General features: G+C 43.2%; 3 protein-coding genes across 5 annotated transcripts in view; 1 reads left to right on the top strand and 2 right to left on the bottom strand.

Annotated features, from left to right (window-relative positions):
• LOC106577243 (PDZ domain-containing protein 7) overlaps positions 1-11153 on the bottom strand; it is a 21696-nt gene extending 10543 nt beyond the window's left edge. Inside the window, exons 1-2 of one of the 3 annotated variants that reach the window (XR_006760418.2) lie at positions 1718-11153; positions 1279-1356 (exon numbers count right to left, since the gene is read on the bottom strand). The gene's annotated coding sequence lies outside the window, so the exon portion shown is untranslated. The remainder of the gene's footprint in view (positions 1-1278; positions 1357-1717) is intronic. The other 2 variants (XM_082964899.1, XM_082964898.1) reach the window with 2 other exon arrangements.
• A 22341-nt stretch (positions 11154-33494) lies between these two features.
• Positions 33495-46873, top strand: LOC106577244 (sideroflexin-1). The gene is made up of 11 exons (XM_014155170.3): positions 33495-33857; positions 37449-37635; positions 38449-38619; positions 39943-40041; positions 41200-41275; positions 41379-41464; positions 41685-41812; positions 42115-42164; positions 42586-42635; positions 42856-42903; positions 43091-46873. Exons 2-11 carry the CDS (start codon positions 37472-37474, stop codon positions 43185-43187), a joined length of 969 nt encoding a protein of 322 aa, XP_014010645.1. The 5' UTR covers positions 33495-33857; positions 37449-37471; the 3' UTR covers positions 43188-46873.
• A 566-nt stretch (positions 46874-47439) lies between these two features.
• cj058 (CJ058 protein) lies at positions 47440-59985 on the bottom strand. Its single transcript, NM_001140829.1, is given in 4 exon segments — positions 47440-47981; positions 54352-54361; positions 54839-55018; positions 59946-59985. Coding segments are annotated over 3 exon segments (315 nt in total). The 5' UTR covers positions 54984-55018; positions 59946-59985; the 3' UTR covers positions 47440-47821.
• Between the last annotated feature and the right edge of the window lie 12104 nt (positions 59986-72089).

The following is a 72089-nucleotide window of genomic DNA, read 5'->3' as shown; positions in this document are numbered from 1 at the left end:
TAATCTAACTTTATGCTTTCGCCGTAAAACCTTTTTGAAATCGGACAACGTGGTTAGATTAAGGAGATGTTTATCTTTCAAAGGGTGTAAGATAGTTGTATGTTTGAAAAATTTGAATTTTGACATTTATTTGGTTTCAAATTTGCCGCTCTTGAAATGCACCTGCTGTTGATAGGGTGCACCACGGGTGGCACGCTAGCGTCCCACATAGCCCCAAGAAGTTAAAGCTAGTGAGGGAGATATGCGTTTCCAGTTTTAGAGATTTTTGTAGTTCGTTCCAGTCATTGGCAGCAGAGAACTGGAAGGAGAAGCGGCCAAAGGAGGAATTGGCTTTGGGGGTGACCAGAGAGATATACCTGCTGGAGTGCGTGCTACAGGTGGGTGCTGCTATGGTGACCAGCGAGCTGAGACAAGGGGGAACTTCACCTAGCAGGGTCTTGTAGATGACGTGGAGCCAGTGGGTTTGGCGACGAGTATGAAGCGAGGGCCAGCCAACGAGAGCGTACAGGTCGTAGTGGTGGGTAGTATATGGGGCTTTGGTGACAAAACAGATGGCACTGTGATAGACTGCATCCAATTTATTGAGTAGGGTATCGGAGGCTATTTTGTAAATGACATCGCCGAAGTCGAGGATTGGTAGGATGGTCAGTTTTACGAGGGTATGTTTGGCAGCATGAGTTCACTGGTCATCCCCAAAGCCACACTTCATTTGGCCGCCTTTCCTTCCAGTTCTCTGCTGCCAATGACTGGAACGAATTGCAAAAATCTCAGAAGCTGGAGTCATAGCTCCCTCTCTAACTTTAAGCATCTGTCTGAGCAGCTTACCGATCACTGTACCTGTACACAGCCAATCTGTAAATAGCACACCCGACTACCTCATCCCCATATTATTACTTACCCTCTTGCTCTTTTGCACCCCAGTATCTCTACTTGCACATCATCATCTGCACATCTATCACTCCAGTATTAATGCTAAATTGTAATTATTTTCACCTCTAGGGCCTATTTATTGCCTACCTCCCTACATTTGCACACATCGTACATAGATTATTCAATTTCTTTTATTTTGTGTTATTGACTGTACGTTTGTTTATGTGTAACTCTGTTGTTTTTGTCGCACTGCTTTGCTTTATCTTCGCCAGGTCGTAGTTGTAAATGAGAACTTGTTCTCAACTGGCCTACCTGGTTAAATAAAGGTGAAATAAAATACATTTTAAAAAAGCTGCCAGTTGATTCTCTGGCTAACACCCCTTCAGGGCTTTGAGGTAGGCTACTCACTTCTGAAGAGTTCCGTCAAACATGACCTTTCTGCTTTTGGGGCGCATGCTCAGCCGGGTTGATACAGAGACGCAGCACCTGGGAAGAAATGTGTATGCAGTTACCAGAACAGGGCAGGATCCAGCAAACACTACTAACCCTTACACATAGATATGAAAAGAACATGGCTAAAATGCTGAAAGTCCATCAGAAGGCATGCTGGAGCTATTAACATATGGCCTTAACATAAATAATTTCTAATCCTAGGGGTTGGGGGCTAGTGGTCGCTTCAAGGGAGGGCCCAAGTGATTACAAAATACATTCAAGAGTGGAAATTAAGAAATATACATTTACAACACTACATGATAACACTAGATGATAACTAAAATAGCAAAGTCTTGAATAGGCTAATTAACAGTTAACATTTCATTAACAAAAACGCAGCATAAAGGCTACATACCCTTTGTTCCAAAGACACTCCAGAGATTGCCAGAAAGAAACTCCTTTTAGAAAGTCCACAAATGGGAGAAGTAGGAAGACTCTTTCAAAAAGTGTGTTAATCCTCCCAGGAAAAAAAAGCAAAAATAAACAAAATAAGTCAGCCTCCAAAAATGGCTAAAAATAACATCTGCTCAGAAAAATGAATATCACAAAAACATCCACGAAACTGTAAGCACTTGGATAAGAGTCTAAATGACAAAAAAAGTATACATTTATTAATTAAAATATAAACAAAAAGACAATCCACTCATTTGTCTAAAAAAGGTGACAAAAAGTCAAAAGAAAATGCCAGGTAGACATAAAAGTTGCTTTACATTCTCAGTGTTTACATGGTGTTTCAAAACAATGCGGAACGATGTCTCAAGGATCCCGGATAGCAAGGACCGCTCACTTGGGGCGAGAGGCAGCACAGTGCCAGCGTAAAATTCTGTGAATTATATTGTATCTTGCAAGTGACAACTACCACAGTGGCTACAGCCCTACAAATCAAATGCTAACCTCATTCTGGCTAGCATGAGGCCGCTCAGTCTTCAGAGGCTAATATTTTATCTGGAATCAGTGCAGTTTATCCTCCTTTCCTTTCACATCTTTCTGGTGCTCCTCATTTTTACTTGCATACCTTGTAATGCCACAGGTTGTCAGAGGGACACCTAAGAATGTCAATGAAAGTGTCCTTAAAAATAAAAAATACTTTCACTTCATAGTTGACCTTAGAACAGAACAATATGGGTAACTGCAAAGCAAGTCTTGATGCAGTGTCTTTCTTAATCTCTCCTTCTCAAAAGAAAAAAAGATTTAAAAAAAAATATATAGAAATAGCCCACGGATAAAAGTCACTCCAAAAATGTCTGAAAAACAAACTTGCAAGAAGAAAAACATGATCCATAGGTTTTTTACCAATGCCTAGGCCTTCTCTTAATTAGAAAAAAATATCCTTGTTCGCCTTATTTACATAAAAAAAAAGATCAGGAGTTCATGTACAGACGCTTTCAAAGGTAGAAAAGTTAGGCTAGTCAATGAACATGTTTATTGGTGAAGAAAAAAGAAGTCTAGAAATAAAATCAGTCTTCACAGCAAGAACAAAAGTGAACCAACAGGAGGCCAAGGGAATCTGCAAAATCCACTATTCAAAGACTTAACTTTAACACAAATCCCATACACAAAAGTATATGGACACCTTCAAATAAGTGGGTTTGGCTATTTCAGGCACACCCGTTGCTGACAGGCGTATAAAATCGAGCACACAGCCATGCAATCTCCATAGACAATCATTGGCAGTAGAATGGCTTTACTGTAGAACTCAGTGACTTTCAACATGGCACCGTCATAAGATGTCACCTTTCCAATAAGTCAGTTTGTTCTGCCCTGCTAGAGCTGCCCCGGTGAACTGTAAGTGTTATTGTGAAGTGGAAATATCTAGGAGCAACAACGGCTCAGTCGCGAAGTGGTAGGCCACACAAAATCACCGGTAAACAAAAAAAACTGTCTAAGATCAGATTGAGTTGAAGTCAATAAAAATAATACGCTGTCAGTTCCACTTTAAGATCAAACACGTATTCTAGGCTATCATAGAGAAAAGACGCATATCCTTTAGCCTTTTTACATTCTTTTATAAAATATTTACACCATTACTAGTAACTGAAATTCACGTTTTGTTTTTTGCAGGTTTGGATGCAATGTCGAGGTCCAGGCCTATTTCCTTGCAGCATGGGTAGCACTTTTGAACGCAGATTGCTAAGGACATTGTTGAATTTAATCAATTTTAGAATAAGACTAACATAACAAAATGTGGAAAAAGGGGTCTGAAAACTTTCCGAAGGCACTGTATGCAAATAGCTTATTGCCCATGTAAGGGAGTATTGTCCTGCTTTCATTGTCTTTGGATCAGGAAGTTCAAACACTTCCGTTAACCACCCAGGTTCTCTTGTAATGCATCTTGCTTCTGTCAATTTTTTTTAAGTCATATCGTTACTCATTTTGCAAAAGAAGATCAAAGTTGTATTCTAGAATATCTCAGACATCATGTTGGCAAGCTCTACTAATCCACTTACCTAAATCCGAAACCTCAACCATTACGGCATTAGTCAGTAAAAATGCAAATCAAGATTATATTTTGCTCCAGTTCCGACATTCAATTCTAAGCCTATTTCTTGGCACTTTCAAATATCTTCCAGCCCATTTTGGGGAAGGTTGAGTAACTGACAACACTGACAAATATAAACTCAGAAAAAAAATGTCCCTTTTTCAGGATCCTGTCTTTCAAAGAAAATTTGTAAAAATCCAAATAACTTCACAGATCTTCATTGTGAAGGGTTTAAACACTTCCCATGCTTGTTCAATGAACCATAAAGAATTAATGAACATGCAGCTGTGGAACGGTCGTTAAGACACTAACAGCTTAAAGATAGTAGGCAATTAAGGTCACAGATAAAAACTTAGGACAGTAAAGACACCGTTCTACTGACTCTGAACAACACCAAAAGAAAATGCCCAGGGTCCCTGCTCATCTGTGTGAATGTGCCTTAGGCATGCTGCAAGGAGGCATGAGGACTGCAGATGTGGCCAGGGCAATAAATTGCAATGTCCGTACTGCGAGACGCCTAAGACAGCGCTACAGGTAGACAGGACGGAGAGCTGATCGTCCTCACAGTGGCAGACCACGTGTAACACCTGCACAGGATCGGTACATCCGAACATCACACCTGCGGGACAGGTACAAGATGGCAACAACAACTGTCCGAGTTACACCAGGAACGCACAATCCCTCCATCAGTGCTCAGACTGTCCGCAATAGGCTGAGAGAGGCTGGACTGAGGGCTTGTAGGCCTGTTGTAAGGCAGGTCCTCACCAGAAATCACCGGCAACAACGTCGCCTATGGGCACAAACCCACCGTCGCTAGACCAGACAGGACTGGAAAAAGTGCTCTTCACTGATGAGTCGCGGTTTTGTCTCACCAGGGGTGATGGTCAGATTTGCGTTTATCGCCGAAGGAATGAGCGTTACACCGAGGCCTGTACTCTGGTGCGGGATCGATTTGGAGGTGGAAGGTCCGTCAAGGTCTGGGGCGGTGTGTCACAGCATCATCGGACTGAGTTTGTTGTCATTGCAGGCAATCTCAAAGCTGTGTGTTACAGGGAAGACATCCTCCTCCCTCATGTGGTACCCTTCCTGCAGGCTCATCCTGACATGACCCTCCAGAATTACAATGCCACCAGCCATACTGCTCCTTCTGTGCGTGATTTTCTGCAAGACAGGAATGTCAGTGTTCTGCCATGGCCAGCAAAGAGCCTGGATCTCAATCCCATTGAGCACGTCTGGGACCTATTGGATCGGAGGATAAAGGTTAGGGACAATCCCCTCAGAAATGTCTGGAAACTTGCAGGTGCCTTGGTGGAAGAGTGGGGTATCTGGTGCAGTCCATGAGGAGGAGATTTACTGCAGTACTTAATGCAGCTGGTGGCCACACCAGATACTGACTGTTACTTTTGATTTTGACCCCCCTTGTTCAGGGACACATTATTCCATTTCTGTTAGTCCGATGTCTGTAGAACTTGTTCAGTTTATGTCTCAGTTGTTGAATCTTGTTATGTTCATACAAATATTTACATGTTAAGTTTGCTGAAAATAAACGCAGTTGACAGTGAGAGGACTTTACTTTTTCTGCTGAGTTTATATTCATCCTCTACAGTTTTGACATTGTAGACTTCAGAGGGAAAGTTCAAATGATTCACAATTGGCTGGAAGAGGACTAGTAGGTAGTTCTACATTACAGATGATTGCTGTAGATGAGGATAGCACAAAAGGTATGGCAGTACCATGTTTTGGGAGATTGTTGGCCTGATGCTGTCAGGTTGGTGTTTGGCTAAATATCTGAAGTTGGATTGACTTGAATTTCAAAATAACCATTTTCTGCAATGCGTAGTGACAATTCTGGGAGGCTGAAAACATTTCCTGTCAGAATATCAATGGGCGTTGAGCCATGTCATGAACAATCTTTGATTAAATGTTCTTCGTGGCGATAGTGTGTTTGCCATGATTAGGATATACCAGTCTTGCATCTTGTTCCAATTTTTCCTGAGATTTCTTTGACATTCTTTTAGGAAAATTATCTGAAAGCACAGTTTTTTGTTGGTGTTGTTGTTGCACGGCTTTGAATACACACTAGGTATTATGAACACTTCTTTTGACATTTCACCCTTTCCCAAGAGCTCAGGTTTGTGTTTCCGAACCGTCACTTCACTCAAAATCCATAATTGAGATTGATAACGTCTCTGATTTTGCAAACTACGATCAAAATTGTATTCTAGAATATCAGAGAGCAAACACAATATCCACCCATCTTCTCCAATCCAGTCTTACCTCAACGATTCTTACGCAAGTATGTTTGAACCTCGATAACGACACTGTTACTCAGTAAATTCAATTCCAGTTTCGTTTTTGCAGGTTAGGATGCAACATCAATGTCCAGACCGATTTCATGAAAGATCGGGTAGCACTCTTACACCCATGTGTGTGTTAAACTTCACATATGATTGGTCTAAGTTGGTAACAATTTGTTTTGTTTCATCAGCACAAAGTGCAAGGTCAATCTTATCAGAGATGCTCTCTAGCTTGACCCAATGGAGGTTATTTTCTATTTAACTAGGCAAATCAATTAAGAACAGATTCTTATTTACAACGGCCTACTTGTAAAGGCCACCCGGAAAAACCTGCCCATAACCCGGACACCGCTGGGCCAATTGTGCTATGGGACAAATTGTCTGACTTCCAACAAATTGCCTCCCTTCGACACCCTGGGTATTAACGTGTCCATTTCTCTTTTTTTTCCTCATTAAATCCAACCTCCTCCTTTTTGTTACTTCTTTCAGTCTTTGGTATTTCGGCTCAAGTGTTTCTGTAGTGGCCTTCTGGTCATTGGAAATCTCTGCAGAATTCTTTCGTTTGCGACGTTTTTTCATGAAAGTATCCTTGTCAAATTCACATCTCTTTTGACCTTGTAAATGCGGCTTTCTCCTCAAAACTGATCCTAACGCACCCATAATATCGTTTGCCAGCACAGTTTTCCCACTTTGTAAATCCAGATCAAAATTTTGTTCTAGAACACCACAGACAATCTGCTTGTAATTTCCACACACATTTGAGGCAAAATCACCCAATTCAAGCATTACGCCTCTGGTCAATAGATGTAAGTCAAGTTTCTCCTTTTTCACAAATTTAGATTTCACATCCAGGTCAAGTCCTTTTTCCTTACAGAGAGGGTAGAGGTACTCCAATGCTTCTTCTATTGTGGGCATCATTAAGGATTGCTTCATTGTTATGTCTTTCTGAGTGAAGACGGTTTCTGTCTTGACATGTTGAGGATCGATCACATCCAGATCAGCCTCATCCTTTGTCCATATTTCATTAGGTCCATTTTCAGGGCCAAGGAGTGTGGTCTCATCCGCACACCGTGTTAAAACTGTCTCAGTAAAGAGGCTTTCAGTCTTCACATGTGGAAGAGATATCAGGTCCACAACAGGCTCCTCCTTTATGCAGATGTCAAAAGGTGTTCGATTTGAGACAGTGTCATGCAAATTGGACCTTGCCCATTTAAGAGAGTAGTTACTTGCTTTCATTGTCTTTGGATCAGGAAGTTCAAACACTTCTGCTAACCACTCAGGTTTTGTCCTTTTGTAATTCTTTTTCATGCCATTTAGTTTTGACAAAGTCCGGTTGGAAAAACTATATCGTACTTCATTACCAACACCAATGTCAAAGTTGTATTCTAGAATATCATAGACAACATGCTGGTGAGATCTATTAATCTCTTTTGCATATTCAGAAACCTCAACCATTACACCATTTGTCAGTAAATGACGATCAAGTTTCTGTTTCACTCCAGATTCAACATTGAAATCTACACCCATTTCCTTGCACTTTGTGTATGGAGCTTTCCAATACCTTCCACAATTTATTAGGTTATGTCTTGAGTAACTGACACGACACTGCCGTATATATTTATCCTCTACCACTTTTTGGCATTGCAGTCTTCGTCTTCCATCGCCATTGTAGTCTTCATCTTCATCAGAAGGAAAGTTGAATGGTTCACAATAATCTGAAAGAATAGGCCTCGGTCTAGTAGATACAGCTAAATTGCAGCCGCTTTCTGTAGCAGGCGAGGTTAGCACAGAAGGAGTGTCAGTACTATGGCTTGCTAGATGAACATTTTCAGCAGGCAATGGCAATTCATTATTGGTCTGTGTTTGGTTGACGCTAAACACCTGTGAAGATGGGTTGATTTGAGCTTCAAAAGAACCACAGTGAGTGAATGCAGGTTTGGATGCAACATCAAGGCCCAGACCTATTTCATGACAGAGTGGGTAGCAGTCTTTCACCAATTCTTTGGTGTTAAACTTCACATTTGATTGGTCTAAGTTGGTAACATTTTGCTTTGTTTCATCAGCACAAAGTGCAAGGTCAATCTTATCAGAGATGCTCCCTAGCTTGACCCAATGAGGTTCTACTTGTCTGACTTCCAGCAAATTGCCTCCCTTCGACACCCTGGCTATTAACGTGTCCATTTCTCTTTTTTTCCTCATTAAACCCAACCTCCTCCTTTTTGTTACTTCTTTCAGTCTTCGGTATTTCCGCCTAAGTGATGCTGGAGTGAAATTCTGGTTTCTGCAAATCTCTGCAGGATTCTTTCGTTTGCGTCGTTTTTTCATGAAAGTATCCTTGTGCAATTGACATTTCTTTTGACCTTGTAAATGTGGTTTTGCCTTCAAAACTGATAACGCACCCATAATATCGTCAGCCAGCACAGTTTTCCCACCTTCTAAACCCAGATCAAAATTTTGGTCTAGAACATCACAGACAATCTGCTTGTAATTTCCACACACATCTGAGGCAAAATCAGCCAATTCAAGCATTATGTCTCTGGTCAATAGATGCAAGTCAAGTTTCTCCTTTTTCACACATTTAGATTTCACATCCAGGTCAAGTCCTTTTTCCTTACAGAGAGGGTAGAGGTACTCCAATGCTTCTTCTATTGTGGGCATCATTAAGGATTGCTTCATTGTTATGTCTTTCTGAGTGAAGACGGTTTCTGTCTTGACATGTTGAGGATCGATCACATCCAGATCAGCCTCATTCTTTGTCCATATTTCATTAGGTCCATATTCAGGGCCAAGGAGTGCGGTCTCATCCGCACACCGTGCTACATCTGTCTCAGTAAAGAGGCTTTCAGTCTTCACATGCGGAGGAGATATCAAGTCCGCAACAGGCTCCTCCTTTATGCAGACGTCAAAAGGTGTTCGATTTTCTGAGATTCTGTTATGCAAATTGGACCTTGCCCATTTAAGAGAGTAGTTACCTACTTTCATTGTCTTTGGATCAGGAAGTTCAAACACTTCTGCTAACCACTCAGGTTTTGTCCTTTTGTAATTCTTTTTCATGCCATTTAGTTTTGACATAGTCCGGGTGGAAAAATCATATCGTACTTCATTACCAACACCAATGTCAAAGTTGTATTCTAGAATATCATAGACAACATGCTGGTGAGCTCTATTAATGTCTTTTGCATATTCAGACACCTCAAGCATTACACCATTTGTCAGTAAATGAAAATCAAGTTTCTGTTTAGCTCCTGATCCAACGTTGAAATTTATACCCATTTCCTTGCACTTTGCATATGGAGCTTTCCAATACCTTCCAAAATGTCTTGGTTTTTTTCTTGAGTAACTGACACGACACTGCCGTATATATTCATCCTCTACCGTTTTTTGGCATTGCAGTCTTCGTCTTCCATCGCCATTGTAGTCTTCGTCTTCATCGCCATTGTAGTCTTCGTCTTCATCGCCATTGTAGTCTTCGTCTTCATCAGAAGGAAAGTTGAATGGCTCACAATAGTCGGAAAGAATAGGCCTCGGTCTAGTAGATACAGCTAAATTGCAGCCGCTTTCTGTAGCAGGCGAGGTTAGCACAGAAGGAGTGTCAGTACTATGGCTTGCTAGATGAACATTTTCAGCAGGCAATGGCAATTCATTACTGGTCTGTGTTTGGTTTACGCTAAACACCTGTGAAGATCGGTTGATTTGACCTTCAAATGAACCACAGAGGTTGAATACATTTGCTATGGGAATATCACTGGACGGTGATCCATGCCATGACTCCTCTTTGAGAAAATGCCCTTCAGATGTGCTAACGGGATCTTGGGCATAACAGAAATAAACCACTTTGACAGCGTTATTCTCCCCATCCTTTGTGGCTGTCTTTTCAGGGAAAAGACGTAAAATCTGCCCTTGACTTGTTGTTTGGGAACTGATGGAAGATGCATGTGAATGCTCTTTTTGTAAACCCACATAGGAACATGAAGACCATGGGACAGTTGGGGATATTCCCATGTTATTCTCCTCAAGCTTTACATCAATCTCAGAAAGAAAATAACTGTCTGATAAATTGTTGGTAGTTTGGATTACTGTATAGTCATGTTGATATGTTGAATCGGTTTTGGTTTCCAGATAACTTGCTTCTGTGTTTCCTGACACTGGAGAATGTGGGTAATCCATGCAGGCATTAATTGAATCAGACCAAATGGTTACTTGGGATCTCTCTGCTTCATCGTCCTCTATCTTAACATCCATTTTGCACCAATAAACTACAAAAACAAACTCATCAAAAAGCCCTGATGACAATCTCTAAACTGAGAACAGTCGATTGTTAGATATCTGACAGAACAACTTATTAAAAAAAGGAATGTCAACGTCACTTTACGGCACAACGAGTCACCAGCAGCAATTGGTCATTTATTTAATATTGTTAAATACTGTAAATTCTATTTCAGACCCACCGGGGAATCAGACTCGCTGTCAGACTGCTAAAAAAATATAAATTCACCAATTTGCGACTACCCTGGTCTTTCCAATACATACATGGGCTATAAAAATTAGCATACAACTGATCTGACCAAGCTAGCCAGCCAACTTCCTAGCTAGCTAACGAGCTAGATAGCTAAATGGCAACAAACGCCTAAATCGTATTTGGCGATGTATCTAACGTTAGCTATTTAAATGTAACTTTTTATTGTATTTTGATAACTAGGTTAATGCGGTTAGCAACTGCTAACCAATTGTTAGAAAGCTAGCTAGTTGTCCGTAACATAGCTAGCGTTAAGTTTGCTACTAGGCTAGCTACCTAAAATAACGTAACGTTACCTTTACTGGTGGTGGACTACAGCAAATCCCTTGGCCTGCATTGTGTTTAAAGAAAATCGAGACACAAAAAGATGACTTCACAAATCTGTTTAGCATTATCTCTTAAAACCGCCTGCTAGCTAGCAGCAGCATGCGTCGGAGTGGAATTTCTTAAGTAGCACTTTTAAGTCCCTCGTAAGGAGGATGTGGCTAGTTGGGGTACAGCTACAGACGAACGTGACGTTATTCTCCCGCCGTGCAATTCGGTTTTGCCTAATTGTATATGTAGTCACAGATGATCCGTAATATCCACCAGATACTATAGTGACTAGTAACCGAAAGGTTGCAAGAACAAATCCCCAAGCTGACAAAGTAAAACTCTGTCGTTCTGCTCCCTAACAAGGCACTGTTCCTAGGCTGTCATTGTAAATAAACATTTGTTCTTAACTGACTTGCCTAGTTAAATACACTGCTCAAAAAAAATAAAGGGAACACTAAAATAACACATCCTAGATCTGAATGAATGAAATAATCTTATTAAATACTTTTTTCTTTACATAGTTGAATGTGCTGACAACAAAATCACACAAAAATTATCAATGGAAATCCAATTTATCAACCCATGGAGGTCTGGATTTGGAGTCACACTCAAAATTAAAGTGGAAAACCACACTACAGGCTGATCCAACTTTGATGTAATGTCCTTAAAACAAGTAAAAATGAGGCTCAGTAGTGTGTGTGGCCTCCACGTGCCTGTATGACCTCCTTACAGTGCCTGGGCATGCTCCTGATGAGGTGGCGGATGGTCTCCTGAGGGATCTCCTCCCAGACCTGGACTAAAGCATCCGCCAACTCCTGGACAGTCTGTGGTGCAACGTGGCGTTGGTGGATGGAGCGAGACATGATGTCCCAGATGTGCTCAATTGGATTCATGTCTGGGGAACGGGCGGGTCAGTCCATAGCATCAATGCCTTCCTCTTGCAGGAACTGCTGACACACTCCAGCCACATGAGGTCTAGCATTGTCTTGCATTAGGAGGAACCCAGGGCCAACCGCACCAGCATATGGTCTCACAAGGGGTCTGAGGAGCTCACCTCGGTACCTAATGGCAGTCAGGCTACCTCTGGCGAGCACAGGGAGGGCTGTGCGGCCCCCCAAAGAAATGCCACCCCACACCATGACTGACCCACCGCCAAACCGGCAATGCTGGAGGATGTTGCAGGCAGCAGAACGTTCTCCATGGCGTCTCCAGACTCTGTCACGTCTGTCACATGTGCTCAGTGTGAACCTGCTTTCATCTGTGAAGAGCACAGGGCGCCAGTGGCCAATTTGCCAATCTTGGTGTTCTCTGGCAAATGCCAAACGGCCTGCACGGTGTTGGGCTGTAAGCACAACCCCCACCTGTGGACGTCGGGCCCTCATACCACCCTCATGGAATCTGTTTCTGACCGTTTGAGCAGACACATGCACATTTGTGGCCTGCTGGAGGTCATTTTGCAGGGTTCTGGCAGTGCTCCTCCTGCTCCTCCTTGCATAAAGGCGGAGGTAGCGCTCCTGCTGCTGGGTTGTTGCCCTTGTCATGACGTTGGCCTGTGGGTAAGGTTTATGACCCCCCCATAAATACCTTTCTCCCTTCCCCTCTCTTTCTGACCCTACTGAAGGACTGCTGTCCTGAAGGACTGCTGTCCTGTTAAATATAGAGAGTCTGGGAACATCAAACAAATGGGGAAAGGAACCATATTTTGGTAATAAAACCAGTTGGAAATATGCTTTGGAACGTAATGAGTATGGATGTCAGTTCGGTTGTCATCTGAGACATTATGACTGATGACAGGATGACATAAACTGTACCTGGGAAAGTATACACCCTCTAGTTATCAGAGTCACATGGAATTGTTATGCAATTGAAATGTTTGATATTGAAATTGTTTGTTAGGAGATTAAATGTAATTTTAGCTTCCAAATGAGAGAATTGGGTTTTCATAAGGAAAGTGCCCTGCTTGATCAGTGGCCCACCCCTGTGAAGAGACAGGGGTTATAAACGATGAAACACATCCTTCCCCCTCTCCACTATATAAGCCTTTGACGAAAAGATAACCACATGTTCCAGTACGTGAGGTCTGCAGCCTCTACGTTAGAAGGACACACGTCAAGTACAGAACTAAGCCAACCTCGGCGTGAGCTTTGGTGGCGAATGGTATGAACTTTGAGCTTATTCACTACAGAAGTGATACTTCCTAGCCGTTGAGTTAGCAGCGGCCGCTGTAGACGGGGGCTAGGAAAGGACGGACGACGGAACCAGTCTAACAGACAGACGAAGATACCACCACGTATCCAATTTACCTCCAGAGACATTCTTCCGAGGACAGGAAGATCTGTTGGCCAACCCGGCCAGCATCTACGACCAATCTACCGAAGCGCAGCTCAGAGTAAATATTTATTGCATTTTCCTTTTCCAAATGGGCGGTAATTTAGAATGCATAAGATAATGTATTTACGATAGCATAGCTGCTGTTTCTTTGTTCCTAAGTCTTCCCACTCTTTCATTCAAGCCCAACCCCCTTTCCTTTGTGTAACCAGCCATCATGTATGACATCATTTGTATTCGGTGTATTTGTAATTCTGTGTGATTAGTTTAGGTATTTAGTAAATAAATAATTAAACCCAATTTTGTATTGCTGATTCAACTTGTTAGCCAGGGTTCGTGAAGATAGCCAAGAATTTACAACTTTCATTATGAGACTGAAAATAAGATAAGGGTTAATATTGACTGCTATCGATGTAAAATATTACTAAGTATTTCAAGAGTTTATTCGGAAGATAACGGCTCTATAAACGTTCTTCCGTGGTGCCCCGACTTTCTAGTTAATTACATTTACATGATTAGCTTAATCAGGTAATATTAATTACAGAGAAAGGATTTTATAGGTTAGCATGTCATATCACTTAATCCGGCATAGGCAAAGACACGACACCCTCCTACGGCCTCCTCCACGTCTCCTGATGTACTGGCCTGTCTCCTGGTAGCGCCTCCATGCTCTGGACACTACGCTGATCAGACACAGCAAACCTTCTTGCCACAGCTCGCATTGATGTGCCATCTTGGATGAGCTGCACTACCTGAGCCACTTGTGTGGGTTGTAGACTCCGTCTCATGCTACCACTAGAGTGAAAGCACCGCCAGCATTCAAAAGTGACCAAAACATCAGCCAGGAAGCATAGGAACTGAGAAGTGGTCTGTTGTTCCCACCTGCAGAACCACTCCTTTATTGGGGGTGTCTTGCTAATTGCCTATAATTTCCACCTGTTGTCTATTCCATTTCCACAACAGCATGTGAAATTTATTGTCAATCAGTGTTGCTTCCTAAGTGGACAGTTTGATTTCACAGAAGTGTGATTGACTTGGAGTTACATTGTGTTGTTTAAGTGTTCCCTTTATTTTTTTGAGCAGTGTATATATATATTTTTTAAATAAATAAGGCTGCAGTATGGTGATCACCACTGACCCAGATATGCCAAGACCCTCAAAATGCCTTATATCTGTGGTGGCATCGGTGTAGATGATCAGGTCCTGTACATATCCTGTCAGAGAGCCACGTAAACAGAGAACTTGACTACAAATCTGTGACGCTTTGATGGGATGTATTGGCGGAATTAAGCCTCCCTTTCCAAGCCATATGAGAGGCTCATCAAAGCACAAGTCCTTGTAAAGCACAAAAACTCTTCCAAGTGCCCTGGTCAAGCTGCCCAGGACATTCCTGATTTTGTGAAGGGGGTTGGCGAGGTTGGCAGTGGCGTTGTTCATAAAGTGGAGCGCACTCAGCAAGACAAGGAAGCGGTCCTGGGAGATAAGGGTTGGGAAAAAACGGGTCTGCAGCATGGGGTCAGTGGTCCAGTAGTCCCTCACAGAGCCATTCTTCACTAGCCCCATCAGCAGCACCGTGACCAGGAATGTATACATTTCACTGATGGTATTGTTCACCCATTTTGAGAACTTCCCTTTTATGCCAGCGACAGTCTTTTCTTTCAGTTCATGAGAATACTTGCAAACAAATTATGCACATTTAGTAGGCTAAAGGCATTCTGAATTTTGATACATTTGAAAAGAGCCTTGGGGTTTTCTGTAATATGATAATGGGCATACCTGTTGGTTTCCTTCACCACACTCTCCACCAATTCCTCAAGGAACAGTTTAAAACACTCTGCCTCTGAGGAGGTAGGCAGGGTGCTTTGTACACCAGACAGGGTGTCATTGAAGTCTATCTCTGATTGTTTGAAGTGACAGGATCTCCTGCAGCGGGGAGCGACCTCCTCAACTTCAACCTCCTCAACTTCAACCTCTTCTCCCTTACAGCCTACAAGATTGGCAGTAGCACCAGCATCTTGGGAAGGTGAGGGATGCTCATTGCCTGCAAGGTTGGGCTGGGCACCATTGTCACTCTCATACACAGGTTCTTCAGAATTACAAAATATTTATTGTACCTCCTCATCAGTGAGGCGTTACCTTTTGAAACCGGACATTATCTCTATACTCAATGGCTATCAGTGTCTGTCAAGAGTTACGATTTTCTGTCATAACTGACTTAGATTGTAGGTATGGTTACTCTGGGTTGCCAGCTTAGACCCCTCCTTCCCAGGAGTTTTATTTTTATTCAGATTATAAACATCTGTGTTTATTGATAAATCACCCATCATAGTAATAGTTCCTCCATCCTATCCCCTCATGATTCCTTCCCCCATTTCTACCCCCATGGAATAAAAAAAACAACACAAATGAATACCCCCCTAAAATGATTTTAACTAAATCTGGCAACCCTGTTTAGCTTTCGCGCTACGGCTAGGCAGTAAACTTGTATTTGAGGTGATGATCTGTGAGGTAATAGCATTTCATTTGCTTTGTGATTTGTCAAAAACTGTAAACGACTTGTCAAGTCATGTGCTCCGGTTCTTGAATACACTGTAGCAAGCACATCAATGATTTGTAATATGCTGAAAAGTGGCCATACTAAGTTGATATTTTTCAGGCAATGTGCGCAGCCAACTTTGACTTTGTTTATTTTCATCTTATAGCGAATGGCATTCTGGGATAAGGGAGTTTTTAGCTTGTTAAACATAAACAAATATGGCTGCCAACATAAAGAATTTAGCTGCTGTTAGCTTAGCTGAAATGTTAGCTTAGCTGAAATGTATCTCTTTTCTAAACAATATAACATTTCTCTCATGTGCTTACCAGAGATGTGGTACATTGTAAACAAGTCTAGCTGTTAGGTCGCTAACTTAATTTTTTTCCTGTTATTTAGACTGGTTTATAGAGTTTGGCTGTGGATGTGTTCCATGATGCTTGGATGAGGAAGTTCACATTTATCTTTTACAATAAAAGGTGAAATTGAAGAATAATAGTGTAACCGATGTGAAATGGCTAGTTAGTTAGCGGTGGTGCGCGCTAATAGCGTTTCAATCAGTGACATCACTCGCTCTGAGACCTGAAGTGGTTGTTCCCCTTGTGTTGCAAGGGCCGCGGCTTTTGTGGCGCGATGGGTAACGATGCTTCGTGGGGTGTCAGTTGTTGATGTGTGCAAGGGTCCCTGGTTCGAGCCCAGGTTGGGGCGAAGAGAGGGACGGAACCTACACTGTTACAATAGCACAAAATATTGTTTAGATGCTTTTAAGACAATAATGCTGAATAGACGTATGTGTTGCATCATACATTCTGTTGCTCCAGTTCCAAACACATATTTGCGATGGTACGCTGCAGGGACCACTCAACAATGATCACAAATATGTAATGGTACGCGTCAAAGGGTTAATCTCATATTGATGTCATGGCTTACAAATTCACATCTGATTACAAGATAGATGATTACTCTACTACCCCCTATTATTGCCACAGGGAGGGATGTTTGGTTTGGGAAGCATGCTGAGAGCAATGCTATGTCCAATGGGTTTCACACAGTGGTGTGAAGTACTTAGAGTGGCAAGAAAAAGTATGTGAACCCTTTGGAATTACCTGGATTTCTGCATAAATTTGACATAAAATTTGATCTGATCTTCATCTAAGTCACAACAATAGACCAACAGTGTGCTACAACTAATAACACACAAATTATTGTATTTTTCTTATCTATATTGAATAATAGATAATTTAAACATTCACAGTGTAGGTTGGAAAAAGTATGTGAACCCCTAGGCTAATGACTTCTCCAAAAGATAATTGGAGTCAGGAGTCAAATAAGCTGGAGTCGAATCAATTAGGCCAGATTTTAGATTTTGGTTTGAGCTGCCCTGCCCCATAAAAAAAACACAAGCAAAATTTGGGTTTGCTATTCACAAGAAGCATTGCCTGATGTAAACCATGCCTCGAACAAAATAGACGACAGAAGACCTAAGAGTAGAATTGCTGCCTTGTATAAAGCTGGAAAGGGTTGCAAAAGTAAGTCAGTCTATAAATTGTCTATAAATGGAGAAATTTCAGCACTGTTGCTACTCTCCCTAGGAGTGGCCGTCCTGCAAAGATGACTGCAAGAGCACAGCGCAGAATGCTCAATGAGGTTAAGAATCCTAGAGTGTCAGCTAAAGACTTACTGAAATATCTGTAAGATGCTAACATCTCTGTTGACAAGTCTACAATTCGTAAAATACTAAAACAAGAATGGTGTTCATGGGAGGACAGCATGGAAGAAGCCACTGCTGTCCAACAAAAACATTGCTGCACGTCTGAAGTTCGCAAAAGAGCACCTGGATGTTCCACAGCGCAACTGACAAAATATTCTGCCGACAGATGAAACTAAAGTTGTGTTGTTTGGAAGGAACACACAACACCATGTGTGGAGAAAAAAAAAGCACAGCACACCAACATCAAAACCTCATCCCAACTGTAGACTATTGTGGAGGGAGCATCATGATTTTGGGCTGCTTTGCTTCCTCAGGGCCTGGACAGCTTGCTATCAGACGGAAAAATGTATTCCCAATTTTATGAAGACATTTTGCAGGAGAATGTAAGGCTATCTGTCCGCTAACAGAAGTTAGGTGATGCTACAGGACAACAACCCAAAAGACAGAAGTAAATCAACAACAGAATGGCTTGAACATAAGAAAATACACCTTCTGGAGTGGGCCAGTCAGTCCTGACCTCAACCCGATTGAGATGCTGTGGCATGACCTCGAGAGCGGTTCACACCAGACATCCCAAGAATATTGTAGAACTGAAACAGTTTTGTAAAGAGGAATGGTCAAAAATTCCTCCTGACCATTGTGCAGGTCTGATCCGCAACTACAGAAAACTTTTGGTTGAGGTTATTGCTGCCAAATCCAAGGGTTCACATACTTTTTCCAAAATGCACTGTGAATGTTTACACAGTGTGTTCAATAAAGACATGAAAAATGATCATTGTTTGTGTGTTATTAGTTTTAAGCAGACTGTGTTTGTCTATTGTTGTGACTTAGATGAATATCAGATACAATTTTCTGACCAATTTTTGCAGAAATCATGGTAATTCTAAAGGGTCCACATACTTTGTCTTCCCACTGTAAGTAAACATACTTTAAAGTACTACTTAAGTTGTTTTGGGGGGTATCTGTACTTTACTATTTATATTTGACAACTTTTACTTCACTACATTCCTAAAGAAAATATTGTACTTTTTACTCCATACATTTTCCCTGACAACCCAAAGTACTCGTTACATTTTGAATCATTAGCAGGACAGGAAAATTGTGAAATTCACACACTTATCAACAGAACACGTGATTATCCCTACTGCCTATGGTCTGGTGGACTCACTAAACACAAATGCATTGTTTGTAAATAATGTCTGAGTGTTGGAGTGTGCCCCTGGCTAGCCGTAATTTTTTAAAACAAGAAAATGGTGTCGTTTGCTTTGCTTATTATAAGGAATTTGAAATTATTTATACTTTTACGTTTGATACTTACGTATATTTTAGCAATTACATTTACTTTTGATACTTAAGTATATTTAAAACCAAATACTTTTAGACTTTTACTCAAGTAGTAAACTGTTTGACATTCACTTTTTCTATTAAGGTATCTTTACTTTTACTTGAGTATGACAATTGGGTACTTTGGGTACTTTACCCAAACTACTACACCAGCTCCATCTGCTGGTCAGGACGTGACAGTACCCCCCCTCAAGGTGCAGACCCCGGAATGCACCTAACCACAACAACAAAAAACCACCAACAAACAAAATCCCCAACAAAACCCTAAAACAGTAACCCTAAACAATAAGGGAGGGAAGGGAGGGTGGCTGCCGTCAACGACGGCACTGTGCTACACCCTCCCTCCCCAACCCACCTATCCTGGAGGCGGCTCAGGCTCTGGCCGTTCCGGGCAGTCTGGGCAGTCTGGCAGCTCGGGGCAGTCTGGGCAGTCTGGCAGCTCGGGGCAGTCTGGCAGCTCGGGGCAGTCTGGGCAGTCTGGCAGCTCGGGACAGTCTGGGCAGTCTGGCAGCTCGGGACAGTCTGGGCAGTCTGGCAGCTCGGGACAGTCTGGGCAGTCTGGCAGCTCGGGACAGTCTGGCAGCTCGGGACAGTCTGGGCAGTCTGGCAGCTCGGGACAGTCTGGGCAGTCTGGCAGCTCGGGACAGTCTGGCAGCTCGGGACAGTCTGGGCAGTCTGGCCGCTCCGGCAGTTCAGGGCAGTCTGGCCGCTCCGGCAGTTCACGGCAGTCTGGCCGCTCCGGCAGTTCACGGCAGTCTGGCCGCTCCGGCAGTTCAGGGCAGTCTGGCCGCTCCGGCAGTTCAGGGCAGTCTGGCCGCTCCGGCAGTTCAGGGCAGTCTGGCCGCTCCGGCAGTTCAGCGCAGTCTGGCCGCTCCGGCAGTTCAGCGCAGTCTGGCCGCTCCGGCAGTTCAGCGCAGTCTGGCCGCTCCGGCAGTTCAGCGCAGTCTGGCCGCTCCGGCAGTTCAGCGCAGTCTGGCCGCGCCGGCAGTTCAGCGCAGTCTGGCCGCTCCGGCAGTTCAGCGCAGTCTGGCCGCTCCGGCAGTTCAGCGCAGTCTGGCCGCTCCGGCAGTTCAGCGCAGTCTGGCCACTCTGACGACGACTGTTGACTGGCGGGCAGCTCTGACGACGACTGTTGACTGGCGGGCAGCTCTGACGACGACTGTTGACTGGCGGGCAGCTCTGACGACGACTGTTGACTGGCGGGCAGCTCTGACGACGACTGTTGACTGGCGGGCAGCTCTGGCGACGACTGTTGACTGGCGGGCAGCTCTGGTGACGACTGTTGACTGGCGGGCAGCTCTGGTGACTGTTGACTGGCGTGGCTGGGTTGACGCACTTGTAGCCTGGTGCGTGGTGCTGGTACTGGGCTTACCAGATTATGTACACGCACCTCCAGGCTAGTGCGGGGAGTGGGAACAGGACGAGTCGGACTGGGTTGACGCACTTCCGGGTCCGCACGAGAGACAGGAGCTGGAAACCCAGGGCTATGGAGGCGCACAGTCGGTCTAGATCTTACCTCCTGCACAACCCGTCTTGGCTGGATGGAACTAGTAGCCCTGTACGAGCGGGGTGCTCGTACAGGGCAGACTGGGCTGTGCAGGGGCCTGATGGTAGCCGTGCGTAGAGCGGGAGTTGGGTAGCCTGGTCCTCGGAGGCGTACCGGCGACCAGATGCGCTGCGCAGGCATCCTCCTACCAGGCTGGATGCCCGCTCTAGCACGGCACCTGCGAGGGGCTGGAATAATGCGCACCGGACTGTGCGTGCGTATGGGTGAAATAGTGCGCTCCTCAGCAAAACATAGCGCTCTCCACCCCATACACTCCTCCATATAACCACGGGTAGCTGGCTTCCGGCTCTTCTTACGCCTAGCCAAACTACCCGTGTGCCCCCCCCAAAAGAATTCTTGGGGGTGCCTCTCGTGCTTCTCCCTCAGCGCGTACTTGGCCTCGTACCTCCGCCTTGGCTGCCTCAATTTCCCACTGCGGGCGGCGATAATCCTCAGCCTGGTGCCAAGGTCCGGCCCCGTCCAGAACTTCCTCCCAGGTCCACTTCTCCCGCCAGTCCAACTCGAAGTCCCTCTGCTCCTTCTTCTGCTGCTTGGTCCATAGTTGGTGGGTAATTCTGTAAGGGCTGTCTTCAGGAATGGACCAAAATGCAGCGGAGTTAGTATTCATCTTTCAATTTAATTAGAAAGAAAACTATAACAAACAAAACAAGGAAACTGACAGCCAACAGTCCTGTCAGGTGCAAACACACTAAACAAGAAACAATTACCCACAAACCCCAGTGACAAACAACTCCTACATATGTGACTCCCAATCAGGAACAACGATTCCCAGCTGTTCCTGATCAGGAGTCACAAGACACACACCAGACTGCCATGTCCTGACCCCCAAACTACTACACCAGCTCCATCTGCTGGTCAGGACGTGACAAGTAGCCAGACTAATGTCAGCTGGAGCCATTGATGTGAGTGGCGAGCACCACAGTACACCACCAAGAGACACAGCAGCCACTGATTCAGTGAGACCGGAAGTTCCAGAAGTGACAGTCCATGTCAAGTCCGAGAGAGAACCCAAAGCGTTCAGAGGTGACTGCTCTGACAGATACACAGCTCAAGAGTGGGTCGACATCACAAATGCTTATCTGGAAAAACAAAATGTGATGTGACTGATTAGGCGGAAGAGATCATGAACAGGTTGATGGGGAAAGTAAGGGATGTAGTGAAGATTGGCTTACGGAGTGACAAGTCATTGGATGTCAAACTATCACATTCTCCTGCAGTACTTCAGTGACATGTCATCCTGTCTGCCGCTTGAAGACTTCTACAGTCCCAGACCCAAGCTAAAGAACCCAATCAACTATTGGATCAGGCTCAACAAAGCAGCAGATCAAGCCGATGAGGGTTTACGTAGACAGGGTGGGAGGATGGAAAATATAATTCAACAAGTGGTTCGCATGTTTGTGAAAAATGTCCCTGATTCTGAGCTCTCCTCCAGGTTCAACTACAAAGCACTTCATGAATGGAACTCCAAAGATGTGCAGGTGAGGGTCAACAGGTATCAGAGGGAGCAGAGAACCTCACTGAGACAAGGCAGCTTTTCACAGCCGAAGAGTCATTCCACTGCTCTACATGACAGCAATCTCTACTGCAGTTCACACTGCCTTCTCCCACCTGGACAAGAGGACCAGCTATGTCAGAATGCTGTTCATTGAAAACAGCTCAGCGTTCAACACCATAGTGCCCTCCAAGCTCATCTCTAAGCTAAGGACCCTGGGACTAAACACCTCCCTCTGCCACTGGATCCTGGACCAGGGGGTAAGGGTAGGTAACAACACATCCGCCACACTGACCATCAACACGGGGGCCCATCGAGTACGTGCTTAGTCCCATCTTGTACTCCCTGTTCACCCACGACTGTGTGGTAGTGCACGACTCCAATATCATCATTACGTTTGCTGATGACACAACGGTGGTATGCCTGATCACCGATGCCGGGAGGAGGTCAGAGACCTGGCAGTGCGGTGCCAGGGCAACAACCTCTTCCTCAACGTCAACAAGACAAAGGAGCTGGTTGTGGACTACAAGAAACGGAGGGCTGAGCTCGCCCCCCTTCCACATCGACAGGGCTCTTGTAGAGCAGGTCGAGAGCTTCAAGTTCCTCGGTGTCCACATCACTAAGGAACTGTCATGGTCCACACACATCAACAGTTGTGAAAAGGGCACAACACCGCTTCCCCCTCAGGAAGCTGAAAAGATTTGGCATGGGTCCTCAGAGCCTCAAAAAGTTATACAGCTGCACAATTGAGAACATCTTTACTGGCTGTATAACAGCTTGGTATTGAAGGGCTTGGCATTTAACCGCAAGGCGCTACAGAGGATAGAGCTCCCTGCCATCCATGACCTCTATACCAGGCAGTGTCAAAGGAAGGCCCTAAAAATTGTCTCCAGCCACCCAAGTCATACAGTGAGGGAAAAAAGTATTTGATCCCCTGCTGATTTTGTACGTTTGCCCACTGACAAAGAAATGATCAGTCTATAATTTTAATGGTAGGTTTATTTGAACAGTGAGACAGAATAACAACAACAAAAATCCAGAAAAAAACGCATGTCAAAAATGTTATAAAATGATTAGCATTTTAATGAGGGAAATAAGTATTTGACCCCTCTGCAAAACATGACTTAGTACTTGGTGACAAAACCCCTGTTGGCAATCACAGAGGTCAGACGTTTCTTGTAGTTGGCCACCAGGTTTGCACACATCTCAGGAGGGATTTTGTCCCACTCCTCTTTGCAGATCTTCTCCAAGTCATTAAGGTTTCGAGGCTGACGTTTGGCAACTCGAACCTTCAGCTCCCTCCACAGATTTTCTATGGGATTAAGGTCTGGAGACTGGCTAGGCCACTCCAGGACCTTAATGTGCTTCTTCTTGAGCCACTCCTTTGTTGCCTTGGCCGTGTGTTTTGGGTCATTGTCATGCTGGAATACCCATCCACGACCCATTTTCAATGCCCTGGCTGAGGGAAGGAGGTTCTCACCCAAGATTTGACGGTACATGGCCCCGTCCATCGTCCCTTTGATGCGGTGAAGTTGTCCTGTCCCCTTAGCAGAAAAACACCCCCAAAGCATAATGTTTCCACCTCCGTGTTTGACGGTGGGGATGGTGTTCTTGGGGTCATAGGCAGCATTCCTCCTCCTCCAAACACAGCGAGTTGAGTTGATGCCAAAGAGCTCCATTTTGGTCTCATCTGACCACAACACTTTCACCCAGTTGTCCTCAATCATTCAGATGTTCATTGGCAAACTTCAGACGGGCATGTATATGTGCTTTCTTGAGCAGGGGGACCTTGCGGGCACTGCAGGATTTTAGTCCTTCACAGCGTAGTGTGTTACCAATTGTTTTCTTGGTGACTATGGTCCCAGCTGCCTTTAGATCATTGACAAGATCCTCCCGTGTAGTTCTGGACTGATTCCTCACCGTTCTCATGATCATTGCAACTCCACGAGGTGAGATCTTGCATGGAGCTCCAGGCCGAGGGAGATTGACAGTTCTTTTGTGTTTCTTCCATTTGCGAATAATCGCACCAACTGTTGTCACCTTCTCACCAAGCTGCTTGGCGATGGTCTTGTAGCCCATTCCAGCCTTGTGTAGGTCTACAATCTTGTCCCTGACATCCTTGGAGAGCTATTTGGTCTTGGCCATGGTGGAGAGTTTGGAATCTGATTGATTGATTGCTTCTGTGGACAGGTGTCTTTTATAAAGGTAACAAACTGAGATTAGGAGCACTCTCTTTAAGAGTGTGCTCCTAATCTCAGCTCGTTACCTGTATAAAAGACACCTGGGAGCCATAAATCTTTCTGATGTAGAGGGGGTCAAATACTTATTTCCCTCATTAAAATGCAAATCAATTTATAACATTTTTGACATGCATTTTTCTGGATTTTTTTGTTGTTATTCTGTCTCTCACTGTTCAAATAAACCTACCATGAAAATTATAGACTGATCATTTCTTTGTCAGTGGGCAAACGTACAAAATCAGCAGGGGATCAAATACTTTTTTCCCTCAATGTAGAATGTTCTCTCTGCTACCGCACAGCAAGCTGTACCATGTCTGGAACCAACAAGAACCTGAACAACTTTTACCCCCAAACCATAATACTGCTAAATAGTTAACCAAATAGCTACCCAGACTATCTGCATTGATCCTTTTTGCACAAACAATTTTGATTAATCACATAAGCTGCTGCAACTGTTTTTCTATCCTTACATGACGAATAACATTTCATTTGAATTTTATTTTATTTGTAATTTACGGGTCTTTGTTAGAAATGCCTTGCTTGTGTATGTAGCTTTGCCAGATTGAGGTTTACAGAGAAAAATGACAAAAATAATTTTATGTGTGTGTTATTTCAAAGCATATGTGGTAAACCATGGGGTGTTGGGCTGAGCGTGCAGAGATTAACACAGAGACAGGGAGGGTTTAGTCCGCAAAAACAACTTCACTAAGACAGAAAATAAACATAACAAAGAAAATCACGTAGGTTTAGCTCATTCTTTGTTCTCTGCTTTTGCTCTGTCTCGGTCTCTCCCCGTTCTCCCTCGTGGTGTGCCACAGTGCTCCTTTTATTTGGACTCAACGGCTGGTTGGTACTATCCCCTATTACCTCCACTTGGAGCTATCCGTGTCGGGGTGCCCAGCTCATGTATTCCCAGCAGAGGGAGCCAACGTCTCATCACGTACCTCCCCTCTATTACCATCCCCCGGGATAGGCCCCCTGGGATACCACACATAGTTCATTAGGTTCCATGCTCACGCTGGCCAATAAAAGTGGATGAAACACATTCCTCACTACACGGTTAAAGACTGGTCATCCCTCATCCAGTCACATTCTCTGTTCTCTCCAGTAATCATTCCTAGACAACACGCTAATATTGATGTGTTGTAGACAGATGGTTACATTCTCTGGTGTATTGAGAGATCTGCCGCAGTCCTCTGACTAACATAAATAAAGTGTGACTCATGGGGTGCATCTCAATAGTCTGAAGTGTCTTTCTTGGTCTCCTTTCCCTTATCTGTGAAAATTGCAATCGAGTGAAATCAAATACCTGTAACTTCAGGTATTTCCATCATTTTGTTTTATCCTATACTTTATTTTCAGTTAATTGCAGATGATGGCGAGGAAGCGAGTGAAAACTATTGAGCTGCACCCTCAAACAGAACAGTAAAGTGTTGTTGTTTTTGTTGATTTCTTAGTGAGAGGGAGGACTAGTTGTGTCGTGTGCAGATCAACAGACTAAAGCTCAGAAGGGATCTCCCTAAAGCTCCGAGGGCATATCTCGTTATCCAGAGGCACCCACAGCCAGAGGCACTAAACTGAACTCTGAGTAAACTCTAGTGTGTTCATTCAGTATACATAACACTCATCACATTTCTCACACTAGTCTTGGTAGTTGGTACAGACAGACATCTGTCTGAACTCAGTCTCAGCTAATCCCACTGGCTTTAACTACAGTACAGAGGGACAGAGGATCAATTCAACTACATGAATCATCAGGAACAATCATATAAATCCCATAAATGGCTCAGTATTCTCAGATCCCAGTAACCTAAATACACCCACAGTATATCCCAAATGGCACCCTATTCCTTATATAGTGCGCTACTTTTGACCAGAGCCCTATGGACCCTGGTCAAATGTGCACTGAGTAGGGAATATGATGCCATTTGGGACTGAGACCCATCCAGCCACCCATCTGCCATAACAAGCCGTGCCCCAGACTGCTGCTCTGTATCCGGGCACACAGCACTACTCTGGGGCTATTTCCAGACCCACTTATATTAAGCAAAAAGCAGAGGATAAGATCTGGGGACTGTGATGAACACAGCAGAGGATTTAGTTGAAGTGATGTGGCCGGTGCGTTACTTTAAACGTGTGTTATGTTTGGGGCAAATCCAATACAACACATTACTGAGTACCACTCTCCATATTTTAAAGCATAGCGGTGGCTGCATCATGTTATGGGTATGCTTGTAATCATTAAGGACTGAAGAGTTTTTCAGGATAAAAAAGAAAAGGAATGGAGCTAAGCACAGGCAAAATCCTAGAGGAAAACCTTGTTCAGTCTGCTTCCCACCAAACACTGGGAGATTAATTCCCATTTCAGCAGAACAATAACCTAAAAAACAACACTGGAGTTGCTTCAAATAAAGTCAAATCAAATTTTATTGGTCACATACACATGGTTAGCAGATGTTAATGCGAGTGTAGCAAAATGCGTGTGCTTCTAGTTCCGACAGTGCAGTAATATCTAACAAGTAATCTAACAATTTCACAACAACTACCTTATACACATAAGTGTAAAGGAATGAATAAGAATATGTACATATAAATATATGGATGAGCGATGGCTGTGCGGCATTGGCAAGATGCAGTAGATGGTATAGAATACAGTATATACATATGAGATGACTAATATAGGGTAAGTAAACATTATATAAAGTGGCATTCATTAAAGTGACTAGTTATACATTTACCACGTCCCATTTTTTATTATTAAAGTGGCTAGAGATTTGAGTCAGTATGTTGGCAGCAGCCACTCAATGTTAGTGATGGCTGTTTAACAGTCTGATGGCCTTGAGATAGAAGCTGTTTTTCAGTCTCTCGGTCCCAGCTTTGATGCACCTGTACTGACCTCATCTTCTGGATGATAGCGGGGTGAACAGGCAGTGGCACGGGTGGATGTTGTCCTTGATGATCTTTTTGGCCTTCCTGTGACATCGGGTGGGGTAGGTGTCCAGGAGGGCAGGTAGTTTGCTCCCGGTGATGCGTTGTGCAGACCTCACTACCCTCTGGAGAGCCTTACGGTTGTGGGCGGAGCAGTTGCCGTACCAGGCGTGATACACCCCGACAGGATGATCTCGATTGTGCATCTGTAAAAGATTGTGAGTGTTTTCGGTGGTAAGCCAAATTTCTTCAGCCTCCTGAGGTTGAAGAAGCGCTGTTGCTCCCTCTGCTGTTTCCTGAAGTCCACAATCATCACCTTTCTTTTGTTGACATTGAGTGAGTGAGAGGTTATTTTCCTGACACCACACTCCGAGGGCCCTCTCCTCCTCCCTGTAGGCCGTCTCGTCATTGTTGATAATCAAGCCTACCACTGTAGTGTTGTCTGCAAACTTGATGATTGAATTGGAGGCGTGCATGGCCACGCAGTCATGGGTGAACAGGGAGTACAGGAGAGGGCTGAGAATGCACCCTTGTGGGGCCCCAGTGTTGAGGATCAGCGGGGTGGAGATGTTGTTTCCTACCCTCACCACCTGGGGGCGGCCCGTCAGAAAGTCCAGGACCCAGTTGGACAGGGCGGGGTCAAGACCCAGGGTCTCGAGCTTAATGACGAGTTTGGAGGGTACTATGGTGTTAAATGCTGAGATGTAATCAATGAACAGCATTCTTACATAGGTATTCCTCTTGTCCAGATGGGTTAGGGCAGTGTACAGTGTGATTGCGATTGCATCGTCTGTGGACCTATTGGGGTGGTAAGCAAATTGGAGTGGGTCAAGGGTGTCAGGTAGGGTGGAGGTGATATGATCTTTGACTAGTCTCTCAAAGCACTTCATGATGACGGAAGTGAGTGCTACGGGGCAATAGTCATTTAGATCAGTTACCTTAGCTTTCTTGGGAACAGGAACAATGGTGGCCCTCTTGAAGCATGTGGGAACAGCAGACTGGGATAGGGGTTGATTGAATATGTCTGTAAACACACCAGCCAGCTGGTCTGCGGATGCTCTGAGGACGTGGCTAGAGATGCCGTCTAGGCCTGCAGCCTTGCGAGGGTTAACACGTTTAAATGTTTTACTCACGTTGGCCACGGTGAAGGAGAGCCCGCACGCTTTGGTAGCGGGCTGTGTCAGTGGCACTGTATTGTCCTCAAAGCAAAGCAAATAAGTTGTTTAATTTGCAAGACGTCGGTGTCCGCGACGGGGCTGGTTTTCTTTTTGTAATCCGTGATTGACTGTAGACCCTGCCACATATGTCTCGTGTCTGAGCCGTTGAATTGCGACTCTACTTTGTTTCTATACTGACGCTTAGCTTGGGGCAGGTAGCGTTCTCCTAGCATCCTCCAAACCCAGATTAGTCCGTCGGACTGGCAGATGGTGAAGTGTGATTCATCACTCCAGAGAACGCGTTTCCACTGCTCCAGAGTCCAATGGCGGCGAGCTTTACACCACTCTAGCCGACGCTTGGCATTGCGCATGTTGATCTTGTGTGTGGCTGCTCGGCCATGGAAACCCATTTCATGAATCTCCCGACCAAGTAGTGAGTCTTGCAACCGAGGACAGACAATTTTTACATGTTACGCGCTTCAGCACCCGGCGGTCCCGTTCTGTGAGGTTGTGCAGCCTACCACTTCAAGGCTGATCCGTTGTTGCTCCTAGATGTTTCCACTTCACAATAACAGCACTTACAGTTGACCTGGCAGGGCATACAATTGACGAACTGACTTGTTGGAAAGGTGGCATCCTATGACAGTGCTACATTGAAAGTCACTGAGCTCTTCAGTAAGGCCATTCTACTGCCAATGTTTCTCTATGGAGATTGCATGGCTGTGTGCTCGATTGTAAACACCTGTCAGCAACGGGTGTGGCTGAAATAGATGAATCCACTAATTTGAAGGGGTGTCCACATACTTTGTATATATAGAGTAGGATCCTAAACAAGTCAGAGAGACTCAACTAGGGCACACAAAACACATCACCAAAATTGGCTCGTTTTCAAATTATAGATAGTTATTTTGTAAAGACCTAAACAGAAGGCTAAAGTTTAAAAACACACACACCTTCCCCATCCACACATGCATGCACACCAGTGGAGGCTCATAGGAGGAGCTATAGGAGGACGGGCTCATTGTGATGGCTGGAATGGAATCAATGGAACAGAGTAAAACGTGGTTTCCATATGTTTGATCTGTTTGATAACGTTCTATTAATTCCATCCCAGCCATTACAATGAGCCCAGCCTCCCATAGCTCCTCTCACCAGCCTCCATTCGTGCACACTATTAAGCTAAGTTAAATAACATAACCTGTATCCATGTTATGCTCAATGACCTCACCTGTGACTAACACTGAGGAGATTCGATTAATCTGGCCTGGGTGCCCATGAAGGCGTTTTGCATTCGTTTTGGAACTGGGATGCCCACGGCGAAGTGAGCTCAAAACAAAAGTGGCGTAATTAAGCATGAGGAGTAATGACTAGGATTCTGCGTATTGACATGCAAAAGTGATTAAAATGCTTTATCTGCTTTCTCAATGAAAACATACACTACCGTTCAAAAGTTTGGGGTCACTAGAAATGTCCTTGTTTTTGAAAAAAAAACATGTTTTTTGTCCATTAAAATAACATGAAATCGATCAGAAATACACAGTGTAGACATTGTTAATGTTGTAAATTACTATTGTAGCTGGAAACGTCAGATTTTTTATGGAATATCTACATAGGCGTGCAGAGGACCATTATCAGCAACCATCACTCCTGTGTTCCAATGGCACGTTTTGTTAGCTAATCCAAGTTTATCAATTTAAAACGATAATTGATCATTAGAAAACCCTTTTGCAATTATGATAGCACAGCTGAAAACTGTTGTTCTGATTAAAGAAGCAATAAAACTGGCCTTCTTCTGACTTGTTGAGTATCTGGAGCATCAGCATTTGTAGGTTCGATTACAGGCTCAAAATGGCCAGAATCAAATAACTTTCTTCTGAAACTCGTCAGTCTATTCTTGTTCTGAGAAATGAAGGCTATTCCATGCGAGAAATTGCCAAGAAACAGAAGATCTCGTACAACGCTGTGTACTACTCCCTTCACAGAACAGTGCAATCTGGCACTAACCAGAATAGAAAGAGTAATGGGAGGCCCCGGTGCACAACTGAGCAAGAGGACAAGTACATTAGTGTGTCTAGTTTGAGAAACAGATGCATCACAAGTCCTCAACTGGCAGCTTCATTAAATAGTACCCACAAAACACCAGTCTCAACGTCAGTGTGAAGAGGTGACTCCGGGATGCTGGCCTTCTAGGCAAGGACATTTCTAAGTGACCTCAAACTTTTGAACGGTAGTGTATATTTTATGGAAAATAGATGTTGTATGTTTCTGGACAATGCACCATGCTGCCTTGTTGACAACATCACCAAACGGTGCAGATTACTGTTCCATTTGGGAAGAGTGCTCCTCCCTCACCACTTTGCCCGCTCACGTTACAGGCCATAGACCGGTGCCCCGCGGCTCAGCATAATCAAATCCGCCCACAGAGATGCACAGCACGCCCATCTGCCCTACCATTGGACACCTGTGGACGGCTTAGGACACATTAGCACCATCTAATTTGCTCTGGACAGTAACAATTGTCTTGGGAGGTATAAGAATACTACTTAACTACTCCCATACAATAGCTAGTGTCTTAACTACTCCCATACAATAGCTAGTGTCTTAACTACTCCCATACAATAGCTAGTGTCTTCTCTACTCCCATACAATAGCTAGTGTCTTAACTACTCCCATACTATAGCTAGTGTCTTAGCTACTCCCTTAACTACTCCCATACTATAGCTAGTGTCTTATCTACTCCCATACTATAGCTAGTGTCTTATCTACTCCCTTAACTACTCCCATACTATAGCTAGTGTCTTATCTACTCCCTTAACTACTCCCATACTATAGCCAGTGTCTTATCTACTCCCATACTATAGCTAGTGTCTTAACTACTCCCATACTATAGCTAGTGTCTTATCTACTCCCATACTATAGCTAGTGTCTTATCTACTCCCATACTATAGCTAGTGTCTTATCTACTCCCTTAACTATAGCTAGTGTCTTATCTACTCCCATACTATAGCTAGTGTCTTATCTACTCCCGTACTATAGCTAGTGTCTTATCTACTCCCTTAACTACTCCCATACTATAGCCAGTGTCTTATCTACTCCCATACTATAGCTAGTGTCTTAACTACTCCCATACTATAGCTAGTGTCTTATCTACTCCCATACTATAGCTAGTGTCTTATCTACTCCCATACTATAGCTAGTGTCTCTCTCCCATCTAGCTGCCCCCCATACTATAGCTAGTGTCTTATCTACTCCCATACTATAGCTAGTGTCTTATCTACTCTCTTAACTACTCCCATACTATAGCTAGTGTCTTAGCTACTCCCTTAACTACTCCCATACTATAGCTAGTCTTACCTACTCCCATACTATAGCTAGTGTCTTATCTACTCCCTTAACTATAGCTAGTGTCTTAGCTACTCCCTTAACTAATCCCATACTATAGCTAGTGTCTTAGCTACTCCCTTAACTACTCCCATACTATAGCTAGTGTCTTATCTACTCCCATACTATAGCTAGTGTCTTATCTACTCCCATAACTACTCCCATACTATAGCTAGTGTCTTATCTACTCCCTTATCTACTCCCATACTATAGCCAGTGTCTTATCTACTCCCATACTATAGCTAGTGTCTTAACTACTCCCATACTATAGCTAGTGTCTTATCTACTTCCATACTATAGCTAGTGTCTTATCTACTCCCATACTATAGCTAGTGTCTTATCTACTCCCTTAACTATAGCTAGTGTCTTATCTACTCCCATACTATAGCTAGTGTCTTATCTACTCCCGTACTATAGCTAGTGTCTTATCTACTCCCTTAACTACTCCCATACTATACCCAGTGTCTTATCTACTCCCATACTATAGCTAGTGTCTTAACTACTCCCATACTATAGCTAGTGTCTTATCTACTCCGATACTATAGCTAGTGTCTTATCTACTCCCATACTATAGCTAGTGTCTTATCTACTCCCATACTATAGCTAGTGTCTTATCTACTCCCATACTATAGCTAGTTTCTTATCTACTCCCTTAACTATAGCTAGTGTCTTATCTACTCCCTTAACTATAGCTAGTGTCTTATCTACTCCCATACTATAGCTAGTGTCTTATCTACTCCCTTAACTACTCCCCTACTATAGCTAGTGTCTTATCTACTCCCTTAACTACTCCCATACTATAGCTAGTGTCTTAACTACTCCCATACTATAGCTAGTGTCTTATCTACTCCCATACTATAGCTAGTGTCTATCCCTCTGAAATTACATTACAAGGTTCACAAAGTAGGCAAGCGGCAGAGCGCCAAAGTTGGGAAATGTAGGAGCACAATTAAAAATATTTGAGGTATTAAAGCTAGAACTTATTGTAATTGACAAGAATACATGGCTAGTGTTCCTGGGTGACAGTGAGAGATGTTATGCTACAATCTTCTGAGTAATGCCATATTGTAAGTCGCTCTGGATAAGAGCGTCTGCTAAATGACTTAAATGTAAATGTAAAATATAATGGTAGTAGTATAGGATCCCTGATAATGAAGAAAATGTAGGCCAGTAGTCTACTGTAGTTTATAAACTCAGTTATGACTGAAAGCATGTTCAGTTAATTATTAAATATAGATTGTCAGTCAATCAATCATTAATCATGTGATGAATCATATGGTGCTGCATACACACACACACATTGTGATGCAAAACATACTTCTTATACTTCCCTCTTTCAAGACTTTGCTCAGTTCAAGCTGTTTCCCAAATGGTGGGTGGGAAAGGACCTCTGGTGAGTCACAGGATCACTGTGGTGAGTCACACAGTTAGTTTCCACTGGGCTGTGCATGCATAGTTGGGCTCTGGTGGGATTGGAAAACACTGTTTTGTTCGCCTTCAGTTGAGGGACACAGGAACATTTGAAGGCTTGAGGAAGGTCTCGAACCAAAATGTAGCAACGTTGATAGACTGAGAAATAGAAAAACATTATTTAAAATATCTATTTATGTCCGGGGAAAAAACGATGTATCTCTTATATAATCTTGATTTATCCAGGTCAATCTTATAGAAATACATATATTTTACTATTTGAGAAGTTTGTTTTTGAAAGTATTTGCCTAGGCAGATACAATAAACCAATCATTTTCTGTTTGCCACCAACGCCCAGTGATTCTAGCCAACCTCCCATCGCTATGGAACAAATGACTGTAGTTCGACACCGCCCTTTTCCGGTTGTCACTAGATATTAATCACAGCCACAAAGTCAATATGGGCTATATCGTAAACATTCATGAAACAAACATTTGCTTTTTGGTCTTAATTTAATGTTAGGGCTATGCATACGGTTAGCTAAATTGTCAAGTTTAAGGTTAGGGTCAGGTTTAAGATTTTAAGAAGATCTTATTGTAGAAATAGGCGGGGTTTAGCCATAATTATGACTTTGTGGTTGTGGTAACAAAGGACGACCCTGTCTTTTCTCCTCAGCTTTCAAGGTAGAGAGACTGGCACCGTGTACATCAATCCATTAAGTGATATCACTGAGAGGTCACATTTTTACAGCTCTCTGCAATTATATAGTGAACACAGCTGGTGGACATTGAACCAAGGTATGTATGTTTTGGTGTTTTTGTTGGCAAGGTTTGTGCATGCAGTAAATGTATAGCTAGCGCAAGCTAACACGAAGATGCTAACGTTCGGTCGTTTCCCCCTTTTTTTCAACGTGGTGACGTGCTAGCTAGAAGTTAGCCATATAACTAGCTAACTAAAAAGTCACAATTTTCGTTCACAATATAGTAATTCATACTAAGACCGTGTCTGTCAGACACCCATTCTACTGTTTCAATATTTGACAAGCCAACTGAGAAAAGTAGCTAGTTAACTAAAAGTGAGCATGCTAGCTAAGTAACGTTAGCTAGCTAGCTAATGTCAACTGCACTCACTAAATGTCACATCGCTGAATCAATGACTTGTCAATAGCGTGATGCTAAGTGCAGGTTGATTTCTAGTCACCTAACGTTAAATTCAAGTAATATTAACAATTTGTAGCTAGGCACATTTCTGTTTTAGTCTTGCTTTCTCCTTTAATTTTCGTGAGTGTCACGCAGTGAGTGATGCTGCCTATAGTAATGCCAGAAATGTGTGACAGCCCATCTGTCATCTTCTGCACCAGTCACGTACCTTATTGCAATAAAACTTGGGTTCATTAGGGTTCAATTTGTTGATTACAATAGCTAACGTTACATATTTTCCCACGTTGTCTTACTGCAATATGTTGACAAAGAGAAGGAAGGTGTTACAATGTATTTGATGGTCATCTTTGTTGTCCAGTTGGTTTAAGTACATAATTTGTAAATTAATACCATGTCGCAATGACGTGGTTATTGTATAGACATAACAATTGGTTTACTATTATGTGAAAATAACTGCATTGTTTTGGACGTGTTTAGGCTTACAACTTGATTTGCATAACAAAATATAGGCCAATGCATGTGCACTGTCCTCTCCAGTGGCGATTTTTATCATGTAAATGTTGGTGGGGCAAAAAAAAATTGGGGGTGGGATGCATGCCAGCAAAGCAACAATACAGTAATTGCCCTAAACCACTGCTACACCTGGCTATCAGCGGTGCCTTGTCTGACAGCGAAGCACTTCATTCAGCCTCATTTACGGCCTTAAAAAAACCATGGCTGACTTGCTTAAACAAATGTGGATTCTTCTGACAATTGAGATGTACAAGCTATGGCATAAGGGGAAGACAAGCAGATAAGAGGCAATCTGTAATTTCGATTAAGACATTAATGAGTGCGCTAGGACGGATGTAGTCAATATAACTATTTGTTCAGCACTTTTGAAATGTACAGCGACAGAATTCAGAACATCAAATTTTATTTGTCACATGCGCCGAATACAACAGGTGTAGACCTTACAGTGAAAAGCTTACTTACGAGCCCCTAACCAATAGTGCAGTTAAAAAAAAAATAAGGATAAGAGATAAAAGTAACAAGTAATTAAAGAGCAGCAGTAAAAATAACTATACATACATACATACATACATACATACATACATACATACATACAGGCAAATCCTTTATAATCATGGGCCGTTCTTACAGTGTTCTCCCTGTACACCAAGTCAGAACCGTAGGATAAATAAAGGGGGCATATATGCAGACAATGAAAGCTCTTACAATATTCAATTACATTTCTCAAAAACAGGTTATAGGCTACATGTGCACCACCAAGTTAGAACAGTAGGCTAAGTTATGAGGGGGAAAAGGACCAAATTATTAGGCTGAAGCACATGAGCTACGAACAGCTTACTACACAACATACACTTAGTATTACTTTCTTAGCTACAGTATACATGTCTCCCTGGCATATTACATAATTTATGCAGCAGCATACAATACATTTTTGGGAACAAAACAAAAAGGTTGAATCATGATGAGGTTGTAGCTCTAGAAAGATTCCCGATTTTACAATTCCCGAGTTGGATGAAAGTTCAAAATGTATTTTCCCTGCCGTAGCTTGTTTTTCCTGAGATCCCAGTTGTCTTGAAGTCAGATTTTGCAGTTCCGAGTTAAGTTGTTTTGAGCGCGGCACAAGTCATGCTTCATTGACAGCACGGCTAATATTGACTGTTTGTAATTTTAAACTAGGTAAAGAGACCCTTAATCTTAGACTTGGAACCATACAGCCAGTCCACTGAATAGCAGGCTAATGATTGCTTTGCAATGCTTGCAGTTAGCCACTGATTCCTCCCAAACTCATTGTTGAATTTACAATTTCCAGCTTGTTGTGTAATGTTTATGGCCGATTAGCACCAATACGTTTTATCAATAGTTTCTCTTCATATGACAAGGATTAGTACATTGTTGACTTGATTCATGATGATGACTACTAGCTAGATTTTGAAAACTACTGTAGATCTAGTGTGATTTGATGTAATTTTATCTGTGGCCAATGACCTTGAGCCTTCTTAGATGGGTGCTGCCATAGTTACATTAGAAGTGCCCAAGGGGCTTGGATTTTCTAGCTCTGCCCTTAGACTTGGCGGTGATGTAGTGTCCCCATGAGTGACCAAACACTTAGCCAATAACGGTGCAACGCTCCGTATTTTCTGCTGGCTTGCCCTACGACCACAGAAAGCACTGAGCTAGGCTGAAACACCTGCATTTTGGAGCTGCCTTACTCGAGAAAACAAAATAGACCATGTTTGTGTGCGGCTTTATTAACTCAATTATATTTTTTTTACATTGTTTGCAAACTGATATGTGACATGTAATTTTTTTGGGCTAAAATGACATGTCACCACTGATCCTCTCATTGCACATAGCCTAAACATGTTCCTTGATATGTTTCAGGCAGCTAGAAACCACGTTAATTTGAAGTAGCGGTAATCATGTTTTTAGCCACATTGCAATGAACTTACTTTGGTAACCTTCAGCTTGAAAGAACTGTTTATCATCTGATTACCTAGGAAACCAAACATCATGATAACTCCAATGGTTGGAAGCTAGACTTTTCATGCCTCAGTTTGTTTATTGTTGTACTGCCAGGCTCTGATATAGCTTTGGTCAGATGACTCATAGCCTAGATATGCATGTAAAAGACAGCCAGTAGGCCTATTCTCAAACTGAGTGCTGGACTGCTCGTCATTCAGGTTGAATTTGGGCGTAAAATGCTGGAAGAAGATTCAGGATGGCAATGTAATTCACTTCAATAATGCTGATGCAGTTTGGGGCAAGCTCCATAGTCAGAGAATTTGGTTAAGGCCAGTCTTTCTGTATTTAACAACACCCTTACTTTCCTACAATGACCAGTTGGCTCAAATAGAAACAGCCCTGATGATAGCCTCCTTGTCCTTTTTATTATGATTTGGGGAGGATACTAGAGGTGGCGAGGGCCCCTCCATCAGGAGGTGTGTTTTGGCTGTTGAGCTAGGCTTTGTAGAGGGAGGGAGTTATAAATGGATCAGAGAGGTGGGGGGGGCTTAGTCCTAGCTGGGAAGGAGGAGTAAGCTCTTATCATTTGCCTTTTGAGTTCTGCTCGAGTCACTAGGCTCCATGAGCTGGTTGAATTCATCCACAAGGCCAATTTTGTCTTTCTAACGTTACAGGGCAAAAAAATAAAATGAGAAAGTCTTTGTCAAATGTGCAGAGAATAATCACATGTCTAACACTTGTTTCTGTTGTCAGGTGGTCTCATAGTAACCTCAAGGATGTCTGGAGATCTGTCCCTGAACATTAACATCAAGGAGCCGCGATGGGACCAGAGCACATTCATGGGCCGCGCCCAGCACTTCTTTTTCGTCACCGACCCCAGGAACATCCTCAAGTCCTCTAAGACCCTGGAGGACGCACGGGTCACTGTGGAGAACTACAGGTACGGAGGGGAGGGGGGAGGACACCTAAGGAAGGAGGAGGGTGGTTGATCCCAGGAACATCCTAAAGTCCTCTGAGATGCTGGAGAACATACCAGTCTCTGTAGAGATCTACAGGTATTGAAAGGGGGTAGAGTGAGATATTAATGGGAGGAGAGGAATATAGGGGTGGTAGTGGAGTTGACATTGGGTTATGTTAGAGGGGTGGTTTACTGTGGCCTAAAATGTGAATGGTAATTTGGAAGTTACCCTGGCCCCTGGGTAGGAATCAATTTTCATTAATGCATTTATGTATGAGCATTAACTCAATCAACATTGTCTCTAGTCTAAACTGAGGAGTTCAAGGAGCTAGCTAGCGGTCACCTTAACCTGATATCTCTCTTGTCCCCCCACGGTGTAATAAGAGAAACAAACAAACATCTTTAGACACAGGCCACTAATTAGGCTTGTAGGTTGGAACATCTGTCATACCAGTTTCTCTCTTACATCAGAGGTGAACTGAAACCACCAAAATAAATGTCTAAGACTGTCTTTGTTATAAAGAAATGCAGAAATATTTGGGGGATTTGTGTGTATTGTTAGGTATTACTGCACTGTTGGAGCTAGAAACATAAGCATTTTGCTGCATCTGCGCTAACATCTGCAAAACATCTCCAATATACAATTTGTTTTTGTTAAAACATTGTAGGTAGGTGAAGCTTTAGCCTATATTTATTTTAGCACATGTTTCTGTGAATCAAACTTTGCAATAAGTTGCCCCGACGCTAAGAATTTATGTGTTTCATTCATTGTTTAGAGGATGTGCTTGTGTCCAGGTTAGGAGTGGTGAAGCCAGGTCTGACAGAAGATGAGCTGTGGAGAGCCAAGTACGTCTATGACTCTGCCTTCCACCCTGACACCGGAGAGAAGATGGTGGTGGTGGGACGCATGTCTGCCCAGGTCCCCATGAACATGACCATCACCGGCTGTATGCTCACATTCTACAGGTACCACTGGGGTGGATGACTTTTCAATTCAATACATGTTAAATGCAATTTGTGTGTGGTGTAAAACACATCAATTAAAAACACAGAGCAGCGTACTGGAAGAGGAAGATCTGATGAGGTGAAATGTTAATGTTGCAGATTGAAATGTAGAGGCACGTCAGAGATGTGGCAACTAACCGCACAGCAGGGATATTTCAACCTTCTTCATGAGGATTAAATCTCCACCCACGCTGTGGATGGTGCGTGCTGTTGCTGGCTGGCTTCATTTAATCACATACACCATATGGGCTGCTCATGCTCTTCTCTCTTGCTGTATAGTAAGTTATGCCAGGACAAAAAGTGCATAGAATCGTGTAGAATAAATGTAGCATGTTAGAATTTCTCACATAATGGCATAAACAACCTATGCAGTTGACTTTCCCAAACGGTGTGGTCTCTTCTCTTTCAACTGAAGACTGGGTTCGATGGCAGTGTTCTGTGTATTCGGGCGGCAGGTAGCATAGTGGCTAAGAGCGTTGGGCCAGTAATCTGGAGGTTGCTGGTTAGAATCTCAAAGCCGACTATGTGAATAATCTGTCGATGGGCCCTTGCGCAAGGCACTTAACCCTAATTGCTCTGGATAAGAGCGTCGGCTAAAATGTAAAACTTTAAACATTTTGTTTTTTATCTTGAGGGCATTGGAAAGGAAAATTCCTAAGCCGTTTATTGAGGGTCAGGATGCCGATATTGGCCTTGCAGCGTGTGGATGCCTTGGCTTGTTTTCTGGTTCTGTCTGCATACCTTCCACTGTGCCTTTTACATTCCTGCTCACAGGGCAAGACCAGAGTAGCACACTGCAGCTATTGTGTGTCTGAAGAGTAAAGGGCATACAATCATAGTCACACTGGGCTCCAGAGTGGCGCAGCGGTCTAAGGCACTGCATCTCAGTGCTAGAGGCGTCACTACAGACCCTGGTTCGAATCCAGTCTGTATCACAACCGCTCGTGATTGGGAGTCCCGTAGGGCGGCGCACAATTGGCCCAGCGTTATTAGGGTTTGGCCCGGGGTAGGCTGTCATTCTAAATAAGAATTTGTTCGTAACTGACTTGCCTAGTTAAATAAAATAAAAACACTGTAAATTATGTAAACCGTGCACAGAAGTGGAAAGTGACATTTTTACCTTTTTACAAGTCGTGGTTTGGCTTTGTTTGAATTATTAATTCAAGCATTCTGCCTCTGAATTAAATATCTGAAATGATTAATGCTTGTTCACACACTTTCTTTGTCTCCCTTTCTATCCTTTCCCTACCCTTCTCTCCCTTGTTTTCATCATCTCTCCTCCAGGACGACTCCAGCGGTGGTGTTCTGGCAGTGGGTGAACCAGTCCTTCAACGCTGTGGTCAACTACACCAACCGCAGTGGAGATGCTGCCCTCACCACCAAGTAGGGACTGGGAACACTAACGCCACATTACTAAACCAGCCCTGCTGTACCTGTACTAGGGTGCATCTCATAGCCTTGTTTGCTTCCTCTCCTCATCTGCTTTCCTTCATCAGTACTGATCTGAAAGGACATGGATAGGTGGGAGCAAATCCCCATAACACTTCCCCTATGTTGCTTTCACCTGTCTTCTCTCTTCCTATCGGTGCAGACGAAGGAAAAGAGGCAAGGAGAGAAGACCATAGTAGACTATTGTGATACACCCCTAGCTCTGTATGGAGGCCTGCGGGGCACGGCAGAGGTTAGCCAGTGGAACCCCAGTCCACTACACTCCTCCCCTTACAGCGGTATTACACACCACTGTTTAGTTCAGCATGCTCCTCCATTCCAACTGAACGGCTGTACCCCTTCCTCAATGTCTGCAACTGGTAGAGGAAGCAATGCATTTGCATATCTTTCTGGTCTGGGACCATATGTTTCAGAGTAAAAGTGCTGATCTAGGATCATGTCACCCCACCATGCATGTAATCCCATGCATTGCGATCTAAAAGGGAGAACTGATCCTAGATTAGCACTCCTTCTCTGAGGCTTTTGATACATACAGCCCCTAGTGGAGAGGCTGTACAAACCAGGGCTGTATCTCAATAGTTTAAAGGGGCGTCCTTTTACATCTGCACCAATTTCAAAACACATTATCGGTTAAAGGTTTACACTATGTTGCTATCAGATTTCACCTGTCCAGTTCCTTCAAATCAGTGCAGACGAAGGGAAGGATAAAAGGAAAGGATTCCACTTTAGACTATTGAGATGCACCCACTCTAACCAGGACACATGAGGAATAGGAGCCTGCGATGCTGGTGCTCCTCAGTTCATATGCAGATGAAAACCATCATGGAACGAGCATGTAGACTGGGGGGCGATTCCAATCATAATTGGTGCATCTTGTCTTTGCCGGACTTGCCACATTTCGGTGTTCAATGAATGTTGCTTTTGACTTGACCGCCTTGACTACATTCCGTATGTATTGTGACCTGAGACCTCTGTGTTTAGGATCATTCTGTCTATCAGATAGACTTGACTCTGGTAAATGCCTGGAACAGGAACCGTATTGAGGCTCAGTAAATTGAGAGATGTAAATGTCTTTGTGTGATGTTCTCTCAGTCAGCTGGCTGCAGCGTACGTCAGTGCGACCACCGGAGCCGTAGTCACAGCCCTGGGACTCAAGTCTCTAGCCAAGGTACTGTCTCTGGATCATCTTAGTTCTAGTGGATTTGCACATTTGCGTTGCATTTTTTTTTAGCGCTGTGAAAAATCTACATTGAAACAAACTCCCTCTCCAGCGCCTTCCAGCCGTCATGAGCCGGTTCGTCCCCTTCTTTGCTGTAGCTGCTGCCAACTGTATCAACATCCCCTTCATGAGGCAGAGGTGAGCTAGAGTTTAGACCACAACTCCTAACTAGGGACAAAGGATTTCCTTAGGACTGTCTTCTTGGTCAGCTCTGTGAGGGGTTAGGACTGGGTTGCTGTCAGACACTTTGTTTCAAATGTATTTGTAAAAAAAAAAAAAAAAAAGTTATACAAATTGATTAACATGACTATGACAGGCTTGGTTGAATTCCATCCTCTCCTTATGTCCGTCTCCTTAGGGAGCTGAAGTACGGCATCCCAGTGACAGATGAGAATGGAAACCGGTTAGGAGAGTCAGTCACCGCTGCCAAGTCGGGCATCATTCAGGTGGTGGTGTCCAGGATTGGCATGGCTGTGCCAGCTATGGGTAAGCACTGTTTCACACATGATGGATTGAACATTGTTTTGTTTTTTTATCTGGTGGGGCACACTATTTCACAGCGCAAAAAAGTTTGGGAACCACTGGGTAAGGAGTTAACATGCAGTTTCAAACCAGATCAATTGGTCATGTGTAATTTGGTCTGAAACTCAGTCCTCACACCAGTACTTCTGGGGAAAGATGGTTTAGCAAAGCCTCCTTAAAACCGTAGATGACTATCAGAATCAGCAACGTGTTGTGAAATAACAAATGTTGCTCTTAAATACTCACTGTTTTCTGTTTGTCTACAGCTATACCCCCTGTGATCATGAACGCCCTGGAGAAGAAAGCCTTTATGAAGGTAATGTTACAACAGCCAGATGCCTGTTATGCTTTCTACAGCAAATGGGCTTACTGGAGCTGGTTCTACAGTCAGTAGGGAGAGTGTGGCATGTAGCCACTGTTGCACTATGCCTACCCTCTATTTGGAGTTCAAACCAATCTGGATGGTTCAGCCGTGTTAAACATGCAACGCAATTTTTGTTGGAAATCCAGGCTTCTGTGCTTTGTCTGTCTGATATCCAGTAAATCTCTAGCCTGGTCCCAGACCTGTTTGTGCTGTTTTGCCAATGACCATATGAATAAGCAAGATGGCACAAACAGATCTGGACCATGCCTGTAAATCTCTGCAATACTGTCGGTGTAATGTCTGTATACTGTTTTTATGAAAAATTGCTTCAGGTTGGAGTCTCACTTTTTCTCTCACTGTGTTCTCTCCTCAGCGGTTCCCAGTCCTAAACGCTCCAGTACAGGTGGGACTAGTGGGTCTGTGGTAAGTATCTATAGTTAATGTAAACCGTGTTTGTTTGGTACACATTTCATCCATGTTATCAGTTATAAGTCCTCTCGTAATGACATGCACTGTAAGCAAACTAACCATAACATTTTAAATGGACTGGAGCTCTGAATACTGAGCGTCGCGATTGCAAACAATGTGTATTGCACGGTTTACTTAAACTCTGGTTGGACAAAACCTCCCATCTCTCTTTCAGCCTGGTGTTTGCCACTCCTCTGTGCTGTGCCCTGTTCCCACAGAAGAGGTACATTATGGCCATCTGTTACATACCTTAGATATAGACCATAGATCTGTTACATACCTTAGATATAGACCGTTGATCTGCTTTTCCTACACAACTGTCTAATCAATCATTTTCTCTCTCTCATTCCCCTTCCCTTTCACTCTCTCATCCCTTCTTTCTCTCTCTACCTCTCCCTCTCTCTATATAGTTCTATGGCTGTGAGCAGCCTGGAGCCAGATCTGCAGGAGAGGATACGACAGAACAGTCCCCACACTACTACCGTCTTTTTCAACAAAGGCCTGTAGGACCACACACACACCACAGACCAGCCCCCTCTGCTAGCTGGACCCTGCTAGTACAGCTCAGCAGGCAAAGAGAATATTATATTTATGCTTATTTTTGTATTTACCTGTTTGTTTACTATGATGTTTGTTATATGCTTTAGGATTTGATTAGGGTGAGGGGTGTGTCTCAGTCCTAAAAAGTTGCTTCCTTGCCTGAAAGGATGGAATGGGGGGGGGGGGGGCTACCAGTCAGGTTTTTGTCATCATTGTAGATGAAGGAAAGGAGACGAGGAAGCCACTTCAGAGTAATGAGATGCACCTGAGGTGAGAGTAGTGTGACAGACAAACATACTATAGTTTAATTTGGGTTTAGTCTGGTGTGTTTATCCTTCCTGGGGTTGTGGCTGTTTTAGTTACTGACTGCTGTGAATGTTACAGAATGACAAATCTACTTCCATCACCACTAACTACATACATGTCACCCCTTGTATTTGACCCCAGAGATTATAATTTTTTTCCCTTCCCAAAGTGTTTGTTATTTATTGCCCTTGTGTTTGAGATCGTACCCTTTTGAGCTGTGTGCACTGAAACCCATTCAGGACTTGCAATTAGAAAATAGTCAAATATAATCGCTAGATATCCACTCCCTCAAAGTTGGCTCAACTGTAGTCTAGTACAGGTAATGAAGGATAACAGTTGGTTTATGAGCACATTAGACTGACCCATTATTTAATTGCTTTTTGGGTCTACCAGGGATTGTTTTCTGTTGCAAAATGTTTTGCTCCAGTGAGTGTGCCCCAATGAACATGACCCAGTTGACGAGCACAGTTTCTCGCTCTATCTCCCTTGGAAGTGTACTTGCACACATGCTGTCCCACCTCAACCGCTCTCAGCCTAGTGCACCGGGAACCCTGTGTGTTTGTGTTATCAAGAAAACCTTTAGAGGTGCAATGACATTGCATGAGCACTCCTAAATGAGATTTCAGTAAGTAAATCCCCAGTAGCACTGATGACAATGATATGGCAGAATAAAGGTTTCTATAGAACAGGATCCAAGGCTTAATGTTTCAGCCCCATATCAAGGCCTTTTTTTGAAACACTGTGGATGAATTTGGATCAGAACACATGAATGATTGTTGGTGAAATTCGTGCCGTGTATTACTATTGCCATTGAAGGGGAATGTATTGTCTAAATGTTAAAGGAATTGTATCCGTTTTGGCCTAACCACCCTGCCACAGCCCTCCTGTCAGTTTGTGACGCTTATTGTCTCTTTAGTCATTCTTCTGTTACAATAGAGAAGAAGAGTTAACTTGCAGTGGTGACCTAGATGTGTGGTGGGGCCAACTTATGCAATAAGAGGCAAGAGAGTAAATATGAATCCCACTCTGTATGATGTTAGCTTTAGATTAATTGTGTTCTGGTGATGTGTACCAAATATCGTTTTATTGTCATAAAGCAAAGTTGTGAGAACCAGGGGTATTAAACTACAGGCCCGCTGACCAAATGTGGCTCCCAAGCTGATTTAATATGGCCTGCGGTTGTCTTTAGTAAATGCAGCCCATGGTCATAAAGGGATACAGTGAGATTCTGGCATTTTCCACTTACCCAGATTCTGACGAAATCGTGGATACCAGTTGTCTCTACATGCAGTGTGAAGGAAGATAGGAAGATATTTCTGCGGGCCAAGGCTAACTAGTGTTAGCACAATGATTGGTAGTCTACATGTACGCTAGCATACGCTTAAACAGCTTATTTGCTAGAATCTGGCAGTATCCCTTTAACCTTGTGTAAAAGGAAATCATCGATTAGATTGTAAGACAATTGGAAGTAATGCTTGGCTCTTTAGTTCCTGTGTGGAAAATCTGGGCTTAGTTAGAGCATTCCTGATCAAACCTGGGCTATAATACAGTATATTAATGTTGTTGAATATCCAGCTATATGTCAAGTGTAGTAATGATATGGTTGTTTAGTAGTCTAGACTATTTCATAGTACCGTATCAACTGAGTAACTTTGTGGTGGAAATAGAGTATGTACAACAGGTATATTTCTGGTATTAAGATGACGTAACAGAGGGTATATTTAACAAATAAATGGTGGTGAGGTATTAGGAGATTTAAAACTTCAGGGTGCACTGTTCCATTTCTCCACCAGGTGGCAACGTTTATTCAGCTAGAAGTTAGAACAACTATTACACATTTTCAGTGTGTTTGTGTCAGAGTTTGAATATAGTTGTCAAAACCACCCATCACTATTGTCCCGGCTGACTTTAGTACGGTTTCGCCATGTAGCTTGGTCCCAGATCTGTTTATGCGGTCTTGCCAGGTGATAGGGCACCTTTTCCTCTCTGTCAGTATTGCATGTCTACCAAACCACTCTGCTTGGTCGTTTCCTCTGAATGAAATGAGTGGATATTTATGCAATGAGGACATTAATGAATCTCCTCCACAGACTGATACGAATCTTATTTTTTTCCCCCCCACACTTTTTTTTTGTAATGAATCCGCATAGCCTGGTCCCAGTTCTGTTTGTGTTATCCAAATCCTATGGTCATTGTCACCCTAAACAAGACCGCACAGACAGAACTGGGACCAGGCTAGGCTCCTCATACATTTTATTGCAAATGTATATTGTCTATAGACGATCAGATGCACTGCAGCAGTGTTATGGCCATACAGTAAACACTACATTATGCCATGGCTTTCAACTGTAAATACCAGGGTTGGAGTCAGTTCCTTCTCAATTGAAATGGAATTAACCCCAATTCCGGTAGATACTGGTTCATCTGTACTGTACCTACGCACACAGAGTAAATGGTTATTCCACTAGTCACAATGTTTTGTGTCCATAATTGAATAAAATCCCATATTTCATGAGCAAGTTGACACCATTGTAAACGCATTCACTCACCCATTACTATAAAAGGAGGTACCCTCTTCATTGTATGTTTGGGCATTGGGGGGGGTTGCATCTTGGGTAAAATTGCAGTCTTTGGCCTGGAATTGGGTGCTGTGTAATAACCAATGTAAAGGGTGGGGGTACCACTTTTCTTTCTTTAAAAAATATATATTTATATATACACGTGTATTGGAAATGTGTCCTGTTTCTATAATGTGCTTGACAATGTGTATGATATAAACCAAGTCAAGTTACAGTACGTTATCCAACAGTAGCTAGCTTTATTTTTATCACCGCCATTTAGTTGTTTTCTGTTCCTTTTGGTGGGGAGGGCAAGGAAATGTGACTAGAACAAAAATGAACCTATAGCCCAGCCTTTTTATAGCTAGATTATGCAGACAGAACCATGCAAGGCTTGAGATTGAAGTAGAAAAAGCAGTGGTCTTTAGCATCGGCTTCAGATGACGATCCTCTATCAGGATATTTTCATATGAAATATCTCTAGGTTAGCTTAGGCATGTCATTGTGTTTATATATTATTAAATATCTCTAGGTTAGCTTCGGCATGTCATGGAATTTGGTCTTGGCAGCACATTGAAGGCACAACACTGAAGACAATCTATGATGTCGCTACACTCCATGAATGTTTTCATGTTAATGTGTGTCCATGTCCAGTACCCATGTAGTTGTCAGTATTGGTGCTCACTACTTGTTTTTCCCCTCTCCATTTTGAGTTGGAATATGTTCTGTCACACCTGGACTATGTAAGACATTTACTAAGAGCTATAGAATAAAGTGATTGAAATGTGAGTTTTCTTTCTCAGGCCACACACCTACTGTACTGTTCAGGAACAAAAGTAAGACAAAGTGAATGTTCCACACCATTGTGCCCTGCTGAACGTACCCATTTGAGGGTGGGGCACTCATGCCGCATTGCTCAGTGTTTACAGACAGCAGTGCGAGCAGTCTTCCAGCAACAAAGGAATGGTCCTACAGGCTGACTTAGCTTCATTCAATCCATAGCACAGAAGAGCTGTGTTGTAGCATGGTGTTAATTTAAAGGTAATGAGCCGACATATGCAGCGTTTACAATGAATGCTGTCTCCTCGGAAACATTGCCTTTAAATGTTCATCGTGCTCTAAGGCTAATATGCTGCACTATGGATTGAGTTCAGCCCTTACTCCCTATAATACACAAACATTAAGCATGGACTGAGAAACTCTCCACTTGTTTCATAAGCCACCTTTGTAAATAAAATAAGTAGCAGATTGTGTTGCACAGCTACGTAGCTGAGACTGTTATGGAAACAAACATTTTATGAAAGGGTTAAAATGTTCAGAATGTCATGCTGGTCCAGAGAAGAAGAAAATAGGATGGTGTGATGGGTTTATTGTGCTTTACATCCTGTCTCTCACACACCTGCTTCCTGCCAACCTGGCGAGTATATTGAGGCAGTGTGTGTTTAGATATCAAACCTTCTCCCCTCGTCACTGAGTTTACAGTCAGGTCTTCATTAATAAACACACATTGACCACACGCATATTCATTCACAGGTATAACATGAAACACATAGCAAAGTAACAAGACTGACTTTACGTACAAAATCCAGATGCAGAGAACCATGCATTCCTCGAGTTTGACTGCATTAGACTTCAATAAAAGTGTGAAACTCACTAGTTGTAGATATCTCTCCCAAGAGATGAGTAATGTTCTCACAGTTAAAGTGCAAGCAGTAAGGTCCCTGGTTGACAATACCTTCATTTAACCAGGTAAATCATGAGAACACATCTTTTACAATAACGACCTGACCAAGACCTTAAGCCTACAGAACACTGTCTAGTTGGTACAACTTGGAGTTTCCACACCGAGAGAAAATAGATGGGAATAAGGTCCACCTCGTCTTCCAATGGGCTTATGAGTGCAGGGACTTAAGAGGTCAGGATATTATAAGCAGTGGAGCTCATCATTCACCAGAACATTCACATTGTTACTGAGGAAGAGGCACGTTCTATGATGGGCGGCGCTAGCAATAATAGAAATCATGTAAGGTTGGTGCAGGAGAACTACAGATATGAAAAATGCCCTTTTCAAGTTTAAATGTCGTCATACACAACTCAAAAACACTTGATGTTCTGATAAAGTTCAGTTGTGAATGAAACGGAGGAGTCTTTATCAGCGTTGATCTAATGCTACTAAGTTTGTGAACACAAAATTAACCATCTATTGCACTGGAACAATTCTCTTGACAGCCTGTAAAACATCTTCATTCTCCACTTTGTTGCCAAACTCCTCCTCCCTGTGCTCCAGAAGAATTCCCTGAGGAGGAAAAAAGACCATTTTAAAAAAGGGACCTACGTAATACCAAACAAGCTCACAACACAATGTAACAACAATGCTGCTGCTCTCGGTCTATACATTTCGGTTAAACCGTGATTGTATCAATATTGTCCTGGAGGACGTCCTTCCCTTGTCTCTACTCATGGCCACTGATTACTGAGTTGATAACAGATTGTGTGTCTCATCTGCAGCACTGGATCCTTCAAGGTTGAGTCTCTCCCCTCATACAGTGGGGGAAAAAAGTATTTGATCCCCTGCTGATTTTGTACGTTTGCGCACTGATAAAGGATCAGTATAATTTTAATGGTAGGTTTATTTGAACAGTGAGAGACAGAATAACAAACATATCCAGAAAAACACGTCAAAAATGTTATAAATTGATTTGCATTTTAATGAGGGAAATAAGTATTTGACCCCCTCTACATCAGAAAGATTTATGGCTCCCAGGTGTCTTTTATACAGGTAACGAGCTGAGATTAGGAGCACACTCTTAAAGAGAGTGCTCCTAATCTCAGTTTGTTACCTTTATAAAAGACACCTGTCCACAGAAGCAATCAATCAATCAGATTCCAAACTCTCCACCATGGCCAAGACCAAATAGCTCTCCAAGGATGTCAGGGACAAGATTGTAGACCTACACAAGGCTGGAATGGGCTACAAGACCATCGCCAAGCAGCTTGGTGAGAAGGTGACAACAGTTGGTGCGATTATTCGCAAATGGAAGAAACACAAAAGAACTGTCAATCTCCCTCGGCCTGGAGCTCCATGCAAGATCTCACCTCGTGGAGTTGCAATGATCATGAGAACGGTGAGGAATCAGTCCAGAACTACACGGGAGGATCTTGTCAATGATCTAAAGGCAGCTGGGACCATAGTCACCAAGAAAACAATTGGTAACACACTACGCTGTGAAGGACTAAAATCCTGCAGTGCCCGCAAGGTCCCCCTGCTCAAGAAAGCACATATACATGCCCGTCTGAAGTTTGCTAACGAACATCTGAATGATTGAGGACAACTGGTGAAAGTGTTGTGGTTAGATGAGACCAAAATGGAGCTCTTTGGCATCAACTCATCTCGCCGTGTTTGGAGGAGGAGGAATGCTGCCTATGACCCCAAGAACACCATCTCCACCGTCAAACATGGAGGTGGAAACATTATGCTTTGGGGGTGTTTTTCTGCTCAGGGGACAGGACAACTTCACCGCATCATTTGACGGGGCCATGTACTGTCAAATCTTGGATGAGAACCTCCTTCCCTCAGCCAGGGCATTGAAAATGGGTCGTGGATGGGTATTCCAGCATGACAATGACCCAAAACACACGGCCAAGGCAACAAAGGAGTGGCTCAAGAAGAAGCACATTAAGGTCCTGGAGTGGCCTAGCCAGTCTCCAGACCTTAATCCCATAGAAAATCTGTGGAGGGAGCTGAAGGTTCGAGTTGCCAAACGTCAGCCTCGAAACCTTAATGACTTGGAGAAGATCTGCAAAGAGGAGTGGTACAAAATCCCTCCTGAGATGTGTGCAAACCTGGTGGCCAACTACAAGAAACGTCTGACCTCTGTGATTGCCAACAAGGGTTTTGCCACCAAGTACTAAGTCATGTTTTGCAGAGGGGTCAAATACTTATTTCCCTCATTAAAATGCTAATCATTTTATAACATTTTTGACATGCTTTTTTTCAGTATTTTTTTGTTATTCTGTCTCTCACTGTTCATATAAACCTACCATTAAAATTATAGACTGATCATTTCTTTGTAAGTGGGCAAATGTACAAAATCAGCAGGGGATCAAATACTTTTTCCCCCCCCTGTACATGTGTCGGCAGTTAGAGTCTAAAGGTGTCAGCATGCTTCAGTTCAGCTGGCACCCAGCAGTGTGCTCGCATACTCCCTTAATAGACCTCTGCTTGAAAAACGAGCAAAAAAGCAGCAATAGTACTGTTTGTCCATTTTGAGACATTACAGTTCCTCAAAATAGTCAGAGATAATCTAAGATAAAAATGACAGATTTCTTGAGTTATGTTTTTTTGCCGAGTAGATCTTAGTTAAACATGTAAAATTGCGCACCCTAAGATCGTAGGTGCAGTATTTCTAAACATTTTTTTTATGAAAACGAGTCGTCTCTCGTTGAATGACAGACTATTGAAGAATCCCTACTGTTAGCCAATTACAGACGAAGGGGAGTAGACTTCGGCTTGCCTCAAGAAAAAAATGGTGTGCCCGAACAGCCGAAAAAAAACCTTACCGAAGTCCAAAATGAACAAAAATGTCACAAAATATGCACAAACTCTTACTGTTTCGGCTGGGAAGCATGCGGACACCTTAACAGCTCCAGTTAATGATTCCCAGCTGTGGCTGAGCGTACTCCATTGATGCACAGCCCTGTGTGTGGGGTACCTGGTTCCCTGCTCCGATGACAAACACGCCTCCCAGGACGAAGCCCTCCCCCAACATGTTGCCCTGGTAACCGGCCTTCCAGGCCCGCATAAAGTTCTGCCACACACCCAGACGGATGAAGCCCAGCCCCCCCATCTTCCTCTGTAGTGGGCCATAGAAGTGGTGCTGCAAAGAACACAAGTAAACCAATCAATCAACGGAGAAAAGAAAACTCAAAACTCAGACAGACAATAGGCATACTATATCTACAAATGGTTCAGCTCCTCTCCTTCATAGCAGGCCCGTGTAGAAATCAATTCAAACATGTTCACAGTTCATTTAGGCCAGTGCAGATGAAGGAATGGAGACAAGGAGAGGAAGCCTTTGTTAGACTATTGAGATGCACCCATAGAGAGTCAGGGTTTGTCTCTCCTGTAGATTATTCAGATGTACCCATAGTCAAGTCCGTCTCACCTTCTATTGAGACGCACCCATAGAGAGTCAGGGGGTGTTTCTGAAAATGCATACTACCATGGTCCGAGCACGCATATTAGAGCATGGGAGGGTCGGAGTCAAAATCAAATTATGCGAAACGGAGCACGGTGGACACTTCTCTAAGGCGTACTCCGTTTGTACAGTTGAAGTCGGATGTTTACATACACATTAGCCAAATGCATTTAAAGTTTCTCAGTTTTTCCACAATTCCTGACATTTAATCCGAGTAAAGATTCCCTGTCTTAGGTCAGTTAGGATCACTACTTTATTTTAAGAATGTGAAATATCAGAATAATAGTAGAGAGAATGATTTATTTCAGCTTTTATTTCTTTCATCACATTCCCAGTGGGTCAGAAGTTTACATACACTCAATTAGTATTTGGTAGCATTGCCTTTAAATTGTTTAACTTGGGTATCCTTCCACAAGCTTCCCACAATAAGTTGGGTGGATTTTGGCCCATTCCTCCTGACAGAGCTGGTGTAACTGAGTCAGGTTTGTAGGCCTCCTTGCTCGCACACACTTTCAGTTCTGCCCACAAATTTTCAATAGGATTGAGGTCAGGGCTTTGCGATGGCCACTCCAATACTTTGATTTTGTTGTCCTCAAGTCATTTTGCCACAACTTTGGAAGTATGCTTGGGGTCATTGTCCATTTGGAAGACCCATTTTTGACCAAGCTTTAACTTCCTGACTGATGTCTTGAGATGTTACTTCAATATATCCACATAATGTCCCTTCCTCATGATGCCATCTATTTTGTGAAGTGCACCAGTCCCTCCTGCAGCAAAGCACCCCCACAACATGATGCTACCACCCCCGTGCTTCACGGTTGGGATGATGTTCTTCGGCTTGCAAGCCTCCCCCTTTTTCCTCCAAACATAACGATGGTCATTATGGCCAAACAGTTCTATTTTTGTTTCATCAGTCCAGAGGACATTTCTCCATGTGCAGTTGCAAACCATAGTCTGGCTTTTTTAATGGCGGTTTTGGAGCAGCGGCTTCTTCCTTGCTGAGCGGCCTTTAAGGTTATGTCGATATAGGACTCGTTTTACTGTGGATACAGATACTTTTGTACCCGTTTACTCCAGCATTTTCACAAGGTCCTTTGCTGTTGTTCTGGGATTGATTTGCACTTTTCACACCAAAGTACGTTCATCTCTAGGAGAATGCATAAAACGATCCTGAGCGGTGTGATGGCTGCGTGGTCCCATGGTGTTTATACTTGTGTACTATTGTTTGTACAGATGAACGTGGTACCTGCAGGCGTTTCGAAATTGCTCCCAAGGATGAACCAGACTTGTGGAGGTCTACAAATTTCTTTCTGAGGTCTTGCCTGATTTCTTTTGATTTTCCCATGATGTCAAGCAAAGAGGCACTGAGTTGGAAGGTAAGCCTTGAAATACATCCACAGGTACACCTCCAATTGACTAAAATTATGTCAATAAGCCTATCAGAAGCTTCTAAAGCCATGACATCCTTTTCTGGAATTTTCCAAGCTGTTTAAAGGCACAACTGGAATTTGATACAGTAAATTATAAGTGAAATAATCTGTCTGTAAACAATTGTTGGAAAAATTAATTGTGTCATGCACAAAGTAGATGTCCTAATCGACTTGCCAAAACTATAGTTTGTTAACAAGAAATTTGTGGAGTGGTTGAAAAATGAGTTTTAATGACTCCAACCTAAGCATATGTAAACTTCCGACTTCAACTGTACATATTTTAAAGCATGCATCGATGCAAGCTTCAACGGAAAGTATGCAAAGAAATATGACGCAACAACAAAATTACGCAGCATTTCTTGAAATCAATGGCGGCCATTATTTGAGCTGAAGGGGGAGAAAATACACTCCGACTTCGGAATGAAATGTTGCCTATTCACATCTCATAAAGTATTGTAGTCAGGCAACATGCTTTATCTTAATAAATACATGCTGTGTTAATTTTGGCATGTTTACCTGCCTACGTACCGGAGATCACAAGCCCATAATAAGTCAATAGGGCTAACTGGCAAGCTAGCCAGATAGCCACGAAGAATTGTTAGCTAGCTAATCACAAAAAATTGACATAATATTCGTTTTAGGTCATTATCTGGTTAGCTACATTATTATGATTCACATATAGATAGCTGATATTTATGAGGTAAAACGGTTGCTTTGTGTATATCTTGTTTTGTCACGTTTGCCATTGTTGTCCTTGCTGGAAGATGGTTCAGTGAATGGGTAAGTCCATAGTAAATCAATAGGGCTAACTGGCTAGCTAGCTAGCCACAAAGAATTGGTAGCTACCCAGAAAAAATGTACATCTACCTTCCATAACATTAGTTTTAGGTCATTTTGTCTGTTTAACTAGCTGGATAGCTAGATTATTCAGATTCACTTATACCTAGCTGATAGTTGCGAAGTAAAACATCTTCGTGTCTATCTTGTTTTGCCTATTGTTGCCATTGTCCTGACTGGAAGAAGGTTCAGTGAATGAGGAGATGCAGCGTGAGATAATACAGTAGCGGTGTACCAGTGCTTCACAAATGTATCGTTTTATGCATTCTCCACATTCTCGTCCTCACAAGAACGTACTCAAGAGAACGTGGTGCACTTGGAGCATGATAGTGTGGAGCACGGTAGTATGCATACTGAGTAACACCCAGGGTCTCACCTTCTCGTCTACATAGATGTCCCCAGCGAAGTGCGGTCGGAAGTCCTGGATCTCCGTGCCGATGTTCTCCTTCACCACGGCAACTAGAGGGACCCCGAGATCCTCAAGCTGGGTCTTCAGAGAGGACAGCTCGGAAGCTTCCTACGCACACACAATTAGTACAATTTCATTAATAGGATGGGGTCTTGTTTATTCTCCTGATGCATACAGTGGAATCTACACAACAACAACATATGGTGTGAAATATAGACTTGATTTAAGACCATTTATGACATTTTGGATGAACTTTCCCTGTAAGTAAAAAAAGCTGACTATACTGTATAGTATCAGTGACATCACTTCACCTCTCTGCACAAAAATCATCCGGGCCGTCGTACAGCCATGACTACTGCTCCCGTCTTCTCCCACAGAGCTTTGGCCTTTATGGTGTTCTCATCTGCAGGACACACACATTTACACAGGTCATGCATTGGTACCTGGGCTCTGCAGTGTGACGATTTTGGTCGCATATGCGCCTAAATATTTTGCTGTGCGACCTGGATAAAAACTATTCTTGGAGCACCAGTGTGCCTAGACCATTTTTTTATCACCCAGATAATAATTAGGCTTCGCTCTACCGTTGTTTCCGAGTCTCGCGAGAAAAAAAGCGAGCGGATATTCGTTAGCATATTATGGACCACAAAATGCCTTGCTCAGAGCTATGCAAAAGATATTCAGAGTTCTGTAAACTCTGTTTGAGATTTCAAATCTTAACAGCTGCCATGTTGGCACCAAAAGCTCTAACCTTGCTACATTCTAGTATGAATGTAAAACAGAATGTCATTGTTATACTGTAGAACGTTTGGTGCCAGTATGATCGACAGTTTTCTGCACTTTCCGGCCATGCCCAGTAGGTGAACCAGGGCCCTCGTACCGTTTCCAGTGGAGCGGAGGTCTGCGTCCTCCAGGTACTCCAGTGAGGCCTGGGCAGCCTTGGTCAGACACAAGTCAGTGTTGGCCAGGAAGATTCCAACGATGGCAACTCCTAAGGTCCCCAGACCCAGAGACCACATCCCCATCTCAAACAGCTCCACCTCGAGGCCGGAGGACAACCCTGCAGCCAAAAAGATAGACAAACATGATTATCAGAGTGATTTATTGTTCTTAGGGAAGGAGAAACTTTAAGAGGAACCAGAGCCTAGAGAAGAGGGCCGGTCTTCTTACTCTGTCATGCCACACGTACATGTCTAATGATTTCTGGTACTGTTAGGTAACGGGACTTTACTGTTAGCGAGAGGCAACATTCCTAGGCATGGGTTAGGGGGTGGGATGGTCAGGGTCACTGATATAGGCCATAAGACAAGTAAAGGGAACTAGCCTATAACAAACTCCATGCAATGTGTCACTAGAGCGAGATAATGTAATGCTCCTTGCCTGATTTCGGCTTGTTAGGGTCAGGGCTGGATGAGGCTGTGCTGAGGTGAAAGGCTTTTAGACAAGGAAGTCTGGCTGTAGGGTTGGTAGAGGGCTGGCTGTTGTGAATGGCACCCCCCAGAGGCAGGGAAGAGATGTGCAGAGTCTGAGATAGCCTCCATCTGGCCCTTAGGGCTTTAGCGGAGCATCTGGAGAGGGCCTGGACCAGTGCCAGGGCCATGGTGACTGTATAAACACAACCTATCAGAACTTTCTCTGACTCTTATAAAACAGGCATTCTCTGAAGAGACAAGAAAAACAGAAGCCTTCATCGTGAGCGTGAAATCACTCGTGTTTGAAAGATGGCATGGGAACATGCAACTACTGTTAGGAAGTAGTGACCAATGTTCAAACAGTAGGCTAAAAACTCTGTTTTTGTTTATCTTTTCAGAGACTGGCACAATTACCATATAACCGTGAGTTATGGATGAAGACCATCATGAAAATAAATTAACCTTCATAACCCCCCCCCCAAAAAATATATAAAAATACAAAAAGCTGACTGAAAAGTGTGACAAGTTGAATGGTAAACTGATGGGTACACTCAATGGCTGCGTGGTATTGTGATGCAATAATTGACATGGTAATATAGAATGTTAATTAAAATGTTGAAGGTTGACTCAGCGAAATGACATTGCCATGAACAGCGCCGCAGATATTGAGATGAGCGAGATGCAAGACTTCGCTCTCACACAGTCACACACAGTATCTGTGCATGTACATGGGTTCACTTCACTTTGTTCACAGCGTGGAAGCCAGGGAACCAAAACGGCAGAGAAGTTGAGCCTCGCGCTTCAACCCTCTTAGTTGTAGCGGAAATTGACCCACTATGCTGTTTACTTTCTGGATCTACATCATATTGCTGAGTTCACCTTTAACTGATGTGGCTCATGCAATGGAATGTATTTGTGGTAATGTCAGTTGAGTTGAATCAACAAATCACAGCACAAATTCCAACTTCTACATCCTGCTTTGCGCCTCGCAATGGCCACCAGTCCACCCATTATGCCATCATTGGGCTTGTTCGACATTGCAGCCGAAGGTACAGATAACAGTACCAAAGCGACTATAAGTCGCTCTGGATAAGAGCGTCTGCTAAATGACTAAAATGTAAATTTAAAATGTAACTGCCGCCTTACGGATTTCCAAAGAGCCTTGCGTCATAATGAACTACTCATTATTATTTGTAGATCAGTCAGTCACAATTTAACCATGATACATTCCGATTTTGATCCTCTCCAACAAGGCCAACGACTTGAATGGGGTTGTCCATTATATTTCTATGGCTGCACGTGCAGACAGGAGCAGTGGAGAAAAACATGCATCTTTTTTATTTTGCTAATCGAACGGTTATTACGGTGACCGAGGTCATTTGGCTGGCCAATAGATGCTGTAAAGAGGTCAATGGACCGCAGACCTCGGGGGATAGAAGTAGGACGCTGGATTGGCACACATTCAAAGTGGATATTCATTTTTTTAACTGTAATGCAGGTAATTGGTGACATGAACGTGTATTGGGGTTGACATCCATACAAGCATTATACTCCGCTTTTTACCTCAACATAGTGTGAAATACACATATAAACAATAGCTTAAATGAGGAGATTCGGGATCTTTCCCACACGCGTTTCCATGTTCTGGTCGAGTTCCATTAACCTCTTTACCTCATCTTTAACCGTCATCCAAAATTCCATGACTGTCACAGTCCTAAGCCTGGGGCATGTAGTTTAAATGTGTACAGTGGGCTGTTGACTAAGAAAAGGAAGAACTACACTTTCACTGTGTGTAAAAATGTCACTCTGGTCAGTATTGTCTGGGTGGGTCAGTTCAGTACATTATATTTTACTCAACTCTAGTGTGCTGTACTGTGCATTGTACTAAACTCTATTCTATTCTTCTGGACAGTTCAGTACTGTACTCAACTTTTTTTTACTGTACTGTGCCACCCACACTTGTGAAACAGACTTCTACGATTGCTTCAAATTTGGTCAGGTCTGGACCAAAAACGACTTATGTGGACGTTGAAATCAAGGCCAGGGCAGACTGACCATATTTCAACGTCCATGGATGTCCGGTGTCGGTCGGTACGGATGCTGGTTACAGCAAATGGAAAGAGAGGGGGCTCTTGGGTAGATGTCAGTAAGAGACGAGAGAGGTGACATTAACTGGAGAGACAGAGAGAGAGGGATGGGTTGTCCAGGCTGTTTTCAATTTTGCTTTGACCACCAGATGACAGAAAGTTTGAAAAAAAACAAACAGTTATGATTTGGTTAAACCAAATAGATATCAGTAAAAACACTAACTGATAGGTCTACCTTTACTTGTTATTTCTGTTAACTTTCATTATTGTCCCCCATGAGGGAGAGAAATTAGAAAATATCTTAAAGATGAGTGGGTTTTTGGTAACGGAATTTCAAGGCACAGGGCAATGTTTCTTAAACTTACACAAGGCAAATAATTTATCCAAACGAAATATATGTGTTGATATTAGTTGGCAGGGGTCTTTACTTCAACATTATTGTGTGTTGATGTACAGAGATGGGTAAGCTGACAACGTCACGCTTCAATGAGGCAGAAGTCTGTGCGTTGTTGTGGTTCTGGACGGTCAGACAGCTAGCAACAATGACAAGAAACTGCCACGTGGGGAATAGTAACTCCTTTCAGCTTGTTAAATCTGGTTCTTGATACCATGTCTTGTTTTTAGGTGTTTTGACTGATTTCTTGTCAATGCTAATATGGCAAAAATAAGTTCTAGCTAGCTAACCAACAACTAACAATGTATTTGAGCGACAACAAGTGGCTCATTGTGCAAATGTATTTGTTTTCAATGAACATTGGAGACTAAATATAGTTGACATGTTGCAAACAATCTAACCAACCCAGTCTGTTTTGCCCCATAGTTGTGCATTTGTCGGTTTTGTTGCTAAACAACCAACCCGTCTATTTCAAATACATTTCAAGACTTTTTCTGGTAGATGTATTCTAAGACTCCTTTTCTATCTGTTTGGCTGTCGCTTATATCAAAGCCATCGCTTATTCCTTATATTTAGGATAGAAAATGGCTGAACATCTTATTTATCAGAAATATAATCTCAGCTTTCATTGGTCACCAGATTTGACATTCTCCTATGAACTTCACATGTTGGTGCTCATGGGTCCTTTTGGAAATGACCTTAGGCATTGTTTAATGAATGACAGCAAACCTATTTGTCTACATTACATTTCCTCAGGAAACTGATGGGCATGACTAAGTTAAACATATGAACTGCTCCGTTTGTTGTGGCTTATCTTTAGACCATCAAACTGTACTGGGCTGTTAGTCACAGTATGTGGTTATAAAGTTGCAGGTGTGACACACACACACACCCTAATGTCTCAGACCATAGCTTACATGGCTAATCCTCCTTCCCCTTGTATAAGCAAGAAGGGCCTTAACATACAATGTTAGACAGTACACAGTGAATCATCAGTATAGTCAACTGAGGATAATTATTATAAGTCTATATGAACATGAACAAAATACTGTTACTGTATTGTCAGGGCTTGCTTAGATGTGGATTTTTCAAGATATGGATCATTCAGGTATTTTCCATTTTCTCTGAACAAGACAGTCTGAATGGTCCACCAAATGCTTAGGCCTACATGCATGAAATATGTGAAACCAAACACAAACCTACACGTATGGTCATTATAAAAATACTCAAATTCCATTTTCAAACATGATTCATTTTTCAAACAATCACCCACTGAAGGCGTGCACTCATTTACCTCAAGTTCAGCTCATTCAATCCCAAGTACTCTGTTCTGCACTTCACCGTGACTTGAGTCTTGACTAACTACTGCAGTGTGACTTTCCCTTCTCAGAGTGAGGACAAAGGACTGAACCCTAATGAGAACAGCAACCTGGCAGCCGCCCATGAACTGATTGACTGGATTCCATGTAGATAGATAGTGGAAAGGAATGTTAACATTGTAACTGTAAGCTTAGCTATACTGATTTATACAGTGACAATGAGTTGAGAAACGGACTGTCATTATTGACAACGAAAAATCGTGACAAAGATTAAATGGAAAGTAGGCTAGTTCCAGATCTGAATATTAACTGAATTCTGCACCTTCTTATTCCTTGTCTTAGAGCGCTTATTTCAAATTGAGTGACAAATTATTAAATGTGGCTTCCCATAAAAACCCTATCAAGACAACTGCCATGCAATTTGACATAGATAGCTTGCCTATTTGATAAGTAACCTAGAGATCCACTAAAAGACAGACAGTCATGCTGACTGGTAAGTGGCATTATAAAGTAAACTTTACTAGCTAGCTAAATCTATGTTGGCATTCTTTGATTAACGCATTAAATAGGCCAAGTATAAGTTAGTAGTAGCAATGACCCTTAACGTTAGTTTGTTCACTTTGTAGACTTCACATTTGGCCTAGTCATCTAGCTAGCTGGCTATCTAGGTTGACGCTAGCTAGTTGCATGATGACGTTAGCTTGCTGATTGAAATAATGCTCGCAACAAAATGTTTAACAATATTTCAAATAATGTATAAAGGAATGATACTCACAAATATTGTGTTGAAGGAGAAGAGTGCAGTTGACGTCTCCGTTCAAAATATCTAAATTTGGCGTAGGTGTAACAGTTGATCAAGATAAATGGATTAGTCATTGCAGGGAAAGTAATCGCACAAGATAAAAAAAAATACAAAATACAATAAAAACAGATTGACAGATTAATTGTTGAGAAAAAAAAATCATACACTGAGGAGTAATGTACCGACAATGCGTGTACACACACACCAGAGGTAGTAAATTCTGGTAACAGAGTAATTAGAATTACATGTCCATGAACAAAAAGCAGGGTTACTATTTACCAATTAGTAACAGTTTGGCTGAATATATCACAGTTATGTTTTCAGTAGACTAACCGATTAGGCCTAGAGTGACAGATAAACACCCAACCCTGTGCCCGTGCCCCCTGCATACACACCACACAGCCCATACACACAGCATCCCCACCAACACACACACCACACACACATAGCCTAACACTTCTCAATAAATCTGATAACAAATCTTACTTCCAAGGTAGGCCTACACCTGAGCTTGGTTACATTGTAATGTTATTTTTGGTGTTGATGAGTTACTCTAGTGATGGGAGGATAAACTGCACAATTTCCAGTAAATAATTAGGCTCAGAAGAGAGATTGACTGGCCCCAGTGATGAACTGGGATGAAGTGGTACAGTCAATAACACAAAAGAAAAATAGAAAAATCTATGTACAGTATGTGCAAATGTAGAAGAGTAGGGAGCTAGGCAATAAATAGGCCCTAGAGGCAAAAATAATTACAATTTAGCATTAATACTGGAGTGATACATGTGCAGATGATGATGTGCAAGTAGAGATACTGGGGTGCAAAAGAGCAAGAGGGTAAGTAATAATATGGGGATGAGGTAGGGCCCTGTGAGTGTGTAGGGGCCTGTGAGTGTGCATAGAGACAGAGCACAAGACAGGTGAAATATCCAGATGCGACACCCCCGCACATTGACTCAGTACTGGTACCCCCTGGATATAGCCTCGTTATTGTTATTTTATTGTGTTACTTAAAAAAATTAAAATAATAATAATAATAATTCATTTAGTAAATATTTTCTTAACTCTTTTTATTAACTGCTTTGTTGGTTAAGGGCTTGTAAGTAAGCATTTCACAATAAGGTCTACTACACCTGTTGTTTCGGCGCATATGACACATTTGATCCCTTGTTATGGGGTACTACAGGGTTGTATTCATTAGGGTACACTGTAGCAATCTTTTTCAAAATGTTGTGCTACGGAAAATGAAATTGAGCATTTGTTATAGGACAAGTTCAGATAGTACCTCCCTACAGGTATTTCAATCCCTGTTTCTTCGGTTTGATGACTACTTAGTACGAGCCAGAGACTAAAATATTGGACACTTACTGGAGCGACACGCTTCACCGCCCACAGTTGCCTAAATGCCAGTCAGGATGCCGCCATTGTTGTTGACTCATCCCATTCCTCGCTAGCCTAGTCCCAGTTTGTGCTGTCTTGCCAACTCCTATGGCCATTGTCACACCAAAACAACAGATCAGGGACCAGGCTAATTCCTCTCTGTTTTATGTGAGGGATCGGAAATTATCTTCTATTCAATGACATTACATTAGGCTGTGCTCTGTTTTCTATTGCCTTTGGATAGTGGTGTTGCATGGGTGTAGGGATTGTCAATTGAACTGCCTTTATTTGGAATATTCAGAAATCTTCTTCCTGAAAAGCAAATGGATAACATTTATGTCAAGGTGTGCCGATATTGAGGCATCACATATATACTGTATATAGCCTACCACTTGGAGCACTGCACAGGTCCACTTGTACTATTATTCTAATATGATATTAGACAATACTGCTACTATACTGTGCTACTACTGTACTGACCCCCTCATCCAGGACCACCAGAACAGGAGGGGTTTATTTCTCAGGGTTCTCAGGAAGGGTCTTAACCTCTGCGACTGGCTCGGCAGGCTTTTCAAATAGGTCTGAGGTCAGGGGTCAAGTCACAGGAGTTCTCAGAGGGATCTGGGCATTCCTATAGAGATTTGGGTCACCCCTGTATGTGCTGTATGTTGTGTATTGACATGGGCACCCCCCCTAAATATTAAACAAATTAATTATGGTGATAATTGTTACTGTAACTGTACACACACAACTCTAACCTCACCTTTGACTCCTCATCTGCCTCTCTTCTGCTTTCCTCCTCATGAGACATCTCAAGCTCCTTTTTCAGAATATCCACGTCAGCAAAGCTGTTAATTGCTTAGCTACATTGTAGCATATCCCATTTATAAAGAATATACAACAAATTACAAAATCAATGGTTTTGTCCATGGTTTTGCTCATTGTCTTGAGGGGGGTCTGCTTGCTTGGCCACTGATCAGTCATACAGACCTATTTATTGGCAAGAAGACACTGACTCCTAGAGGCAATCGACCATGTTGCAGTTTAAAGACGTTTTCAACTCTCTCCAGCTTTCATGACTCCAGAGGAATGAAAAAGCGTTCTCTTTAGTCTGTATCCGGGAAACTCCCTAGTCAGGCAAATAAACTGCCATAGCTTTTACATGCAAACGTATAATTACTGTGTAAAACGAGAAATTGCTTATACTGATAGGCAAGCTATCACAAAATGTGTTGCTAACCATATCAACAGCCCATGCCAATAACGTTACAACAACAGCTAACGACGTTATTAACTTATCTAGCTAGCAAAAAAATGTGCTACTCTTCTCGTGGGTTCATTTCTCCTTTGGGCTAAATAATCGATGAGGTTAACAGGTTGCTCGACCGACAGCATTCCCTCCAAAATGCATTTACCCACGGACTTTTTCAAAAAATCTAAGTCCATGCATAGGGTTTACAAAATATGTTGTCAAAAATGACTGAATGATGCCTCGTCATCCATCTCCATAGAAACGATGTTACACTATTATCCTAAGCCCTAAAACGTGGCCAGTGAATAAATTGTACGTTTTTATTATATTTGAGACATGGAACATAATGTCTACTATAGTTTTAAAATACATATAAAAAAGCTGTTATTGGTAGAAAGCTTGATAATTCGACATTTCTAGAATTTAGCCTACTAACCTTCCTCACCACACAGCCCACCGCCTCAGGTGAGCATTGAACCCAATGACCAAACTAGACCTGTCTGGCTCTAGTGCTGGTTTAAAAACAAACACTCTCTCCGCTGTGGTAGGCCTTTTCCTATCAGCTTCAGTCGATACGACTTTGTTGCAACAAGTGGAATATTGGCCCTCTCTTGAACATTGCGTACCTATGGTTCTGGTGTTGACTAACTTTTCTGCTACCCATGTTGATTCTAAGGTGTTTTATCTGCCCATTGCCCTTTGGTTTTTATAGATATACCCTCTGGAGAACTAGATCATGGCCCATAGAAGTAGACATAACTCTCATCAAAAGGATGAAGTGAAAACACAACCAATTAATTTATTAAGGCCCAGTGCAGTCAAAAATGTAATTTGTTGTGTTTTATATACAGTGCCAGTCGAAATTTTGGACATACCTACTCATTCAATGGTTATTCTTTATTTTTACTATTTTCGACATTGTAGAATAATAGTGAAGACATTAAAACTATGAAATAACACATACGGAATCATGTAGTAACCAAAAAAAAGTGTTAAACAAATCAAAATGTATTTTAGAATTTAGATTCTTCAAAGTAGCCACCCTTTGCCTTGATGACAGCATTGCACACTCTTGGCATTCTCTCGACCAGCTTCATGAGGAATGCTTTTCAAACCGTCTTGAAAGAGTTCCCACATTTGCTGAGTATTTGTTGGCTGCTTTTCTTTCACTCTGCAGTCCAACTCATCCTAAATCATCTCAATTGGGTTGCGGTCGGGTGATTGTGGAAGCCAGGTCATCTAATGCAGGACTCCATCACTCTCCTTCTTGGTCAAATAGCCCTTATACAGCCTGATGGGATGGCATATCACTACAGAATGCTGTGGTAGCCTTGCTGGGTAAGTGTGCCTTGATCTCTAAATACATTTTTACGTTTACATTTACGTCATTTAGCAGACGCTCTTATCCAGAGCGACTAACAAATTGGTGCATTCACCTTATGATATCCAGTGGAACAACCACTTTACAATAGTACATCTATATCTTTTTTTGGGGGGGGGGGGGGGTTAGAAGGATTACTTTATCCTATCCCAGGTATTCCTTAAAGAGGTGGGGTTTCAGGTGTCTACGGAAGGTGGTGGTTGACTCCGCTGTCCTGGCGTCATGAGGGAGCTTGTTCCACCATTGGGGTGCCAGAGCAGCGAACAGTTTTGACTGGGCTGAGCGGGAAACTGTGCTTCCGCAGAGGTAGGGGGGCCAGCAGGCCAGAGGTGGATGAACGCAGTGCCCTTCTTTGGGTGTAGGGCCTAATCAGAGCCTGAAGGTACGGAGGTGCCATTCCCCTCACAGCTCCGTAGGCAAGCACTATGGTCTTGTAGCAGATGCGAGCTTCAACTGGAAGCCAGTGGAGTGTGCGGAGGAGCGGGGTGACGTGAGAGAACTTGGGAAGGTTGAACACCAGACGGGCTGCGGCGTTCTGGATGAGTTGTAGGGGTTTAATGGCACAGGCAGGGAGCCCCGCCAACAGGGAGTTGCAGTAATCCAGACGGGAGATGACAAGTGCCTGGATTAGGACCTGCGCCGCTTCCTGTGTAAGGCAGGGTCGTACTCTGCGAATGTTGTATAGCATGAACCTACAGGATCGGGTCACCGCCTTGATGTTAGCGGAGAACGACAGGGTGTTGTCCAGGGTCACGCCAAGGCTCGTAGCACTCTGGGAGGAGGACACAATGGAGTTGTCCACCGTGATGGCGAGATCATGGAAAGGGCAGCTCCGTCTTGCCGAGGTTCAGCTTGAGGTGGTGATCCGTCATCCACACTGATATGTCTGCCAGACATGCAGAGATGCGATTCGCCACCTGGTTATCAGAAGGGGGATAGGAGAAGATTAATTGTGTGTTGTTTGCATAGCAATGATAGGAGAGACCATGTGAGGATATGACAGAGCCAAGTGACTTGGTGTATAGCGAGAATAGGAGAGGGCCTAGAACTGAGCCCTGGGGGACAGCAGTGGTGAGAGCACGTGGTGCAGAGACGGATTCTCGCCACGCCACCTGGTAGGAGCGACCTGTCAGGTAGGACGCAATCCAAGAGTGAGCCGTGCCGGAGATACCCAACTCGGAGAGGGTGGGGAGGAGGATCTGATGGTTCACAGTATCAAAGGCAGCAGATAGGTCTAGAAGGATGAGAGCAGAGGAGAGAGAGTTAGCTTTAGCAGTGCGGAGAGCCTCCGTGACACAGAGAAGAGCAGTCTCAGTTGAATGACCAGCCTTGAAACCTGACTGATTTGGATCAAGAAGGTCATTCTGAGAGAGATAGCAGGAGAGCTGGCCAAGGACGGCACGTTCAAGAGTTTTGGAGAGAAAAGAAAGAAAGGATACTGGTCTGTAGTTGTTGACATCGGAGGGATTGAGTGTAGGTTTTTTGAGAAGGGGTGCAACTCTCGCTCTCTTGAAGACGGAAGGGACGTAGCCAGCGGTCAAGGATGAGTTGATGAGCGAAGTGAGGTAAGGGAGAAGGTCTCCGGAAATGGTCTGGAGAAGAGAGGAGGGGATAAGGTCAAGCAGGCAGGTTGTTGGGCGGCCGGCCGTCACAAGACGCAAGATTTCATCTGGAGAGAGAGGGGAGAAAGAGGTCAAAGCATAGGGTAGGGCAATGTGAGCAGAACCAGCGGTGTCCTTTGACTTAACAAACGAGGATCGGATGTCGTTGACCTTCTTTTCAAAATGGTTGACGAAGTCATCCGCAGAGAGGGAGGAGGGGGGAGGGGGAGGAGGATTCAGGAGGGAGGAGAAGGTGGCAAAGAGCTTCCTAGGGTTAGAGGCAGATGCTTGGAAGTTAGAGTGGTAGAAAGTGGCTTTAGCAGCAGAAACAGAGGAGGAAAATGTAGAGAGGAGGGAGTGAAAAGATGCCAGGTCCGCAAGGAGGCTAGTTTTCCTCCATTTCCGCTCGGCTGCCCGGAGCCCTGTTCTGTGAGCTCGCAATGAGTCGTCAAGCCACGATGCAGGAGGGGAGGACCGAGCCGGTCGGGAAGATAGGGGCCATAGAGAGTCAAAGGATGCAGAAAGGGAGGAGAGGAGGGTTGAGGAGGCAGAATCAGGAGATTGTTTGGAGAAGGATTGAGCAGAGGGAAGAGATGATAGGATGGAAGAGGAGAGAGTAGCAGGAGAGAGAGAGCGAAGGTTGCGACGGCGCAATACCATCTGAGTAGGGGCAGAGTGAGTAGTGTTGGAGGAGAGCGAGAGGGAAAAGGATACAAGGTAGTGATCGGAGACTTGGAGGGGAGTTGCAGTGAGATTAGTAGAAGAACAGCATCTAGTAAAGATGAGGTCAAGCGTATTGCCTGCCTTGTGAGTAGGGGGGGACGGTAAGAGGGTGAGGTCAAAAGAGGAGAGGAGTGGAAAGAAGGAGGCAGAGAGTAATGAGTCAAAGGTAGACGTAGGGAGGTTAAAGTCACCCAGAACTGTGAGGGGTGAGCCATCCTCAGGAAAGGAACTTATCAAGGCGTCAAGCTCATTGATGAACTCTCCAAGGGAACCTGGAGGGCGATAAATGGTAAGGATGTTAAGCTTGAATGGGCTAGTGATTGTGACAGCATGGAATTCAAAGGAGGAGATAGACAGATGGGTCAGGGGAGAAAGAGAGAATGTCCACTTGGGAGAGATGAGGATTCCAGTGCCACCACCCCGCTGACCAGATGCTCTCGGGGTGTGCGAGAACACGTGGTCAGATGAGTTCTCAGAGAGTGTCACCAGCAAAGCACCCCCACACCATCACATCTCCTCCTCCATGCTTCATGGTGGGAACCACACATGCGGAGATCATCCGTTCACCTACTCTGCGTCTCATAAAGACACAGCGGTTGGAACCAAAAATCTCACATTTGGACTCAGACCAAAGGACAGATTTCCACCGGTTTAACGTCCATTGCTCATGTTTCTTGGCCAAAGCAAGTCTTTTCTTATTGGTGTCCTTTAGTAGTGGTTTCTTTGCAACAATTCGACCATGAAGGCCTGATTCACGTAGTCTCCTCTGAACAGTTGATGTTGAGCTGTGTCTGTTACTGGAACTCTGTGAAGCATATTTGAGCCAGTTTTATCATAGCGCTTGATGGTTTTTGCCACTGCACTTGAAACTTTCAAAGTTCTTGAAATTTTCCAGATTGACTGACCTTCATGTCTTAAAGTAATGATGGATTGCTGTTTCTCTTTGCTTATTTGAGGTGTTCTTGCCATAATATGGACTTGGCCTTTTACCAAATAAGGCTATCTTCTGTATACCACCCCTACCTTGTCTGTAACGTAGACGCTGGGAGTCGAGAAGCAGGTGACAAGTTTAATATAAATAAGAACATGGAACGAAACAACAAAGGAGTAGCGTCTTGACATGAAACACAGAAACAATACTACCTGGGGAAGGAACCTAAGGGAGTGTCAGATAAAGGGGAAGTAATGTGTGAGGTAATGGAGTCCAGCCTCATGATAAAGTGAAGGTGCGCGTAATGATAGATGTCAGGTGCACGTAACGATAGATGTCAGGTGCGTGTAATGATAGATGTCAGGTGCGCGCAATGACGGTTACCAGGCCCGGTGGATAGTAAACCGGCAATGTCGAACACTGGAGGGGAGGAGCGGGAGTAGACGTGACATTGTCACAACACAACTGATTGGCTCAAACGCATTAAGAAGGAAATAAATTCCACAAATTAACTTTTAAGAAGGCACATCTGAAATGCATTCCAGGTAACTACCTCATGGAGCTGGTTGAGAGAATGCCAATGCTGTGCAAAGCTGTCATCAAGGCAAAGGGTGGCTACTTTAAAGAATCTCAAATATAAAATATATTTTTATTTGTTTAACACTTATTTGCTTACTACATGATTCAATATGTGTTATTTCATAATTTGGATGTCTTCACTATTATTCTACAAAGTAGAAAATAGTAAAATAAAGAAAAACCCTTGAATGAGTAGGTGTCCAAACTTTTCACTGGTACTGTATATTTCCAGATTATGAGTTTGTTATAATAAAATCAAAATCAAAAATCAAAATCAAATTTTATTTGTCACATACACATGGTTAGCAGATGTTAATGCGAGTGTAGCGAAATGCTTGTGCTTCTAGTTCCGACCATGCAGTAATGTCTAACAAGTAATCTAACAATTTCACAACAACTACCTTATACACACAAGTGTAAAGGAATGATTAAGGCCGAACGGCATAGGCAAGATGCAGTAGATGGTATAGAGTACAGTATATACAGTTGAAGTCGGAAGTTTACATACACTTAGGTTGGAGTCATTAGAACTAGTTTTCAACCACTCCACAAATTTCTTGTTAACAAACTATAGTTTTAGCAAGTCGGTTAGGACATCTACTTTGTGCATGACACAAGTAATTTTCAAACAATTGTTTACAGACAGATGATTTCACTTATCATTCACAGTATCACAATTCCAGTGGGTCAGAAGTTTACATACACAAAGTTGACTGTGCCTTTAAACAGCTTGGAAAATTCCAGAAAATGATGGCATGGCTTTAGAAGCTTCTGATAGGCTAATTGACATCGTTTTAGTCAATTGGAGGTGTACCTGTGGATGTATTTGAAGGCCAACCTTCAAACTCAGTGCCTCTTTGCTTGACATCATGGTCAGACCAGTGTTGAACAAACCTGAGCATGGGTGCTTCCTGTTTTAGTTTCTGTCTATAGGCTGGGAGCAACAAAATGGAGTCGTGGTCAGATTTTCCGAAAGGAGGGCGGGGGAGGGCTTTGTATGCGTCGCGGAAGTTAGAATAACAATGATCCAGGGTTTTGCCAGCCCGTGTTGCTCATTCGATATGCTGATAAAATTTAGGGAGCCTTGTTTTCAGAATGGCCTTGTTAAAATCCCCAGCTACAATAAATCCAGCCTCAGGATATGTGGTTTCCAGTTTACATAGAGTCCAATGCAGTTCTTTCAGGGCTGTCGATGTGCCTGCTTGGGGGGGATATACACGACTGTGATTATGATCGAAGAGAATTCTCTTGGTAGATAATGCGGTCGGCATTTGATTGTAAGGAATTCTAGGTCAAGTGAACAAAAGGACTTGAGATCCTGTATGTTGATATGATCACACCACGTCTCGATAATCATAAGGCATACACCCCCGCCCTTCTTCTTACCAGAGAGATGTTTGTTTCTGTCGGCGCGATACGTGAAGAAACCAGGTAGCTGTACCGACTCTGATGTATCCCAAGTGAGCCATGTTTCCGTGAAACAAAGAACGTTACAATCTCTGATGTCTCTCTGGAAGGCAACCCTTGCTCGGATTTCGTCTACCTTGTTGTCAAGAGACTGGACATTGGCGAGCGGTGCGAGATGTGCCCGTCTACGGAGCCTGACCAGAAGACCGCTCCGTCTGCCCCTTCTGCGGTGCCGTTGTTTTGGGTCGCCGGCTGGGGCCTCTTCCGGCGCCGACAGAGATGGCCGCCTCTCTTCGCTTTACTAGGAAACTATGCAGTATTTTTTTTTTTTTTATGTGTTTTTTCTTACATTGTTACCCCAGGAAATCTTAAGTTTTATTACATACAGACGGGAGGAACTATTGGATATAAGAGCAACGTCAACTCACCAACATTACAACCAGGAATATGACTTTCCCGAAGCAGATCCTCTGTTTGGTCCACCACCCAGGACAATGGATCGGATCCTGTGAAATTGAGAGAATTATTATAATGCCCTTTTAGTGCAAGAACTGTTTGAAAAGACAGCCTGAAATTTCAGCCTGTGTTGGTGGGATGTTGTTTTGGTCTGCCTGATGACACCACCAGGTGGTAAATTAGTTAATAGACCAATAAGAAAGAAAGTTCCAAAGCTTTCTACCAATAGAGGCTAGTTTCCCGTTTCCCCCACCCACTCCTAGACAGTCCTATAAAAATTATTGCTTGAGAAATTGCTCTTAGCTAAAAAGCTGCTTTTGTTTATTTTTGACAATTTTAATTGAAAACAATCGCAGTAAGGTACGTAATTGTTACCCAGAAAGGATATGATATTGAAATAAAAATGGCTGCAAATTAAGCCATTGTAGCACTCCACACTCTAACGTGCCATCAGTTTTGTAACAGTATTCATTGATAAACACAAGGCGTGGTAGTGGATTATTTTCACGGTCAGGGGGGAACTGGGTAATGAAAGAAGAGACTCTGGGCTGCATCTCAATAGTCTAATGTGGCTTCTTCTCCTGTCTCCTTAACTCAATTCCTTCACTTGTCCGAAAGGACAGGGCAGGCGACAACAACTCTATGCATTTGCTGTATTCCTTTGCCCTATCCTGTGCTTTCAGATCAGTGCAGATGAAGGAGAGGAAACAGGGAAAGGAGACAGCTTCAAACTATTGAGATGCAGCCTCTGTGAGCGCTGTGGTGTGGTTACGTTTTTTCATCAGTGGTGGGCTCATAGACTAGAGGAATGTGCTGAGTGTCACAGCTACACCCATCCCAGTAGACAGCTGCTGCATTCCTAATGGCTGTCTATGTCCTCTGTCTCTCTCTCGCGCTCTCTCTCTCGTGCTCTCTCTCGCGCTCTCTGTCTTGCACTCACTCTCTCACGCGCTTTCTCTCTCTCACTGTGTGTGTGTGTCATGTGCATCTTTTCACCCTTGAAGTTCTGAGAAAAACATGCAACCCTTCCCTCACCCCTAGTTTATAACTGGCAGCAGCATTTCATCAATGTGGGTGTTCCTATATAAATGTTTTGCAGTAATGATATCAGTAGTAAAATAAATTGCATTGATAATGGCCTTATTATCAGCATTGTCAACATGTAATGCAGTATATACACCCTTATTGAAAAAACACACGAATTTCACGCAATCACGTGAAGTGTTCAAAAAACAGGTTTTAACATGATTTTACGTGATTTTCCACATGTGAAATCATGTGATCACGTGTGACGTGTTCCAAAAACACGTTTTCACATGATTTTACGTGATTTTACACGCGAAAACGTTGTTTTTCTGTAAGGGCAGTATCAGTAGGCTAAGCGATTTACAGCCACGTGTGCATAAAAACACTCACAAACTTTTACAGATGCACAATCGAGAGTACGGCAACTGCTCCACCCACAACCGTAAGGCTCTCCAGAGGGTAGTGAGGTCTGCACAACGCATCACCGGGTGCAAACTACCTGCCCTCCAGGACACCTACACCACCCGATGTCACAGGAAGGACAAAAAGATCATCAAGGACAACAACCACCCGAGCCACTGCCTGTTCACCCCGCTATCATCCAGAAGGAGAGGTCACTACAGGTGCATCAAAGCTGGGACCGAGAGACTGAAAAACAACTTCTATCTCAAGGCCATCAGACTGTTAAACAGCCATCACTAACATTGAGTGGCTGCTGCCAACATACTGACTCATCTCTAGCCACTTTAATAATGGAAAAATTGATGTAATAATTGTATCACTAGCCACTTTAAACAATGCCACTTTATATAATGTTTACATACCCTACATTACTCATCTCATATGTATATACTGTACTCTATACCATCTACTGCATCTTGCCTATGCCGTTCGGCCATCGCTCATCCATATATTTATATGTACATATTCTCATTCATTCCTTTACACTTGTGTGTATAAGGTAGTTGTTGTGAAATTGTTAGATTACGTGTTAGATATTACTGCATGGTCGGAACTAGAAGCACAAGCATTTCGCTACACTTGCATTAACATCTGCTAACCATGTGTATGTGACAAATAAAATTTGATAAAAAAATATATATATATGTAGGTAAGGGTGGTCCTGGGAATTGAGCTCACTATCCTGGCTTTACTAACACTATGCTCTACCAACTGAGCTACAGAGGACCACCACCTGAGTCTGAGACACACGCACACACACACACATACATACACACACACACACACACACACACACACACACCAACATACACAAACACACGCTGACGTACTGTACACACACAACCCTCTCCACCCCTGAACCACTACTGTAAGCCAATGTGACTTTTGGGACGTGTTTGGGACCTCTGACCAATCACAG

This window comes from Salmo salar, chromosome 18 (assembly GCF_965601325.2).
Source record: "Salmo salar chromosome 18, fSalSal1, whole genome shotgun sequence".
Classification (NCBI taxonomy): Eukaryota; Metazoa; Chordata; class Actinopteri; order Salmoniformes; family Salmonidae; genus Salmo; species Salmo salar.
This window is presented reverse-complemented; position numbering and strand designations above follow the sequence as displayed.

Bases quoted from the DNA above. Each gene is read 5' to 3' on its own strand.
- LOC106577244 (XM_014155170.3), top strand. From the start codon at position 37,472: ATGTCTGGAGATCTGTCCCTGAACATTAACATCAAGGAGCCGCGATGG. The intron at 37,636-38,448 runs GTACGGAGGGGA...GCTTGTGTCCAG, and splicing joins GTCACTGTGGAGAACTACAG to GTTAGGAGTGGTGAAGCCAG. The intron at 42,904-43,090 runs GTACATTATGGC...CTCTCTATATAG, and splicing joins GCCCTGTTCCCACAGAAGAG to TTCTATGGCTGTGAGCAGCC.